Consider the following 71,793-nt stretch of genomic DNA (forward strand, 5'->3'; position numbering starts at 1 on the left):
CACAAATGTTAGGGAACGAGCTGAAGTTATGGGTTATTTTACAAACCTTCTTTTGTTAAGTACAGCTGATCTTTGAAGTTTATATTGGATCTGGTCAATTGGCTTAACTTGCCATTTGGAGAAAATTTTCCATTGACTGTGAGCTTTTCAAGAGCAGGGACCATGTGTGGTGAACATTAGTTTGATAATATTTAAAAATATTAATTAGAGTGCTTCTCTTTTGCACATTTTTGGTACATAACCTTCCTCCTATTTAGTCAGAGTAGGATTAGGATTATTAATTTAGGAATGCAAAGAGAAAGATTTTCATTTTTAGCTTGCAAAATAGGCTGTTAAAGCCCATTACAATGACACTGGGAGAAAGGAATCAATTCTAGAAGCTCGAGGTTCTGGAATAAACAATGGATAGGAAAGGGAATCAGCGAAGAACCAGTTTTCCTACCCGGACTTGATAGAACACGCTGTGAGATCGTAGGAAGACCTTTGGAACTTAGATCTGAGTGGAGGCCCAAAGAAGGGGGAAGGGGGACATTCCAGGCAAGTTTGCACGGGACCCAGAGCAAAGACTCCAGGACCGTCTATGGTTTGCAAACCACATGGCGGTATCTGCTCCTAGCATGGCGTTGACACCAGAGCGGTGGCCGCTGAGTGGGCCGTTCGGGAAGGTGGGCCGAAGGGTACCTTCCCGGGTGCATCACCTGATGTGCTGTGTGGGGGCGGGGCTGAGACCTTTTAGACCCCACAGAGGTGCCACAGAAGTGCTGGAAGTGGGGCGATGGCGCCAAATTACTCGGGTCAGGTTCATCGGGAACTGAATAAATTCAATAAGCAACTGAGGGCCCCTTGAAAATGTGTACATCACTGTGAGTGATGGTGTGGGACGAAGGTCAAACAGCGGGTGGCCCATCGTGGTGGAAGCCCACGATGGAGACTTTACTCCATTTAGCCCCCCGCTGTGTGGTCCACAGCCCTCCCCAGATCACAGATCCCTCAGAGGACAAGGCAGGGAAGGGCCCGGGAGGAGCCTGAATCAGGAATCACCAGACTTATCTGGAATTACCAGGATTATTATTATTTTTCTGTTGCCACAAGGAAGTGGGTCAAGAGTCAGGGGTAGAGAAATAGAGTAGCAAATTTGCACCTCTGAATCAGAGTCCCCGAAATGTATGTGTGATAACCCCAGCCCTTCGTACTAAGCCTGGAGCAATGTCATTGTTCAGAAAACCTTTGTTGACTGAGGGAAGGAAGGAATGCAAGTGGAGTTCTTGCAATCCATCGATCTACCAATCCATCGTCAGAGAGCATGTTTGGGAGCCAGGCTGCCAGCCCTCTGGCCTGAGGGGCCTGCCTGTCCTCCTTGGCCGGACTCACAGGCTCCTCCCTGGGAAGGTTTACGTAAAATGAGGACGTGGTTCAGCCAGCGACTCACAACCTGCTTGTTCACCGTGAGAACCAAAGGGTGTGCTTTCAAGTGGGATTGATAGTGGTGCTCCTCAGCCAACTAGGAATTTATTTTGTTTATGTGAAATTCCTCTTCATATACAGAAAAGGAACATGGTACTAAGGGCCAGAAAGAAAAGTGGAAGATAATTCACACTTATTACTTCCTTGGTGCTTGAAGCACCAACGTTTCAAGACTGATTTTTAAGTTAGTGTTATCATTACCCTCCCTTCAGAATGGTTAAGCGGTAGCTTCGTCAGGACGCTTGGCGCTCAGGGAAACTTCCGGTGTGGTTGAATGAATGAATGAATGAATGAATGAATGAAAACGGAGTTACGTGCTCGAGGCTACACAGGTGGCGAGTGGTGAAGCCTGGGAGCGGCTCGGAACCCGTTTATTTCTCTGTGCTGACATGCCTTCCGGGGCTGTGATTTGTTAAAACTTTCTTTCTCTATAGTCTCAGATCACTTGGTCATCATCGACTCTCTAAAATACTTGGCTATATGCATCACTCCTCAAAGCAGGAGGAAAAGGGGGATGGATGAAGCCTCGGGGAGACTTAAAGGTGGACAAGCTGGAAGTGGAGGGGCCACACCGTCTTCTCAGGAAGAAAGTGGCCACTGTATCTGTTAAGGACGAGCCCTGGGGACTGGGCTGCGGTGGGGACATCCTAGGGCTTAGAATGGAGAAGGTTTATTTGGATGGGGTTCTATGGGAAATGTTGAAAAATATTCAAGGTGATTGAAAGGTTTGCTGAGCACCAGAGGGGATTCCCTAAATGAGCTGTGAGGAGGAGAGGTCAGCTCACAAGTTCCTGAGCGTCCAGTTGCTACTCCCAAGTTGCAGATGAGAAGAGTGAGACTTTCCTAAAGATCTGTGGGTAGTAAGTGGCCTTTTAGATCTCTGTCAACTCCTGTAGTTATTCAGACATTTTTATGCCGTTGGTTCTCAATGTTTTGTTCTCGTTGGAGTATCTGATAGAGGGCTCACTTCCTGAGAGCAGGGAATAGGTTGCTTCATCTTTGTGTTTCCCAAAGTCCTGAGCACATCCATGCAGCCCCAAGTAGGCTCTCAAAGGATTGGGATCAGAGCCTGAGGCTGAGCTCCGGGAGACATCAACATATAAAAGCAGGGGTTGAGTCCATCGGTAAAGTCATCCTGAGGGGCAGCCCTGGAGGGAGAAGGACAGAGGGGCAGGTAAGAGGTTCACTCATGGGCATTTCCTCCATGGTGAGGCCTCAGACATCCATATTGCTCCTGGCTCAACAGGAATCTCCTTCTGACCCTGAACTGGTGTGTGGGAGGGGAGCCTCCTCTTCTACGTCTCCCCACGTGCACCTCCACGGTCAAGGATTGCTTTACTGAGCTTCCTGCAGTCATTCTTTATGATTCAACACCCTGCTCCAGCCTAGTATACCAGTTACTGGAAATAGTAACTCATAATAGCTTAGGGATGTGGTGGAGGGGGAAGCTGGGGTCTTCCCAATCCCAGGGAACCTCCAGAGCGTGCCATTGGGTATGGATATGAGGGGGTACCTGTGTGTGGTGCATATGTGTGGCTTCCTGAGAGTGTGTGCACGCCCAGGCAAGTGTGTGTATGAATGTATATGCATGTGAATGAGGGCACATGTGGGCCCAAGCCCTGTTCAGCAGATTTACTGTCCTAAAAATCTATATGCTAGTTCAGAAAAAGGTAGGATTTTCTAGACTTTTCAGTTATAAAATTACCTGAGTCCAAACATTGATTTAGATCTCCTAAAGACAGACATGCTCAGAGGACTGGACATTTCATATGCTAGAAAATATTATTGAGGAGTCTTTTAACAAACCTCATGAGCCTGGTCAGTGTGGCTCAGTAGTTGAGTGTCAACCCATGCACCAAGAGGTTGCTGGTTCGAGTCCTGGTCGGGGCACATGCCCAGGTTGTGGGCCAGATCCCCAGTTGGGGGCATGCAGGAGGCGGCCAATCAATGTTCTCTCTCATCGATGTTTCTATCTTTCTCTCCTTCTCCCTTCCTCTCTCTCTAAAATCAATAAAGAAAAAATTAAAAAAAAAAATCTCATGAGATCTTCAGGAGTTAAATAAAATAGTGCCTATGTATATCAATATTAAATATTTGTTGTATTAGTTGAGATTAGGATTGGTTGCATTAAAACACTCCTAGACACACAGAGACAGACAAAAAAACTGTTCATTTTTCTCTCAGGTAAAAGAGGTGCAGCCATTGACAGTGTCCAGCATTGATGTAATAGCTCCGTGAAGTGGTGAGGGTCCCAGATTTCCTTTAGCTCACACTCTGCCATCCCTAGTGTGTGCCTCTTGATCTCATGGCCCAAAATGGCTGCTAGAGCTCCAGCCATCTCATCCACATTCTAGGCAGGAGTTGGAGGAAGGTAGGAAAAAGGGAATATCTCCCCTTTAAAAAGAAACTGAGAACACTTGTGTGTTCTTACGTGCGACTCTAACAGTTGGTACGGTTACAGTAGTTACAAGAGAGTCTGGGAAATACAATGTGTTTAGTTGGCCCTGTGAACACTGGAGTTCTGCTCCTAAGATAGAAGGGAAGAATGGAAGTCGAGTGACAAGTGGCAGTACCTGTCACAGCGCTCTTATCTCTGAGCTCCATTGCCTTGCTGAGTTATCTTCCCTCCTTGCCTGGCAGATAAGGCAGGTGGTGTCATATCACTGAACTGCGACCCTGTTCAGGGAGAAGCCCCGTGATCAGTCTTTCCGATCCTGTTTCTTCAGCTCTCTTCTGTAGCTTGGTATCCAGCCTATTATTAAGTTCCAGATCCCTATTTTACAGTGAGAAAACAGCCAAAGGAAGACGGAGTGACTTACAATGGCACTTCGATTATGAATGACATTACTTGTGATACTAAGAAAGAGAGAAATCATGTTTCCATGTGCCTCTCCCCTTTGGCAAGGAGAATGTGCAGTTAGTCAGCCTGAGGTAGGTCTCTTCAACGGAGTGAAGAAGCCTCTGCTTCATTCCTCCCCAGGTTCTAGCAATGCCCCCCTTCACCCCCCCCAGTGAGACCAACATCCTACGGTGGCGAAGTCCGCTTCTGCGTTTCTCTTTGTTGGCATGAACTTCTGCTGGACCAGGTGTGATGCTCGGTGCTGTACGTACAGCGTTCACTTTGATTTTACAACTCTGAGATAGGTGTTGTTCTGCTCACCTCCTCTTCACCCCTCTGGTGGAGGAGGGACTCCCGCCCTAAGTATGAGATGGCTGGACACACGGCGTTTGGCACTGGCCAGGTGGGACAGACAGCAGCTTATTGGTCGCATGCACTCACAACCCTGGGGAGGAGCACACCACATGTGGGCGGCAGGCTTTGTAGTGGCATGAAGATGAGGTGACTGTTGGATCCCATGTAATTATGTGACTGTCTTGTTTGAACAGTTCTGGCAGGGGGGTGAAACCCATTAGGTGGGGACAAGATGGGGTGCAGCTGGTCCAGCTGATAGACAAACTAGCCAGGTAGGGAGACTTTCTTACTCTCTTACTGGGGGGGGGGGGGCGCATATCTGGCCAGAGCAGGGGGACTCCTGGCTAAGCCTCTGGGGAGCTGTGAGGTTCAAAGATGTCAAGACAGCACATGGAATCTCATAATGATTGGGGGATACAATCCCGTATCATTACCCCATTTTACATGCAGGGGGCTCAGACAGAGGGTGGGATGGGGGGATGCGATGTGACATAGCTAGCTGGATGCTGAGTTGAACAAAAGGCTTTTTCTTTCCTCTCCATTGCTGTTTCACATCATTATCTTATCTGAACCCCACTCCAACCCTGTCATGGAGCAGCTTGCCAGTGAGGAGACCGAGGAGCAGAGAGAGTGAAGTGGTTCAAGTCACACAGCCAGAGAGAGAGGGACAGAGCTAAGCTAAGATTCAGGGTGTTGTGTCCCGGGCTGTTGACCCCGGGCTCAGCTGCCTGCCGTGTTGGCCCTGCTATCAGGACAGTGGTCACAGCCTGCTGGCTCCCGCGCTGCAGGATGAGTTAGACATGACCTTGGTGATACAGATGGGGACATCAGCAGCGTCTCTGTAGCTCTGAGAATTCCTTCAAGACAAGAGACTGGATTGAACTCTTCAGGTAAGTCTGTTTGTTTTGTTACTGTTGCTCTGTGGACACTCAGGTTAAGCAGTGCACATCCAGGGATGATAGTCACAATATTTAACAGCTGCTGGGAAGACCGTCAGTTCTAGCTGGGGCAAGGGTTAATCCTTCAGTGTCTGGGTGGTGGAAAGTCCTGAGGGGAGGGGCGGGTCCTGGGAAGGGGCTGTGGTAACAGGAAAGACACTCAGGGAGCTTAGGGGGCAAGGCCATTTCCTAACAAGAATAGAAATATTTCAGTATTTCTCTGTGAGCCTCATCCTACGACCAGCAATCCTACTGCTGAGTGTATATATATATATATATATATATATATATATATATGCCCCTTCAACTCTTCCCCAGGCCATAAGGTGATGTGTGTGAGGATATCCATCCCAGAGTTGTTTGTGGTAGTGAGGAATTTGGGGCATTCCGGGCCCCCATCCTTGGGGAGTGGATGATGTAGATGATAATAGAGAGGAACGGACCAGATGAGCACAGAGCATCAGGGGCGGAGCTAGAAACAGCACCAGTGTGGAGGGAGACACAGAAGATTGAGATAAATGACAGGTGACCATTTGAATTATAAATGCATACATTAAAAACAACGGCACACGCAGAACAAGGACACATAGAAACGGAGGCTGTCAATAAGCATATTGGAATGGCTGCCGACGGAGGGCGAGATGACAATGCAAGTGTGAAATGGGGACTCGGAGCACAAATACCCAATGACAACAGGGGGAGGCCGTGTGTGCCAACGAGGATCCTTTGCCATAGCGAAGAGTGTAATTTAGCCTCTGCAGCCAAGGAACGAAAGGAAACAGGCAAGAAAGGTGAGCTGTTGGGCAGGTAATTGCATGCATTGGAAGAGGAAGCGGGGTGCACTCGGGAGTGACCTGCCAGGTTCTGCCAGCGGGGAGCCGGGCACTCCTCACCCGCCTCCTCCAGAAATCTCGTCTGGCTCCTGCTCACCATATCTTGCTATGGTAGAATGTTCTCCTTGTTATTAGTAAGAAGTTGTGATTTTTTTTCCCCCAAAATAAATGTTAATAGAAAATTTCTCCCGCCCCAGAGACTGACCGGGCCACGTCTACCCGTTGGAAATAACTCGGTCACGCTCTCCTCCAGCAGCCTGGGGAGTTGGACATGTAGCCTCTCTCCTGGATAGCAATGTACCCAGTGGGATGGCCACGTGTCCTGGTTTTCTCTCCACTAAGGAGGTCCGTGGGATTTCAGTTCTGAACCCGAGACAATGCCAGGAAACCCAGGAAGACGGGTTACCCTATGCATATTGCGGAGGAGGAAGAAGAAAAAAGATCGTGGGATTGTGCCTGGTGGTCTCTGCCATGGGGATCCCCTTGATTCTTCTGGATGGAAATTCTTCTGGGCCTCGAGTTGTGTCATACAAATGAAGGGTTATTCAAACAGATACAGAACTCCCATAGAAGAAGCACCCTGAGGCTGGCACATCTGGTCTTCGGTGCCTCTGAGTTGGCTTTTCTGCACCCTCCCTGCAGCCTGAAGCCTTAGTTATCCATCTACCGCCCACCTGTCCACCCATCCGTCCATCCACCTTTTATTATTAAGTCAGCCGTTGAGTATCTATCATGGGCCAGTCCCTGAGTACTGAGATGACTAACACCACGTAGTGCCTGCCCTCCAGGAGCTCACAGTTTAATGCAAAAGACTCAATCCAAGCAGGCGACAGGAGTACAGGAGCGTAACTGTAACTGGGGGTTTGTACCAAGTACAAAGGGAGCTGAGGGGGCACAGAGAGGAGACACATAACCCAGGAGCGGAGGGGGGCTTTCTAGAGGACAGTGGCTGTCAGTGGAATAGTGTTCCGAGGCAAAGGGAGCTTGTTGAGCAAAGAAGGGCTGGGTGGTTGGCAAGGGTACTGCAGGAAGAGGGAGCATCACTGTGAATGCTGGTACCCGTGAGAAGCCTGGGTGGGGGTTGGGGAACTGCATATGTTTCATGTCCTCAGATTGGCTGCTGGCTAAAGAGCAGTGAATAAGAGGCACCAGCTGAGCACATGCTAATCCTTATTACTAATACCCCTCCTCTCCACTTTCCTCCCAGGGGTGAGAGCATCTTCATTTTCACGTTGGGCTATGCCCATTTAAAAAGCAGATTCATACTTTCTTTATCTCCGGGGTGACACCCAGATGTTATCTGTCCTTTGGATTGCAGTGCAAATGAAAGGTTTGGATGGGGATAGGGAAGGAAGTTCAAGGACATGTGAGTCAAGTGGGTAAGAGAGGGAGGAAGACCTGAAATGTGGGCACATGTCCAGAGCAGGAAGAATGTGAAGACTTGGGGACAGAATGCATGCATTCCGCACCTGCTTGGGGTGTCTCCACTGACTTGGGGGTCCTCTTGCAATCATGGAGGGATGAGTACCACGTCAGATAATGATTAGCGCCTTCTAGGTTCATGCATGGCTAGTCTACTGCATCCCTTTGGGCTGGTTAACGAAGAGGGGAGGGAGGTCACAGCATGTGGTGTAAAGACATCTGGATGGGGTAGGAGGTGGGCATGTGGGAGGAATGAGGCAGACAGATCAGAACATGCCCTGTGGTGATGAAGACTGAGGTCAGATGAAAAGATTCTAGACACAGGGGGTGAGCTCATGGTGTTGTGTGTGTGTAGGAATGCACTTACCACTTTGCCTGCATCAAACCTGGTAAACCTTCAGAGGTGAGCTTTTGGGGAACAGACATGCTTTTCATGGTCCATACACTGTTTTCCTGTTTTTGTTTCACATGATCACCCTGTGAGAGAGGAACTTTTTTTTCATCCTCACCCAAGGACACTTTTTTGCATTCATCTTCAGATAGAGGGAGAGAGGGAGGAAGAGAGAGAGAGAAACATTGATGTGAGAGAGACACATCGAGTGGTTGCCGCCCACTCGACCCCAACCGGGGCCGGGGACAAACTGCAACTGAGGTATGTGCCCTCAGCAGGAACTGAATCTGGGTCTCTCTGGACCGCGGGCCGACACGCTAACCACTGAGTCACACAGGCCAGGGCAAGAGAGGGGAACTTTTCTTACAGATGAAGAAACCAGGATGGAGAGGCTAAGTGACTTTCACAGGGTTCCCCACAGGGTCCAGCGGAATGAGAATCCCAGTCTGACTCTCAAATCTGTGCCCCTTCTACACGTGCACCCCCATATGCCCACAGTGGAGACCTGTCTTTTCTGTGCCCAGATTTCACAGATGCCAAGAGCGGGCCCTCTGTGACCCCCACTGTGGGTGCCTTCCTTCCAGTTCCCACACGCCACCCAGATCCCAGGCGCAGGGACGCCGTCTGCTCTGCACTGCAGTCGCCATATTTCATTCCCGAGTAAACAATGCTGGACTTCTGGATAACCTTAGCAATTATAAATGATTAAATAGCTGACTTCTGGGAGAGACCGGAGAGCATTGTTCTCAGGTGCTGATAAAACGTAAACATATTTTTAGAATAACCTTATGATAAAGATGATGAATTGGGTATGAAAATTGCCTTCTTCAGCCACGGGCAAACAGCAGTGTAGACAGGTGTTTTGGATCCTCTTCCAGTAGAGAGGGGGCCAGCTTGGGGGAGCCGCAGAACCATGGGAGTAGGGACAGAGGGCCCCCAGACACCTGTTCCACAGCCACCTGGATGCCCACCTTGCTTCCCTGAGGCAAATGAGAGTGTTGGAATCTGAGGGACCAGGCCTGGTGAATCCCTTCTCCTTGCCCACTCCTGTTTGCTACTCTGCCCTCTCCTTTGGCCAAACCTCCCTGGAAGGAGCAGGTTCTACCTCCTTTTAGAAACCTACCAGATACTGTAAATATCGACCTCTTTTCTCTGACCCCCGCTGTGGCTTTCGGATAAAAAAACAACAAGAAATCCCAGACCCCCACTGGGTACTTCCATGAGGTCAGAGAACATGACTTTCACCTTTCCCATACTTCCTTTCGCCCCACCCCTTCCCGTGCGCCTGCACCTGGGCCTGGATCTTAACTAAGCTGGTCTTGCTCGGTGCTTGCCTGAGGCTAGTGGTCAGCCGGTGTGTGTGTGGGGGGCGGGGGGGCAGCTGGCTGCTTTCCTGATGTGGGGCGGGAACCCGGGAACACTGGGCGCCTACAGCTTGGAGCAGCTGGCTCTGAGGAATTATTGCAAGTCTGCACAATTTGAAAATCTGCAGTTTGGCAGTTTGGGGGAGGGAGGGGGAGCGCGGGGGTGGGTCCCCAGCGTCCCATTCTCCTCCTCGGGCGGTTCACCGAGCTTTCTGGCTCACTGCAGAGGGGCCGGCCGTGCCTTCTGGACCACACGCCGCCCTGCGCGCTCTGGGGTCTGTTCCTCAGCCTCGGTCTCGGGCACCTCTCGCCCTCTTCCATTAGGACGGGGACGCAACTCGGTCCCCTTCCCCTGGGTGCGTATGTCCACCACCGCTTCTGACTTGGTAAGTGGGGACCAGAGCGTGGAAAGCAATGTCGTCTGCTCCGTGCGCGAACCTTCAGGCAGCGGGTTGGTGGTAAACAGGGGCTGTTTCCTACTTCGCACTTTGTTCTGAAACAAGTTGGGGCCTCGAGACTTCTGAAGAAAATCCTGACAAATGTGCAGTGTCGCTTGGGCCATGACTTTGGAGAGGCGGTTGCCAGAGCCTGCGGCGAGGAGGAGGCGGTCTGTGTCTCGCGGGGTCCGGGGGCTCCCACCACGGAGGCCGCGCAGGTGGGAGGTGCGGGGCGCGCTCCTGCTCCCCCCCGGACGGGGCGCGTAGCCCCAGGGGTGACTGTGCATTTGGGTCTGGGCGGGGACGCGCCCCGCAGGGCCTCCTCTCTGTGTGTCCGGCCATCAGTCTGCCTGTGGGGCTGCCAGACCCCGCAGCCAGCTGACGCCCAGGGGTGAGCGCTGCGCCCTCCACCAGGGGACCCCGGCTGCCGGCCACAGCTAGGTGGTGGGCGGAGCCGAGACCCACGGGGTGGTGGCCAAGCTGCCCGCCCCGCCCCGCCCCGCCCGCGGCGCCGGGAGCCGCGCTCGAGAGGGGCGGGAAGGACAGACGGACAGTGGCGGGCCACCGGCTCTCCCGGCTGCTGCAGCGGCGGCGGGCTGCGCGGCGAGGCCTGATCCCTGCGGCGCGGGCGGGCGGCATTGCAGAGGCGCTGGACTCCTGGAGGTACCTACTTCTGCCCCAGCCTCCCGTGCGCTCCGGAGACTTGTCTCTGCCACCCTGCAACTTTCCCCACCTTTGCTGCCCGAGCACCCTCAAGCCCCCGTGGCCCAGGTCACAGGTGGGGAACCCCGGAGGTGTGCGTCCTCAGGGGACTTTCCATCCTGCTGGGCGCTCCCCTCCCCTGGTCCCCAGAGCCCGCTGTCCTGGAGCCCTAAGGATCCGCCTGTTGCTCGGGCAGCGGAGACGGTGCCCCAGTCCCTCCAAAGCCGCAGGGAGGGTGTCTGGGATCACCTCTCGGGGGTGCGGTGGGGTGGCGGGGGCGGAGGATGGACTGGAAGCGGGAGAATAGATGAGTTGGGGAAAGGTGGCACTTGGTGGAGGGGCATCTCTGGGGCGTTTCTTCGCTCCGAGAAGCCTCTCCTCTTCCTGGGGAGGAGGGGCTTTCCTGGTGAACGAAAGCGCTTCCCAGGCTGCCCGCTCCGCCTTTCCCTGCCATCCCTTCCCTCCTCTGCCCTGCAGCAGTGCCGGCGCCTCGCGACAATTGCAGGGGAAAGGGCACCCTTGTGTTGGTGCAGCGCTGTGCCCGGGGGCTGCCAGGGCGCTCTGGGTGGAAGCGGCTTGGGGCTCGCAGGCCCCGTGGAGAGTCGCCCACAGACTTTGTGTTTGGATGAGCGGTGGTGATGGGAGTGGGTGCTCCAGGTCGGAGACTCCCTCTTCCCGCCCGCGCCACCCTGGGTGGCTGCCGGACCTCTTGGGGTGAACGGGTTGAGAGTGAGCCAGGCGTTCCAGCAGGCGCCTCGCAGAGCTGGGCCGGCTATTTCGCATTGCAGGGTTCCTTCCCTGTACCCCCCCCTCCCTTCTGGTCTCTTTTGGGAAAGGAACACCTTTCGCGCCCTTGGTTTCTCCCCAACCTGGGCTGGGGAGACTGGGCATTCTAACTCCAGCACTCCATGGCGTTGGGGGAAGACCTCAAAGAACTACCTCCAACCACCAGGATGACTGGGGTGGGGTGAGTTTGGGGGGCTGGTTTGATGCTAAGAAGGGAATGCAGGGGGTGGAGAGTAGGGGTGGAGAGCTGGGGAGGTGTCCCTTGCCCTCGCAGAGAGACTTGAGGTTCCCTAACTCTTGGTGTTTGCATTTCATCCCACCTTCTGAAGAGTGCGAGGGATGAGCAAAACCAGAGCAGAAACCTTCCCAGTTCCCTTAATATATTTGCTTAAATGGTTTGCATAACCATTTGCTTAGAGCTGTATAAATTACCCCTGGTTGCCCACCTTTTTATACTACTTGCAAACACCTGCCCAGGTAAACAGGCGGCAAGCATTTTCCTAAGCACCTGCCCTCTTGCTAAAGGCAGATGCCCTAGTGCCTCTCCTGCCCATTTATTTCAGGTTGAAAAGGTGACGCTGATTCCGTGGTTGAACCTGGAGTATGGTGTAGCTCTCATTCTTAGCGGGGTTGTAAACTCCTGGACATCGATTCTTTCAGTGTGCCTTTGCCAGCAGCTCCCCTGGGCCCAGCTCTGGGCTCCGCTCTGGTGATACACTGTTGTAAGATGAGGTTTCTGTTCCCAGTCCAGTCCAGTTGTTTTTAAAGTTTCACCAGACTCCTTCCTCCTCTTGTTCTAACATTAAATTTATCTCTTCAGAACTAAGAATTATCACTATTGGGGTAGCGGGGAGAAAATAATACCAAAGTGCCTAAGAACTCTAAATCCAAGCCATGCCGTGAATATTCAAAGGAGATTTGTAGGATCTGTTTTAATACAGTCTTATGTCTGAGCCATGATGATCTGGAAAATCAGCCTGATTCTCACTCACGAGTGCAGCAAAGCCAAACTTCTGCAGGTCAAGTGTATGAGAGCGAATGGGAGGTTGGAAGCAATCCCTGTTCTGTTCAGAAATATTAAAATATTAAAAAGCCAATGCTCTGAAGTTGGGTTTGCCAGCAAAGTGCTGGCTAAGTGTTTTTCTTCTTCTTCACATTATTGTTGTTGTTATTATTACTATTAAGAAGGAAGGGGAGAGTGGGGGGCGAGTGAGGACTCCAGACACCCCTGTCCCCTGTGAAGTTCGCTCGTCACCATCACCCTTACAGACTCTGCCTCCCTCCGTTCTGGCAGAGATCCCGCTGGGCACTAGAGCTGCCATTGGGGTTGGAATTGTGTCAGCTCAGAGAGTAGGCACCACAGGATTCCCCTCTTCCTTTTGTCCAGTGGGTAACATTTATTGACTACCTACTATATGGCAGCTGCTCTGCTCAGCACTTTTCCAGGCATTATCTCATTTACTCCTCAGAACAACCCCATGAGGATGTGAGGCTGTCATTCTTTTTTTTCTTTTCTTTTTTTCGTTAATCCTCACCTGAGGATATTTTCCCATTGAGTTTTAGGTAGAGTAGGAGGGAGAGGGGGAAAGAGAGAGAAATATCGATATGAAAGAGACATATTGATTGGTTGCCTCCTGCAAAACCCTGATCAAAGCTGGGGGTCGAACCTGCAACCCTTTGGGCCTCTGGCCGAGGGTCTAAGGACTGAGCCAAACCAGCCAGGATGAGGCCTTCTTTTTTTTTTATCCTCACCTGAGGACATTTTTCCATTTTTTGTTCAGGTAGAGTGGGGGGGGGGGGAGAGGAACAGAGAGAGAGAGAGAGAGATACATCGATGATGTGAAAGGGACACATCGAGTGGCTGCCACCTGCACAGCCGACCAGGGCCGAGGACAAACTGCAACCAACGTACGTGCCCTTAGCGGGAACCGAACCCGGGTCTCTCAGGATCGCAGGCCGATGCTCTAACCGCTGAGCCAAACCGGCCAGGGCGAGGCCTTCATTCTTTATTGCGATGTTTCTGTGGGAACCAGCAGTAGATGGCGCCCCTCGAGGTGCATTCTGAGCCAGATGGGGGACCAACAGGACAGCGGTCTCACTAACAGGTGAGGCCAACCTTCTAAATGGAAAGTGAGTGTGTTTATTGCCCCTGCTTATCAGGTGTCAGGAAGTTGGAGCCTCTGGAGTGGCCCTGGTGTGAAATCTCCTATGGAGATGTGGGAGAGAACAGACGGAGACTGAAGACCTGGGTTCTAGCCTTGATTGCAACCTCTTTATGGCTTCTTGACATAAATTACTTTGCTTTTTTGAGCCTCAGTCTGTTTAGCCACAAGAATCTAGATGTGTAATATTTCTTTTTGAGATATTTTTCTTTATTGATTTTTAGAGAGAGAGGAAGGGAGACAGAAAGAGGGATAGAAACATCCATGAACGAGAACATCAGTCAGCCACCTCCTACATACCCCCCACTGGAGATCAGGCCCACAACCTGGGCAAGTGCCCTGACCAGGAATTGAACCTGCAACCTCTTGGTGCTTGGGTCGACGCTCAACCACTGAGCCAAACCGGCTGGGCTAGATGTGTCTAACATTTCTTGTTGCCCTGTTCTAGGCACTATACTAAAAGCTTTCTGTGTATTAACTCATTTCATCCTGATGGCAACCTTAGGAAGTGGGCTCTATTCTGGAATGGGCTTGTGCAAAGTCACACAACCAGGACGATGTGAGGCCAGGATTCTAACCCCTGGCCATCTGGCTGCAGAGCCACTGGGAGATTCTGCGTTCCTTGTTTATCCCTGCAGCCCCAACACTGTGCCCTGTGCTTAGTAGGCTTCAGACTGCGTTGTTGAATGGTGACAGGTAGAGGTGGCTTATGGTTACCCACTGAATTTTTGGCCTTTGAATGTGCAATAAAATATAGATGCTGATTTAGAAGAATTTTCATCCTTTATCCTTTATCTAGATCACATTTAGCAACTTTTCAACACACCCACTCCTATCCCTTATAAAAGGAGACTCTTCTTCTGAAGCTATACTTACTAGACCAGGTTGTAGTATTTTTCTTTGTGTGCAAAAGGTCTCACTCTCTTTGGATTCCTGCAGAACCTTGCACCATGGTTTGCTTGTGGTAGATACTCTATAAAATTGTGTTTATTTTATTTATCTCTGTATCTATTTATTTTTGTTAATCTTCACCCAAGGATATTTTTTCCACTGGTGTCTAGAGGGAGGAGAAGAGAGAGAAAGAGAGAGAGAGATAGACAGACAGAGAGAGACAGACACATCGATTGGTTGCCTTCCACATGTGCTCCAACTAGGATAGGGATTAAACCTGCAACCCAGGTACCTGCCCTTGACCAGGAATTGAACCCATGGCCCTTTAGTACGCGGGCCTTCGCTCTAACCACTGAGCAAACCAGGGCTTACATTGTCTTCAATTGCACAAGTGTTGAATGATAAAGGCTCAAGATCTGCTTTTAGCCAATAGTGTTACAGAGAAACATTTTATGTTGACAGCAGTGGCTTTAGTAGCTCATCCTCAACTGAGCATGGAGCAGATGCTTACCAATGTTGACTTTATGACTGACTTGTGTGGTCGTATCTGTATCTCTATATATACACACAGCATCCATTCAACAAGTATTTGATTACTTACCCAGTGCTGTGTACTATGCTGGGTATGCAGTGCGAAAGGAAACAGATGTGGAGGATGGGTGGGAGACAGGTGAGGGGTGAGCCAGTAAACAAATCAATGGAAACATACGAGTAGTGGCAAGCACTCTAAAGAACGTCGTGGGGGAGAATACAGGGGTGGGGTGTGGGCACTAGTTTAGATGGGAAGCTGGGAAAACCTTTCTGAGGAAGAGAATTCCAGGCTGAGGCAAGAGCTTGAGGATTCTAAGTCAGGGATGAGCGCTGAGCTTTGTTGAAGGAACTCCAGGAGGACCAGGTGGCGGGGTGGCCGGGAGGAGGTCAGAGAAGAGGACAGGGGTCGGATCATGATGGGCTCTTTAGGCAAAGTTCAGGATCTTAAGAGTTTATTCTGAGGGCTGTGAGAGGGAATTAGTGCTATTTCAGGAGCCAGTTTGTATTTCTAGAAGATCGTCAGTGAAGGCTGTGAGGAGTAGATTAAAGAGATTCAAGAAGGGCAATTGGGACCCTTGTTAAGAGGTACGCTGGAGAGGTGGGACCTAAAGCTAGTACTGAGTGAAACATGGACAGGAGGTGAGGAATTGGACATCATACATGTATAGGTTGGTTATGAAAAGGAACAGAGACACAGTGCGTGTGAGGGAGAGTTTGTATATATGCCCATGTCTGTGTGGAAGGTGACCTTGGGAGAGGTTAGGGAGTTAAGTCCAGCTCCTCAATAAATCAACACATACACTTCTCTGTGTGCGAGTTAAATGGTACGAGCACTTCTAGAAGATTATAAATTTGAATCCTACCTCTGGCTTTTTCTCCAATTGTTGGGTAAATTTGAGCTTATTGTTTGTCCTTTCCTGTTTTGCTTTTTCACCTTCCATAACCTGGTGATTTCCTGGAGATTTTATGATAAAAAAAAAAAGTAGATATCTTTCTATGAAAATTCTTCTTCAATAGTGTCATGTATTTGTGTTAATTTGGATCCTTTTCATAAATTGAATTAGGAGAACTTTGAATGGATGTGTGGGAACATTTGTGGTGAGATTCTAAGCATTTGCTCTTTGATCACCACTAAGCTGCTTTCAAACTGACTTAATGGAGAGACCCCAGTGAAAGGCGTGGTGGTGAGGAGATGCTAAGCCACTCCAAGATGTGGGGTGAGGCCAGGGGGAGAGCCTTGGGAATGGCTAGAAGCCAATTTTCATGTCTTAGTGAAAAACGTCCTTACCTGGTCTTCCTCACACATGAGATGCTTCCTCTGTACACATGAGTCTCTTGTAAAAAGATGCAAGAGAGGTACATTTGTTCTTTCTTCTGGGAACTCATGTTTATCAGAATTTGCTGGCCTAAAGATCAATAATGAACTTCACAGATGCCTGATGGGACTTTGAAGAAGTGTAGAGTACCCAATGATCAATTTATGGTTGTGGGGAATGATAGTTTAAGCAGGACCATAGATTTGAAAGTTACTCTAAAGATCAGTTAAGACATTGGCTCCCTCTTGAAGACTTCTTCCAGGAATGCTGACTTGCATTCTGGCAAATCATTAGTGTGTTGAGATCAAGGAATGCCAGAAGACTGAACTTTTGGACTTGAACATGCTAACATTTTTTACTTTCATTCTTCCATGGACTGGTTTGGCTTTCTAAAGCCCTGATCGACATGCCCAGGTGAACCTGAAAGCATTTCCTATGATTTACTTAAGGAAAAGAATTTAATTGATTAAAGAGACTTCAACCAGCCTTCGTGGTTGAAGGCTGTGGTTTGTACATGTGGACTGAGAAGAGACGCTTGGGTTCTGGCAGGGCTATTTCAGCATTTTTGTCTTTGAGGTCAATAAACCATATCTTCTGGGTAGTGTTTTTCTTGTGGGTTTTTTTAAGATCCCAGTTTTCTAAGTGTGGTGCCCTCATGAGGTCACTGTCCTAAAACTGCCACCTGCCTTCCTCCCCTCGGTGATAAGACACTGCCTGGCCAAGATTTAGCCCCAAGGTATTTCAAGGTTGAGAGTTCTTGGGGACACTTGCCTCCTCTGGGCTATAGGTATAAACTAAAAGTTGTTATGTGGCAGTGTCCTGTCTGTATCTATTATCTATTATCTGTCTATCTATCTATCTATCTATCTATCTATCTATCTATCTATCTTTGCCAAAATGTAAAAATATATCACTATTTCCATACCTTCTCATCATCTCCTTAAATCACAAACCCTACAGAGTAGGCTCCCTGAATATGAAAAAAAGGGACCTCGTGAACATTCCTATGATGCCTTGAAAACTACCTTTTAAGCAGTTTTCCCAGACTTCGTGATCTAATTAGAAATCGATGTCAGCGTGGCGCACCCTCTGGTGATGAGCGTGGGGCCTTCCTCTCTGGCTGCTCCAGACTTAACATGTGGAAGCTGGATATCTAGTCTCTTTCTATGGGGCTTTGAGGTCCGCAGGACGGGGGCCACAGTCACGCAATGTGGCCCTGAACTCTGATGGGTTTGCTCTTAGTTTCTTTTTACCAGTCACTTCCGTCACCCCCATGAGCAGTGAAGAGCACACTAGCAAGCCCTGTTTACAGCCCTTCATTTGTAAGTTAGTGTCAGCAGCTTGGAAATAATGCCATCTACGCATGAATAGACATGGGGGTTCGGTAGCAGACTGCCCCCCTAAGGCAGTTAGGTCAGAAGGAGTGGGCGGTTAGATAGTTGGGGTTCGTGGGACTGCAGGATTGTGGAGGAGAGGGCGTTCACTCTCCCAGGACCAGGGCCCGCTGTGCGTGGCCGTCCGCACAGATACACGGGCAGATGGCGTGCTCACTGGTGTGGGCCGCTTAGCCCATTGGACAGACGTACACCAGCCACACACAAGTTCCAGTTTGGGTATCGAGTTTCTGTTTCACCAATGAACAGAGTTCTGGAGACGGATGGCGGTGCCGGTTGTATAGCATCATACGTGTATTAATACCACTGAACTGTACACCTGAAAATGATCAAGACGGTCAATTTTATGTCATGTGTATTTCTCCACAATAAAAAAATTGAAAACAAATTTGAGATTTCAATGAAATAGCATTCTCAAATGTTTTGGTCTCAGAATCTTTATATGCTTAAAAATTGTTGCCCTGGCAGGTTTGACTCAGCAGTTAGAGCGTTTGCCTGAGGACTAACGAGACCTGCGTTCGATTCTGGAGAAGGGCACATATCTCGGTTGAGGTTCATCCCCCGCCTTGGTTGGGGTCACGCGGGAGGCAACTAGTTGATGTGTCTCTCTCACATCGAGGTTTCTCTCTCTCTATTTCTCCCTCTCTCCTAATCTGTCTAAAGATAAATGGAAAAATATCCTCGGTTGAGGATAAAAAAAAAAAATTGTTGCGCATGCCCCAATAGCTTTTGTTAATGTGGATTATATCTGTCAATATTTATATTAGAAATGAAAGTAGATACATTTTAAAGTATTTAATTATTCATTAATTTAAAATAACAGTCTCATTACATGTTAACATAAATAGCACATTTTTATGAAAATACTTATCTTTTTCATAGCAAAAATATTGTAACAGTAGCATTGTTTTAGATTTTTATAAATTTATTTATTGTCTGGTTTAATGGAGGACAGTGAGATTCTAAAATTTGCTGCTCCATTTAGTCTGTGTTCTCACACATTATATACCCTCTGGAAAACTCCACTGGACACTTGTGAGAAAATGAGAATGAAACAAGAAAATAATATCTCAGTTTATTATAAAAATAGTTTTGATCTCATGGACCATTTAAAGGGTCTTAGGAACCCCAGAACTCGTTCCCTGACTACATTCTGAAAATTACTGGTCTAGAATAAATCCACAGCCAAGTTAATTTTTTATTTTTTATCCTCACCTGAGGACATTTTTGCATTTATCTTCAGATAGAGCGGGAGGGAGGGAGGGAGGAAGAGAGAGAGAGAAACATCAGTGTGAGAGAGACACACTGACTGGTTGCCACCCACACAACCCCAACTGGGGCCGGGGATAAACTGCAACTGAGATACGTGTCCTTGGCAGGAACTGAACCCAGGACTCTCTGGTCCGTGGGCCGCTGCTCTAACTGCTGAGCCAAACTGGCCAGGGCTCATTTTTTGTTATGTTGTATGTTTTAATTTCTTTTTGTCTAATATCAGCTGAGTTTGAACATTAGCAATTCAATGTATTTCTTCTATGATTTCAAATACAAGAACTCGACCCCTTCTAAAAAAAAGGTACGGTATTTTTTTTCTGAGTTTATATAACAGAAAAACAGGAGCAATTTTCCCCAAACTCTCTACTATTCTGTCCTGAGCATTCAGAAGCTACCAAGTTGGTCGGATGTGGAACTATTTTGAATTTCCTGTGCTCAGCTCACTTGAGTGGGACCCCCACAGACATGGAAGCTTTGACTGTGACAATCAGGTAAAGAAAGCCATGTTTCAGCCCTGGCCGATTTGGCTCAGCAGTTAGAGCATCGGCCTGCGATCTGGAGAGACCCGGGTTCGGTTCCCGCTAAGGGCATGTACCTCTGTTGCAGTTTGTCCCCGGCCCTGGGTGGGTCATGTGGGTGGCAGCCACTCGATGTGTCCCTTTCATGTCGATGTTTCTCTCTCTCCCTCCCTCCCATTCTACCTGAACAAAAAAATGGAAAAATGTCCTCCGGTGAGGATAAAAAAAAAAAAAAGCCATATTTCCCTCCAGGGTATGCAAAGCTTGATTTTTCCCAGCCTGCATTCCTATTTCCTGTGGAGTGAGGACTTTTAGTGTCTAGGGAGGAAGGCCTGTCCAGAGACGGTACCTAAGATGTCTGTCTCCGGGGTTCAGTCCTGAGCTGTCACTGCTGGGGGACACGAGTGCTCTTCCGAAGGTGTCCTTGCTTCCTTCTGGCTCCGTCCCGCCCCTTCTGCCTTGCATGGAGAGCTTGGAAAGTCAGGGAAAGGCGAGCGCACTGAGAAAATGCACTGGAACCCTGGCCAGTTTGGCTCAGCGGTTAAAGCATCGGCCTGCGGACCGGATGGTCCCGGGTTCGGTTCCTGCTAAGGGCATGTACCTTGGTTGCGGTTTGTCCTCGGCCCTGGTTGGGGTCGTGTGGGTGGCAACCACTTGATGTGTCTCTCTTACATCCATGTTTTTCTCTCTCTCTTCCTCCCTCTCTCTCTCCCGTTCTGTCTGAGGATAAATGCAAAAATGTCCTCGGGTAAGGATAAAAAAAAAAGAAAATGCACTGGAGAAAGGAGAGGTGTAAGAATTCATTTTAATAAGTCAAATTGAAATCTTTTTCATTTGCATTGCCTGGGGAATCTCATTACTTTATAACTGTTTTTATGTTGATGAAGTATGGACTTAGTCATAGTAGGTAGTTCTGGGCAGAGCATTAAAAAAAAAAAAAATTCCTTCCAGTATGGCTTTCCTGAGCAGGATGGCATGTTTGTAAAGCAGAAAGGCGTTATTTTCTACTTTCCAAATAATGGATTAGATGCTATATAAACCATCATATTTATTTTATTATAGCTCTTAAAAGTTTAGTAAAACTGTTTTTGCACCCCACGAAATAAATAGTCACCGTGGCAACTTACTATAGCAAAAGGCACTTGGCTCTCTGAGGCTTTTGTTGAAAATATGCTGAGGATTTATGATTTGGCAACATCACTCTGTCTTCTAGCCCAGCGAATGCTTTTCTCCAGTCCTTTGGAAATGTCAGACACAGCATGCCAGGTGCTCAGACTGGGTACAGAGAAACAATAGCTTGGTCAGGCAACTTCATCCCAGCGTCCCTGAGCCCCTGGGAAAGGCTGGATGATGAGAAGAACACCCCAAGCACCCTTTACCCCTCTATGTTGAGCAGGAAAATACTAGTGTTTTACCCTTAAGCCGAACGTTCAATTAGTTACATGTCCACCAGACATCGTCCTCCTGTCTGCTGTCCTGGACACCGGCATGCATCACTCTGAGGCAGTGATATGGTCAAGAATCAGGGTTCTGCAAGCACAAAGAGGAGGTGCCTGTAGGCATTAGATGTGTGTGCATGAGCGTGTGTGTGCGGTGCATTTTGGGAAAGTGTCCTGGAGAAGGTGACATTGGAGCTGATTTCTTCAGGACAAAACTGGAATTAACGGGAAAAGAAGGGGACAGAGGAACAGCTTGGACGAGGTTTGGAGATGAGAGCGCACGGTGAGGTCGGGGATGGCAAACAGTTTGACGGGACCGAGGCAGAGGTGTCCGAAGTGGGCTGGTGGACACCGAGGCCAGAGAGACAGGCAGGGATGGTCTTGCTTGAAATCCGAGGAGTCTGGACTCTCTCCTGAAGACACCAGGGAGCCACTGAAAGTTTTTGCCGGGTGTTGATACATTCTGACTTGGGGTTTAGAAAAGTCTCTCTGGCCGCCCGTGGAGAGGGAAGGGTATTCGTGGGAAGTGGAGCTGGATGACATCACTGGCTTGTCTGCAGTGTGATTTGGAGGTACTGGAGAGGGGCTCCGTCACCCAGGTCGTTAATTCGCCCTGTTCCTTGATTCCTGAAGTGCTTTCATCTTCTGCGTTCTCTCTCTCTTGTATTTTAAGGTCAACAGTGGAGAGCTCTCTGGGAAAACTGAATGCAACTTTTGGCCACTTGTCTGTTTCCTCTTCCTGCAGCCCCTTAATTTCCTTTGGGTAATTATCCCTCCCTGTTGGAATGCTGTCTCCGTGGAACAGTGAATGCTAAGGATGGCCCTGGAGGTTTGCGCTGCCAGCTTCTTCTGGTCCAGCCCCAGGACAGCCACTGGGTGTCAGGTGGCACAGGCTCAGCCTGTCAGACGCCCTGTCAGTTGAGTGACTCCAAGATGGACGAGGCCACTGAATGTGTTCCTCCCGTTAGCGGCTCCCTGGCCAGACCTCTCCTTCGATGAGCGTTTTTTCTGCTCCCAGTCCTTCCGAAGTGCCCGCCTCCTCCCTGACTCCAGGCATGGGTCCTCAGACTTCCCTCGGACCCTGAGAGCTTCCGATCGGCTTCTGACAAAAAGTGGGTTTGTTTCAGCCACACAGTAGCTCTCGCTTGTATCCAAGGAGCCCTAGGAGACACGGGGGTGGGGGGTGGGGGGGGATGTCTGAAGGCCTTCCTTTGCACTGTTAGTTAAAACTAATCTCGTAGCTTTTTAAGTTGGTTTGAAAGGGGAACAGGGAGCAAACACAAGGATGAACCTAAAGGGGCACAGGAGACCAAGGCCTGTGGATGAGCTCTGGTGGCTTGCTCTAGGTGGTCTGCCACAGGTGTGTCTACCTGGGGGGGAAGCGTCAAATAGGTGAGGCCGATTCTGTGAACTTAGAATTCAGGTTCTTACTCAAATTACACTCAGGGCACTGGCAATACTTAATGATAAAAATAAAAATATTTTTATTAAAATTTTTTTTTCTTTATTGATTTTAGAGAAAGAAGAAGGGAGAGGGAGAGAGATAGAAACATCGATGAGAGAGAACATCAGTTGGCTGTTTCCTGCATGCCTCCCACTGGGGATTTGGCCCACAACCTGGGCATGTGCCCTGACCAGGAATCAAACTGGCGACCTCTTGGTGCATGGGTTGATGCTCAACCACTGAGCCACACTGGCCGGGCAAGAATAATAATCAATATTTATATAGCACTTATAGTAAGTGCTGACTGTTCTAAACACGATATGCATACTAACATTTGATTTTTATACTGACACTTTGATGTAGGTATTAGTATGTTATTATGTTAATTTATCATATTATATCTATCTATCTATACAGATGCGGCAGCATCAGGGAGAGGTTTTAATAATTTACTCAAGTCAGACAACTAGAAAGCAGCAGGGAAAAAAAAAAACCTATGCATCTCAGAGGGTATTGTTAGCTGGCATGAAAAATGAATTGGAAGGTAAGGAGTGGGGAGGACCATTGTAGAAAACCATGGAAAATTACTAAGTGTATGAACTAAAGCGGAGGCTGGCGGGATAGGGAAGGGAAGGGATTGAGGGAACTTCGGGAATAGAGGGTGAAGGGAACGCGCAGAACTGTTTATTTTAAGGCCGGGTAGTTTGCATGCCACGCTCAGTAGGCAGTTCTGTGAGTCTGGGCTGTCGGAGGGGGATCTGCGGGGAAGATACACGCCCCTGGGCTCCGCAGCAGGTAGAAGAAATTCCCAGGGAGAAGAACAGAGTCAAAGAGGAGCCCATGGGGATGGGGAGAGATGCAGATTTGAGGCCTGCAGATTGTGTCCAGGCTGCAGACTGGTTTGATTCAGCTCACCTGTGTGAAATGAGGCTTTGCTATTTTAATATGTAGGCAGAAGTGCCTTAGAGTGATGACTGTCCGTTTCTTACAGAAGCAGGGTAAGTCGCGTAGTGCCCGCGTGCTGGTTTATCCTCTGCCTTTCCTCATGCGGGTGTGCTGTCCATTGCTTTCATCACTGGCCAGGTGGGGTCTGTGGGCGATTTCATCAACCAGCATCACTTCTGTTGCGCTCTGGGTTAGTGCTTTTATTTTATGCCACAGGCCAACTTTTCCATTGAGTGTTTTGTGTTTGTTTTATGATATAGCTTGATCCAATAGCTTATTGTGTGTGTGTTAAACATATCTGTCTTATCCCTGATGAAAACTGTTTTTATTAAGAAAAATCTGTGTTTCCCTTCTGCAGTAGTTGATAAATAAGCTACTATTCTTCTGCGGTGACCACAATTTCAAAAGCACATTTGCTATGATTTTGTTTTTCTCCCAGTAATGCAGTGGGCAGAGTGATATTAAAATTTGACATGGGTCCTGGCCAGTTTGGTTCAGTGGTTAGAGCGTTGGCTCGTGGACCAGAGTCCCTGGTTCAGTTCTCGCTAAGGGCACGTACCTCAGATGCAGTTTGTTCCTGGCCCCGGTTGGGGTTGTGTGGGTGGCAGCCAGTCTTCATCTATCTCTCGTCAATGTTTCTCTCTCTCTATCTCTCTATTTGAAGATAAATGCAAAAGTGTCCTCGAGTGAGGATAAAAAAAAAAAATTGACATAGAAGGGAAGTGGCCAGTAGCTATCCCTAACCCTAATCCTAACAGTTGTCAACCAACTCATTCATTCATTAATAATTTACCACATAATTAAAACAAATTTTATTTGTTAATCCTCCCCTGAGGATATTTTTCCATTGATTTTTTTAGGTAGAGTGGAAGGGAGAGAGGGAAAGAAAGAGAGAGGGAGAGCAAGAGAGAGAGAGAGAGAAACATCAATGTGAGAGGAACACATCAATTGGTTGCCTTCACAAGACCCCGACAGGGGACAGGGATCAAACCTGCAACCCAGGGATATGTCCTTGACCAGGAATCAAACCCTCAGCCCTTTGGTCCAAGGGCTGATGCTCTAACTGCTGAGCCAAACTGGCCTGGGCCTGCCTGTATTTTTATTTTTATTTTTTTATCCTCACCCGAGGATATTTTTCCTTTTTTTTTTTTTTTTTTTTTTCGTACAGATAGAGTGGGAGGGAGAGAGAGGAAGGGAGAGAGAGAGAGAGAAACATCGATGTGAAGGGACACATCAAGTGGCTGCCACCCACACGACCAACCAGGGCTGGGGACAAACTGCAACCGAAGTACGTGCCCTTAGCGGGAACCGAACCCGGGTCTCTCCGGACTGCAGGTCGACGCTCTAACCGCTGAGCCAAACTGGCCAGGGCTATTTTTATTTTTTTAGATTTATTTATTTTTATTCTCACCCGAGGACATTTTTTGCATTTATCTTTAGATAGAGCGGGAGGGAGAGAGGGAGGAAGAGAGAGAGACATTGACACGAGAGAGACACATTGACTGGTTGTCACCCACATAACTCCAACCAGGGCCGGGGACAAACTGCAACCGAGGTATGTGCCCTTAGCAGGAACTGAACCCCGGCCTCTCTGGTCCGTGGGTTGATGCTCTAACTGCTGAGCCAAATCAGCCAGGGCCTGCCTGCATTTTTAATGAGAAGAATTGCTAAATCTCAGTTAGAAGTTAGTGAAAAATCAGGATTATTTTCCCCAGTGAAGGTCAAGGACCTCCTGAATTCTCTTTCCATCACCACATTCTCTGGTGGATTGCTGTACCCAGTGGAAGTCTCGAATTGTTTAGATTTCTACCAACAACGATAACTCCAAGAGGCTTCTACATCTTTCCGGTTCCTTGTGGCTAACTATCCGGGAGCCTGGGGTCTGGTACCCTTTGTTTCACAGATTTGCGTGCAATGGTTCTCCTTTCCTAGGGACCTCTGTCACCTAGGTTATTCCTGGCTCACAAAGGTGTGGATGGTACAGGCAGGGTCCTTGATATCCTAAGAAATGGTCTGTGTAAGTACCCAGGTCCCAGGGCTCCATCCTGGCCGCCCCACCGCTATCTATGCCAACCTCCCTGCACATGCTCCGTGCACTCCCCGGAGAAGGGCCTGTGGCTCCAACCTGTCTCCTTTACTTGTTCATATCTGACCAGGCCCACAGGGCTCAGCTCGGTGCCACCTGTTCACGGTGGTTGTCCCTACTTCCCTATCCTGGAGGGACCCTTTCCCTCCTCTGAACTTCAGAAGCACCTTCTGGGTACCTCTCCTCACGGTACCCCACGTATTCAGCCTGTCGTGATTGTGATCATTTATTTACCTATTTACCCTCCTGCGAGCTCTTCTGGGTTTCCACAGACTCAGGGCAAGAGCCGGCTGTCTCTTGTCCTCCGTAGTTCTCGGACAGTGTCTGCCACAAAGCAGATGCCAACGAACAGCAAAGCCCGTGATTCCTACAAACGACACAGGACCACCTCTGCAGTCCATCTCAGCCACATCTGTAAGTTCACTTAACGTCTAGACCTCCCCCTCCCCAAATCCTAAAGGCTGCTCAGCACCGTTTCTTTCCCCAAGCAGAAACAACTATTCTCTTTAGTGTTTCGTAAAACAGTATTTGCAACGATTTTCACATCATGTTGAGAGGTACAGAGAAAGCAAAAACCACCCCACATTCCATCACCCAGGCAGAATGTGTTTACCATTTTGCTGTATATTCTTACAGGTTTTTTTTTTCCCTATATAATCAGACATATTTTATAAGAATCAGATTACGCCATATATTGTATAAATTCCTCTCCTTGTTTACTTAGCATGTTGAGCACATAGTGGTTAAGAGACCGGCTTTAGAGCATTAATCTTTGAATTCAAACCGTGAAGCTGTCACTTGGTTATAGCTGTTGACCCTGGAGAGATAGTTAACATCTCTATTTACCAGTCTCTCCATCTGTACAGGAATGCAATAAAATTACTTCTTGTACGAGGGTTGTGAGGAGTAAGTAGACTCGGACATGCAGACACTTGGACAGGGCCTGACTTCGTATACAGGGGCGTTTACAATGGTTATTTCAGCGTTTGCAATGGCCACAGTCTCTGGTGCGTGGCCACCTCCCAATTCATGTAATCATTCCTGCACTGATGGACACTTAGGTTGCCTTTGGCCTTTTGCTCTTATGAATAATTAATGATGCAGGAAACATCCTTGTCACGCATTCTTGCACACGTCTGATTTATTTCTCAGGATGCATTCCAGATGTATAACTGTGGAACTTTGTGATACGCATTGCTACAGTGTTCTCCAGGTCTTCTTGAACCAAATTACACCCCTATTATCATTGCATATTTGTGTGTACCTCTAAACCCTCCCAAACTGTTTGCTCTCAGTTCTCTTCATCACTGTTGGTGCAGACATTTGATGCGTAGACATTGAAAACCTGGGAACAGGTGAGACTGAGCACAGGGTTTAAGCCCTCAGGTGGGCTGATTTGCTGACAGTTTCCTGGCGGAGGCCAGAGCCCCTGCTTCTGGCCAGCCTGGCTTGTGGGTGATCCCTGCAAAGTGGAGGAGCCAGGGCAGAGTAGTCCTTCCTGGGGCCAGTGGAATGGTGATGGTCACACGGGCCACTAAGAGTGCCGTCGGCTCATGAAGGTGACCTTGCTGGGGTCAGTGGCTATGTGGTTTTGCTTCCTCTTGCGAGGCGCACACCCTTCGACAGGACTGTCTGTAGGTTGTCTCTGGACCTGACTGGCTGCCTCTCTGCCCCCCGGGGAGGTTGTCCAGGACCAGAGGGGAGCAGAGTGGTGTTTAGAGCCCCCTGCTGCCAGCCTGAGGGGTGTCTGGTAGTCGCTCATCTGCGGGGCAAGGGGAATATAATGTATATTAACCTTTGACACATAATTTAGAGGCTTTACTTTGGAAAGCGCTCTCTGGGTTTTCTTTCTAAGATTAGAACTTTCGGAAATTTATTTTTAATCCCTGAATATATTAGACCTGAGAAGTTTTTATTTTCTTCTCATGACAGATCAGACAATTTTTTTTAATTATTGTATATTCAAGGGTTTCTCATATTTTAATGTATTTCTTAAATTTTGATAATTTGGAAACAGTGACTAGTGCAGGGATATTCTTAGTAATCCGTTTGAGTCACCTGGGAGGTGTGCTGTTATTCTGACTGCTTTGGATTATAGGATTTAAATATGAGTACAATTTTCCTAGCATACTAAATCCAAGTATGGTGGTCCGAACGTGATATTTTAATTTTATTTAAGCAAAACCCTGGACCACAATTCCCATAATTCTCATTAGTGAAAAGCAGGACACGGGTAAGGTTGAATTTCACCTTTTATTATGACTACTACTTCAATTCAGATTTTATTGGCAACTGGTCTGTGATGGAGGGCTAGTGGCAAGACAACAACACCGATGTGCATTTGCATGTTTCCTGGGACCCCGGTGACTCTCCACAAGCCTGGCGCTTTGGTGGGGAGCAGGAGTGGTCAGCCAGGGCACCACCGTCTGCAGAAGCTGGAGCCGGCCAGGGCTTTGAAGCTGTACCAGTGCATGTGTGTCATCCTGGCACACAGAGCGGGCACACATAAAAGACAGACTCTCAGAGAAAGTCACTGACCTTTACTCTAGACTCAGACTGCATGGAGCATGCTTGGAGTTTCAACAAAAGGTTACCCTTGCTTTTATCTTTCCTCATTTGCCAACTTTTGCTTGTCCGACACCAGAGAGGCCACGACTGAATCCTGGAAGAACAAGCGTGTGGGGGAATATCCCCAGCCCCTGTCGGCGGATGACGTGTTAGGACACTCTGTCGTTCTGAGCTTTCTGAACGTACAGCTTCCCAATACGTGTCTGCGGTCCTTTTACTCTACTTTCCAACAGTGGTTCGCGACTGGGGATGATTTTGCTCTCCAGGGGAACTTGGACAATGTCTGGAGACATTTTAGTTGTCACAACTCTTGGGGACAGGGAGGAGACATGCTACCAGCATCGAGTGGGTAGAGGCCAGGGATGCCGTTATCCTTCTCTTTTAAAAAATTGTTTTTTTCCTTTATTGATTTTAGAGAGAGAGGAAGGGAGAGGGAGGGAGAGAAAGAAACATCGATGAGAGAGAACATCAATTGGTTGCCTCCGGCATGCCCCCCACTGGGGATCGGGCCCACACCCTGGGCATGTGCCCTGACCGGGAATCGAACTGGTGACCTCTTAGTGCATGGGTCGACGCTCAACCACTGAGCCGCACTGGCTGGACCCACTAACCATCTTAGAAGGCAAAGGACAGCCCCTCCAAGAAAGAGTCACCTCACTTCCAAACATCCTAGCTGAGGCGGAGACATGTACGGCCGCAGTTCGCAAGGTCAGGATGTCTCCAGGCAAGCTGGGTGGTGCCGGCAGGGTGCCCAAAGGTGCCATTTGCTTGGAAACCTAGCACAGGCCGGGTCAGGCTCTCCCTCGGCCTTGCAGCTTTGGAAACTCACTTTCCAGCCTCCCAGAGCTGATCAGACTCTAGGAGCTCGGCTTGCGTAGAAACCCACGGGAACTGAGTAGTAAACCCTTCCCTGCCTTAGGAGGTTCCACTGATTAATAGAACTAATGGACAGAGTGAACGCTTGTGTTGGCTGCTGGCGAGGTGCCAGGGAACTGAAATGGGCAGGAGGTGCCTCCAGGAGCCTGGAATCAGAACGAGGGGGCTTTGGGGGTACCTAATGATACCTGGGACTCTGAGGTCTGGGCATTTAACACCCCCGTCACGATGAACCCATCGGGGTTGGAGAGGCTGCCTCTCCAGGATAACACTCTTTTAGAAAGTGTTGGGATGGGTCTTGGCAATCAACTTTGACCTTTGCACTTTCCTCCTTTGCTTCCATTGCTGACCCGCTGCCTTTCACGACGCACGTTTGAATGAGTTTACTCCCGCCCGGCCAGCTCCCGGGGGAGGGCTTGGCTGGATAGCATTGTGTCGAGCACCATGTGCAAGCGGGAGAATTGAGGTGAAGATTGGCATTAGGACACGGTTCCTAACTGGAGGCTTTCTCAGGCTCGTGGGTGGCACTGAGGTGCCAATATTTTAGAATGTGAGCAGGTCCACTGAGGATTCTGTGCGAGGACAGAGGACACAGACCTGCGCTGTAGCGTTAATCACGGTGTCTGCTTTGATCTCTCAGGCACTGAGATCAGCTGATGTTTTCACGGGTGTCCTTCTGCTGACATTCTGAGTCCTGGGAGGAGGGCGTGGGGGTCATGACCCTCCTGTGTTCCGTCTGCTTGTCCGTTTGCTATTCCTCGTTCTGCTTCGGGGTTGGAGTCGGGTCTCTGGACGATGAAAGAGTCCAACATGCCGCCTTCTGTTCACCTTTTCCCTCGGGAGGCGGTCATTCTGTCCAGTTTGAATGCTGTGGTCAACTCACTAGGCAATGCAGCCATGCTGGGGGCAATGCAGGAAGGGAAGGAGAGAGGGATTCTGCGGAGATGTTCTGCCAGCATCCTGATGAATCACTCAGCAAAGTGTGCTCAGTCACCAGCCACACTCTTCCTTTGATCAGTTGCACACTGAGAGGCATGCACACAGAGAAATAGAAACACTTGCAGATTGTTAAGGAGGAAGAGAAGGTATTGGATATGTACATCTTTCTTCCCCAAAGCCTGCTGTTTGGGGGCATGTTCTGCCCACTTCTCTTAATCCTTCTTTAACCTTCCCCAACAGCTAACTGTGGCTCTTGATTTTTACACTCATTGAAATCGGGCAGACCTGCCTGCAAGGGGATCCTGGCCCTGGTACTCACTAGGTGTGAGACTTTGGGCAAATAGCTTCTCTGAGGCTTCATGTCCCTCCTGTGAAATTGGGAACATCAGCATTTACCACCTACCACGGCTGAAGACAGCAGGGGCGTGCGTGAAACCCCTGGGAAGGTTCCTGGCCTGTTGTGGGGACTCAGGAAATGCTAGTTGTCGTTTTCTGTAGAGAGGTCACACTTAGAATGTGACTGTTCTAAGAAGGATGTGAATGGATGTAAATTCACACCTAGAGGTATTGACTAGAAATGCATTTCCATGTGCTCACCGAGGACATTTTTCCATTTTTTGTTCAGATAGAGCAAGAGGGAGAGAGAGGAAGAGAGAGAGAGAGACAAACATTGACGTGAAAGGGACACATCGAGCGGCCACCACTCGCACGACCAACCAGGGCCGGGGACAAACTGCAACCGAGGTACATGCCCTTAGCAGGAACCGAACCTGGGTCTCTCTGGACCACAGGCCGATGCTCTAACCACTGAGAAAAACTGGCCAGGGCCCAAATCCAGTTTTTTTTGGACAGGAATCATAGTGGTGGAAAATGAGGCAAGGCATCAGAACTCTGAATTTTGAGGGGAGAGAGAGAGAGAGAAAGGGACAGCTGGGATGTTATCCATTCATCAGACATTGATGGAGGTTCCCACTAGGTACCTGTTTCCGTAAAAATGATCAACGTGGCTAAGCTCACAATCTGCCTGTCCTTGGGCCAGCCCTGTTCTTCTGTGATGGGCTGTGCCCAGCAGTGCTTGGGGCTTCTTATAAGTACTCAACAGCCTAAGTACTTAGTTAACTTTACCTTCCCTTAAACTGCGCTACATTTGGAAAGAAGTCTGATAGGGAAAGGAAGACTATCTGTCAAAAGGCACAGAAGAACCTCTTTGTTTCATCTGGATGCAAATATCCGAGGCTGACCCAACGACAGGCAGCTGGGAGGCCCCAGAAGAGGAAGGGGAGGGTGAGGGAGAGGAGGAGGATTATTTTCGCTCCTGAATCGATTTTATTGATCCCTGTTGAGATTTCTCTAACTCTTCTGCCAAGAATCCTATCTCAGAAGATCAGTTTGGGTAGACCTGCAGTTTCCCCTGAATCTTTCTCCTTTAGCATCTCTATTAGAGGTGGAAACTCACTGAAGAATTGCCCTGGTTCGCTGGGACCAGCTCGGCAGCTGGTCTGCTTTGTTTCCTCTCCACTGCCTCCTTGATGTTGTCAGGACACCTTTACTTGTTGAGTATTCGGCCTTGGACCTGTGGGTTCCTGGGGGAGAGAGGGGCAGGCTTTGCTTCTTGTGTGTAGTCCCAGTGCCTGGCACAATGTCCTGCAGGTCTTCAACAATAACCAATGTTTGCTAGTGACTGACATAGCCAGAGGCCCTGTTCCACTCGTTCTCTGAAGCTCGGAATCAAGCTCTTCCTTTTCCTCCCCAAACCCACACCTTTGGACCCGGCATTGACTGGAAAGCATGGAAATCAATGGTGGATGCTCAGAGGCTAATATAAAGCCATGGGCGTGTGTCCACAGGAGGCGAGGCTTACCCTGTTGGGAATCGAAAAGGTTTGGCTTGCTTTATTTTTTTCGGAGAGAGAATTTAAATTTGTCCTTTTATTTGTTTTGGTACAAACTTAATTCTCCCTCCAAATACACCCCCTCCATGCACAGACATGCACACACACACATGCAGACATGCACGCACACACCATGCGTTAACTAGAGGGCTCGGATCCAGCATGTGTAGTCATTTCTAATCTGTGAAACAGAACAGGGAACAAATAAAGCAAAATCGAATTTGGCCAGCCTTTGAAACCTATTGATTTTAAATTAGAGCAGCAGTGTTAATTCTATTAGGCCAGTCACACTCAGAACTTGGTCTTGGAAAGGGATTAAAATGTATTCACTGGAGATGTATGAGTATATCCTTGATGAATTAGCTGGGAAAACAATACTCCTAGAGACCGTGTGGGTGATGAGTGACTGTAGTCCTCATTCTAGTGCTTTGTTTTATATTTGGATGTTTCATTGGCCTTGGGGTCCATGGAGATGCCCCAAGTGTCCACTGTGGTCAAGATCTGAGAGTCCTTGGGCCCGAGAGTGGTTGCAGATCCTTGTGATGTCTCTCGATCCATGTGTCCAGTGGGAGTGATAGTTGCAGGGGGGAAGCTGCCCTTCCCTGAGAGCCAATGGGGCCTGAGACATGGGCTAAGAAGTCAAGTGCCCTTGTGCTGAGTGTGAGACAGAAGGTCTTGTCTTGGGTGTGTTTCCTCCTTGGAGTTACAACTTGATTGATGGTTTCTCCTGCAGGTGAGAGTCATTTCCCAGCGGCTGCCATATACAACCAGAGAGCAGGAATTTTCTCCTCATTTTGGCCACTAAATGCCTCTGTGCACCACACGTCCCAGTGGGGGAAGAAGGGCGGAGCTTCCTGGATGACCATGGACATTCCACTGGCCAGGATGAGGGCAGAGTGTGTGACATCAACACCACAAGGGTAAGAGTTCCTCTCTGATATTTTCTCTGGCACCCTCATTTGTCAAAGGAAGGGGAGAACGGACTTGACAGTGTCGTGACAGAAACGAAGGTCACACGCCAGGCAGATTACTTTGATTGTGAAATCACTGGGCAGATGACTGACGATGAAGGAGAGCATTAGCCTGGAAGGATTAGGTTGAGGGTGTATTGGGGGATGAGCCAGGCCAACCTGGGAAATTTCTGTGTCCACACTGCTCAGCCCTCTACTCCTTGACATTTGTAGTTCAGACTTAAAGGAGTAACACTACTGTTTTCATGATAAGATTCTGTTCATGTCCATTTGAGTCGGTCTAGCTTAAAATGGGTGCTGTGGAGCTGGGGGAGGGGTAAGAGTCCGGCTCAGGTCACAGGTTGGGGGCTTCTTGGAAGGACCTGGCCCAGAGACACATTTTCATTTGAGCCAGATGATGTTGAAAGCACGGTGGGTCACTTCTAATTAAAGTTGAGACATCCCAGATAGAAGACAGGATTTCCAGGTTCTCCTGGAACCGAAGATACATCTGCACGGGCCTCTGTTCCCACGGAGAACCTGGCTCTGCCTCTTCCGGAAGCATGGACAGTTCACCACCGCCCCCAACCAACCCACCCCTTTCATCTGTTCCACTGACTTGTTTGGCCACCAGAGGCCATTCATTTTGCCATGCCTGGTTTGATAGTTCTGGTAACTCTTTAACAGAAGCATGATAGCCTTTGTTAGTTACTCCACGTAAGAGGGACGCTCTTTTACTAGCTGTGGGCAGTAGTTAGCACCGGGGGCTGGGGCTGTGGCGATGACAATACACAGTCCCTTCCATGGAAGAGCTTAGTCTAGGGAGAGCAATGATCGGACTTGCGGGGTGAGGAGAACTGTGAAACACATCACGGTGTCTCGTGTTGGGCACTACAATAGAAGTGCTCCTGAAGGACGGTGGGAGACGGTGAGTAAGGCTGGGACGCTGGGGTGGGGAGAACTATTACTTTGGCTGAAGTGTATTCAGAGTCTCGAAAGCTCCTGCCCCTGGCCCCAGAGTGTCACCACCAAGCCATCTGTATGTGGGCTCCTCTGTGTGATGTGACGCAGTCGGAGACTTGATGGGGTACCTGCTGCAGAGTTAAGGCTCCCCTCTTGTGGCATAGTCCACATCTTTCCAGTTTCTGGTTGAAAATCTCTTGAGTGTAATTCTTTGCTTTTTACAAATAGGACTGATTTCTGGCTACTTGGCTTGGGAAATTGTTCAGCCGTCTGAGTGGTCCTCTGCTTGGAGATGAACTGTGTGCGTTATAGGGGTCCTTGGTGTTTCCAGAGGGGAGCAGCCTCACCACATAGAGGTCTAAAGGGAACGATGCAACTCCTTCATTCCCTCTGTACCCGGCGGAGGGAGCCAGAGACGGGAGGGGTAGGGCCAGGCAGGGGAATGTAGGGGTACTCTTATTTCCATCTCTTATTTTTGGAATAAGGTTTTATTTGTATCTTATGTTTTGTTTTCAAAAGACTTTTGCATTTGTCATTTTACCATCAAAGTGTGTCTGTCATCTTTCATAGATCAAAATCTACCTTCCCAGGTCACGTAGCTGGAAAAGAGCAACTCAAAAACAAGTTTCCAAAGTCCTAGCCGTTTACTCTTTTCTTCTGTTCAACATGGATACGGGGACCCAGTGCATTCATTTCATTCAATTCAACATAAAAAGTTGGGTTTAGGTTATGAATGTTCTGAAATAGGGCTACCTGGGGCCCGTGTGACTACTCAGGCCTGTGCCCATGGTGTCAGAACATGTCAGAGGTGGAACAGACCTAGGAGGACCCTTTCCTGGCTGTCTACTTGGCCCGTGGGACCCACGTTATATCCAGGCGTCCTCTGTGGGCAGGGCTGAGCTATTTGGAAGGTTACTGGAGGAATGGCTCCGTGTCAGAGCCTCAGGGTGTCCCAGGAACGCTGGTCCCTGGAAACAAAGACGAATCCAGAAGGCTCTGGCTCCAGGCCTATGTTTCTAGATGTCTCATAAACAGCCACTTCTTTCTCAGGATTGCACTCTGTTAGCTGTGTAAAAACACTCAGATTCACGAAGGCCTGAACCAAGGATCACTAGCGCCTCCATTTCCCAGCTCTCAGTCGTAGTGGACTATGTAATCCCGTTGACATTTCATCTGCTCTTCTCTGGCCCCATCGCTGACTTCCGATGTTCTCTTCCTCTTACACGGGACCTGAGCTGGGGAAGGCAGGGGGAGCTCAATCCAAGGGTGTGGACTGAGTTTAGATTTTCAATTCTTTTTACATTTGCTTGATTTTATTTGGCATATTCTCACATGGCATGGACAGAAATAGAATTGAGTATGACCTACCCTTTTAAATATCTAATAGAATGAGGTGTATGTTCCCAAAAGATGGCAGTATCAATGCAGAAAAATGCCCCCTGTTTTTTTTTTTTTCAGGAAAGGACTCATGTAGATTTTGGATGAGGGAGAAGGAACAAGGAATCTAGGTTTTCGCTTCCTTTTATGAAATTGACTTAAAAAAATGGTTCTACCCAATTAAAAAGTGGCTTGTATTTGTTGTGTTGCTTTTCTGAGCAAAGCAAGTGCGTGTCGAAGCCACTGATGCACACACGTGCATACGTATGTGTCAGGCTTGAATAGACACAGTTTTGAGAGTATTTTTCAAGTGAGTTTGAGAGCAAAAAGCAGAGAGAGAGAGAGAGGTCAGAAGCTAATGGCTTTGAAAAGGCTTTACAGGTGTCACTTGGAGAGGATTGGGCCAATGCAGTTTTTTTTTTTTTAAGCTCCCAGTGAATATCTTGGACCTTTGACATCTTTGTCTTTGCCATCTTACAAACACCCAGAGGTGCAAAGTGGTCAAATACAGTATGTAGCATTCTCAGCACAAGTGATTTGGGTTGATAGTAGCAGGGGGATTGATGCAGCGAGTCTAACCTCTTCTTGAGGAAGATAATTTTTCTACCTTGTGTCCAAATACCTTCTGCAGGGATGTGCCTGATTTGAGACCCTGTGTTGTCTTGGCATGCAGTAACAAAAATCCCTTACCAGAGACCATGGCATTCTTTACTAAGGATGACCTATAAAACCTGTAAATTCAAAGATCAGCTAGTCCCTCCTTCCTCCCTCATTATGAAAAAACATTAACTATATTTGAGGCATAGTGGAAAGAGTCCGCCCCATAAAAGCTGGCTAGTGTTGCCACATGGGAGTATAAGATCTTATACTGCTGCAGAAGGGTAGCAAAGGATCCCTTTATTGTGGTACCTTCTAGTGGCCAGTACTGCATGAGTCACATGAATAGCAGTGCACATGAAAACACTTGCCATTGGGCATGGTGCCAAAGGTGCTTAGTGTATTTCTGTGAAAACATTTTTGGTGAAGAATTTTAACATGTATGAAAATACAAAGATTATACATTAAGCTTCTCTGTACCCATCACTCAAGTGGCAAAAGTGACTAATTCATGGTTGTCTTATATGATCAGTGACCACCATTCCCTGTTGCTCGCCATAGATTATCTTGACATACATTTCAAACATGGCATAATTTTATCCACAATATTTTAGTATATATTTCTAAAAGATAAGGGTTTTTTTTAATAATAATTTATCTTTTTTGATTTTAGAGATAGAGGAAGGGAGAGGGAAAGAGAGAGAGAAACATCGATGAGAGAACATCGATTGGTTGCCTCCAGCATGCCCCCCACTGGGGATCAGTCCCACAACCTGGACATGTACCCAGACCAGGAATTGAACCAGCGACCTCTTGGTGCATGGGCCAACACTCAACCACTGAGCCGCACTGGCTAGGCTACAATTGATTTTGTATTCTGCAGCATTGCTGAACTTATTAGTTCTAATAACTTTGATGTGTAGATTCTATAGGATTTTCTATACTCATGATCATATCATCTACAAAGAGAAACAGTATTTTGGGGTTCTATTACTAGGTACATATATCTTTACTATAATGATTTGCCTTTTTGATGGATTGACTCTTCTATTATTATAAAATTCTCTTTGTCTCTAGTAACAATTTTTTTGTCTACATTTTATTTTGTGTGATACCAGTATAGTCACTCCTGTTCTTTTTTGGCAACTTATTTCATCCTTTACTTTCAACTCGTGTGTGTTTTCAAGCTAATAAACATTTTGTTTATTTTGTACCATTTTGTTTCTGTTACTATTGTTGTTGAATTATTGGCATATTTTTATAAAGAAAAATTTCTTCATTAAGTACTACAAGATTCTAAGGTATAATTCATGCAGGGTGAAGGTTTTATTTTTTTTGCTGTATTTCTCACATTCCAGAATAATGAATTGGTATGCAAGTACCTTCCAAAGGTAACCAATGTATTGGTCTTTTCTCTTTAAAAAATACTATTATGAACTTAGGGGTTTTAACATACTGGACATGTTTCAGTGCATTAAAGATATTTTTCTTTTTGTTGTACAAATTTTCCATCTTTGACCATTTGGAGTCTCCTTAAGTTGGCCCTGATTTATTTTAATTCTTCCTCTGTCCTGGTTGTTAGTGTCCTTGCTTTCTGATAGAACCAGACATTACAGGCTTGTCCTGTAAATTTCTTGCCCCAGACTTGGGATTGGCTATTTCTCCAAGGAGCCCTTGTTCTTATAGTAAGAAATTGTGTTTTGATGCCTCAGTCTGCACAAACTCACGATGTTCGCTGCTCCTGGGTTGCAGTGTTCGGTTGGGTTCCCTGGGGAGTAGGCTGAGACAGAGACGTAGGTGTAGGAGGTTTGCGGGGAGCTGCCCTTGGGATCAGCACCCGTGGGAAGGGACAGAAGTGGGCTGGGCAGAGAGAAGAGCTGGGCTGTGGTGAGGTGGCGGTGGAGACTCAGCTGATCCCGTGGGGCGCTCTGCAGCGGGGTTGCCTGCCTTGACAAAAGGGTGCCGGTCTTTATAATCCCCGCTTAAGTGCGTCATTGGATGTGAGCGGACCTGGGGAGGGAGTAAACCTTGGGTGAGGCAGCTCCTTGGCTGAGGGTGATTTCCGCAGAGGGACTTAGCGGAGAACAGGTGTGAGCAGCAGTGTTTTAGTTCTAAGTGAGACTTGTGATGTTCCACAGCATGTACTATGATTGGTCATTTTGTTCTAGGCCTTTTCAATAGAAACAAGATTTTCTTTTAGTAAAAAATCGTGAGTTGATACTGATATTCCCAATTTATATTTAGGACCATCAGGTTTTTACTTAATTTCTTTGATTTTTTTATTTTGTACCCTGAATCTTGGAAGTTCTTAACAACATTACCATGATCACTTACTTTGTGTTACCTTATGTGTGTGTATAAAAGTTTCAGAATAATTCTAGCAATATAAATAATAAGAGTGTTTTAAGATTTCTGCAGTTTATTTGTCTAGGGTGTGTGTATACCACTAAGGATGTACAGTCAAATTATTATGTTTCAAACCACACACCTTGAAGTGATTCATCTTCCTGAGGTATGACCAACTTCATACGCAGTAAGTTAAAATTTTTAGGAATTGTCTTTTTTATTTTTATTGAATTTTATTTCATAATTATGTAAAACATCAACATGGTTCCCAAGCCCAGCTTCTAACACTGTCTTCAGTATCCTGCTCCCTCTCTCCCCATGAAGGAAAACATTTTATTCATATTTTCCTTATCTTTCCACCATTTCTTTTTCTTTCCATGAGCATATGTGTGTGTATGTCTGTGTGTATATGTATAAGCATGTGTATGTGTATCTTCCCCCCCACTTAACTAATATAGCCAGGTATCATTCCATTGCAAATACACAGAGAGAGAGGCCATAGTTTATTCAGCCAGTACTCGACTGAGGGACGGTTAGGTTGCTAATTATGAAAGTATTTGCAACTTCTGCCCGTCTCTCTTTGCGAGAGACTTCTAGAAGACAGGCTGCTGGGTCAAAGGGAAAATGCCTATGCCAGATCTTGCCCAGTTCCCTCCATACGAGTCCCGGTTCATCCTCGCTCCCACCTGCAGCCTGGGGGTGTGGCTGCCTCCCCACAGGCTCCTTACTAGGCTCTGTGGTCCCAGTTTGGCATTTTTCTCAATTGATTAAATATGATACTTTAGCATAGTTTTAACATGCATTTATCTTATTATGTGCAGGATAGAGTATTTCCCCCCCCGTTTTAAGGCCTATTTGCATTTTATTTGATGAACTTCCTGTTCATATCTCTTGTCCAGTTTTCTTTAGTGTGTTGCTCTTTTATTCCCTATCTAATGTCTTTATATGTTATATAAAGTTATACTGACCTCTTGTCTCTGATGTAAGTGGCAAATATTTTTCTCATATTCTTTAAAAAAATTTTTTTTTCTTTTATTGATTTGAGAGAGAGAGGAAGGGAGAGGGAGAGAGAGATAAAAACATTGATGAGAGAGAATATCAATTGGCCGCCTCCTGCATGCCCCCTACTGGGAATTGGTCCCAGAACCTGGGCATGTGTCCTGACTGGGAATCGAACCGGCGACCTCCTGGTGCATGGGTTGACACTCAACTGCTGAGCCACACTGGCCAGACCATATTCTTTTTAAAATGTTGCTTTTGGCAACATTTGTATGATTTCCCATACATTACTTTACTAATATGTAATATATTTGTTTATAGTTTTTTTTCTATATTTTGAGTCATAATTAGGACAGTTTTACTCACAGAGAAATTGACTCATTTTTATTTAGTTATGTGTAGAGTTCACTTTATTCATATACACACATATATATCTCTTTATGTATATACCTTCATATAAGATCTGTACTTACTATTTATAAATCTATAAATGATATACAAATAATATGTATATAAATATATAAAACGCATAAATAATACATAAATAGCTATAGATTATCTTTGAGCTAGAAAACGTTTTCTGAATAAAGTAAATGAATAGCTGTTGAGTAATTGCTGGTCCGAATATAGGAATCTTGGAAGTAATGATGCTCAGTAGCCGGTTCTTTATGACACTTGGAGCGTGTGAGCCGGTATGCTGCAGAGGGCACAGGGTCGGAGGGTGGCGTAGGCACCTCTGGCTTGGGCCTCCTCTCTAACCCTCAGTAGCTGTGTGATACCTGCTCATCTCTTCTGATCCTGCTTCCTCCTCTGCAAAACTCATGGGCAGCAGTAAGGAGCAAGTGATAACAAGAATGCTTGCATTCAAGGACTGTGGGCATGTAGGAGAACCTCACTGCGGAGTTAAAGACGGGAGCTCCTTCTTCCCCGCTCCGTCACTGCGGGACAGACACTGCCAAGGACGCCAACACTGCACTCTGGCTGCTGTGACCTGGAGAAGCCCAGCTGGCCCTCTGAGCTGAAGCATTTGATGTGATCCAGAGATGTGTTCCTCTCTCTTTGCAAAGCCCACAAAAAGAAACCTTTGATTTTAGGATGTGTGTTGCTTTTATGATTAGAGTTTGTGGAATAAAGGGACCTTATAATGGGCTTTTTCACTGACATGCAGTGAATAAAAAGGAAGGAGGATGGTCAGGAAGACTGATATTAAGGCTGATAACTGTTCTTTAGAGAGTGAATGCAGGATGATTGGGAAATGGATTATATGCCCCAGGATTATGAGACTGACTTATGCAGATAGCATCACGAAGGCAGACACTGGCCTTCTATCACTGTGGCTTTGCAGGAGAGCCAAGGAGATGAAAAGTAATCCCCCAGAAGATAACATCCATTAAAGTCTTAATGCCAGCTTAGCTAAAACCAGCTCCTTGGAACATTTCACTCCCATACTTGCCATGAACATAAGCCTGCTTTCAGAGAGCTGAAGTTCCATAAATATTTGGACCAACCCATGAGCTCTGATTTAGGTTCTTCAAAGAAGATATCTAGCTAAAAATAGAAAGCAGAGGTTGGGGGAAGGGAATCATGTCTTTTGAAGAGGCCAGCAAATCTATGAAATGGTGTGTCAGGCCATGTGATGGTCTCTGGTTTCATGGGGGCACATTCATGTTTGTGAACTGGGAGAAAATGCCTGTGTCTTCTTTAGGACCCTAGGCGTCCTGCGGGGGTGGGTGGCAGAACACTGCGTCCTCTGGTGTGTCCTTTTCAGAGAGGGACTCACTTGTCTCCCCGATAGTCCTGGCTTTCTGTAAACATAGGGGCAAGAAACTCCTTTCTGAGATCTTTCCTTCTCTGACGGTGTCACCATCGCTCACTTGTGCAGCAGAGAAAACACACCCTCCTTCAGCCTTTCAGCTTCCTTGTCCCTCCTTTCCAGTCAATCACCAAGGACTGTCAGTTCTATAAACTTTGTAACCTTCCCTTTGGTTTGTCACTCCCTCTCTATACATGCCATTGCTGTCTGTGTTCATGTCTTCTCACCCCTCTTTCCTGTTCTACTGCAGCCCTGTCTCCTTGGCCCCAGCCTGTCCCCCTCCCCGTCTTCCTCCTGCTGACCATGGGGTCTCTCTAAGTCACAGTCACAAATATAACCATGTCCACTCACCCATGAAGATTGTTTAGTGGTCTTGCCCCAGACCCTTTGGATGGTTGTACAACATCATTTCGCTCAATGTCATTTTGTTACTACTTTGATCAGATGCCTAGGAGCATAGCTGTTGTTTATATCAATTTAGTTTATGGTAAATTGGTTTGTTACATTGTTTCACTTAATGGTACAAAACTTATGGACCACGGTACATGAGGACTTATCTATTCACAGTGTGGCTTTTGTACACACTTGGTGCCTGCCATTGGGAATTCCCTTTTCTGTGGCTGGTCGGCTCATATGACAATCCCCTGCCTTTTTTTATCTGCATCATCTGTTTGGAGGAAGCATGGTTGTATTGAATGATGCTCAAAATCTATTATTTTCTCTCTGAGAAATGGGTCTGGTGCATCCTGGTCAGTGTCAGGACTAAAAAGCAGCTCTGTGTGCTGGCCCGGTGTAGACTTGGGTGTCAGAGATGGGAGTGTGTGTGAGACCGTCTGCGAGGGGACGGAGGAGGGGGGGTGTTTGTGTCAGGAAACTGAGAGTGCAATCACCTTAAAAAGGTTTCTTCCCCTGTGGGCACACCTGAAATACCATCCCATGGAGGGTAACACTATCTTTAAGATATAGGCTACTTAAGGACGGGGAGATAATTATATCCTCTTGATTGTCCACATCCAAACACAGGGAGCAGGGCTTTTTCTTAAAGGAGTGGAGCATACGGGGGAACCTACCTCTTTTGTGAGAGCTGAGCCGAGCCCCCAGTGATGTGTGGCTTGGGGGTGAGGTGCAGGGCAGAGGAGGTGGCTGTTTCTGGGGGGTACGACAGAGCCCCGGGTGCCAGGAGAGATGAGCTACGAGCCGGCAGCCCTAGCCTGTCACAGCGGCCCTGGGCAGCCCCAAAGGGGGGCGCCTCCTGGTGAGACTGGAGAAGCTTGCATCGTGTGAGTAATCAAACTGCTGCTATTGCTTTTCCGGGGCGGGGGGACCCTTTCGATGCTTAATAGAGAAAAAAGAATGGGTGTTTATAAAAATCACATGGCCATCTTTTCTTTTCCCTAAACCATGGATTTAGGAACCCCAGCCTTAAAAAAAAAAAAGTCTGCTTTGTGTGGATTTTTCTTTCAGAATGAGTAAATGCGGTGCCCCTTGGCATCGGTTCCCTGGGTGGGCTTGAGACTAGCCCTCCCGCGAAGGGCGCGTGACGCGAGGGGCCGGGCGGTGGGCAGTGCTGATCGCCTGTGCTCCTTGCAGGTGCGGCGTGAACCGCGTGTCCCTGCCCAGCCGGCCCGCTGCCTCCTGTTCCCACCATGGTGTTTGGTGAGTTCTTCCATCGCCCTGGACAAGACGCGGAGCTGGTCAACTTGAACGTGGGGGGCTTTAAGCAGTCGGTTGACCAAAGCACCCTCCTGCGCTTCCCGCACACCCGGCTGGGCCGGCTGCTGGCCTGCCGCTCGGAGGAGGCCATCCTGGAGCTGTGTGACGACTACAGCGTGGCCGACAGGGAGTACTACTTCGACCGGAACCCCTGCTTGTTCAGGTACGTGCTCAACTTCTACTACACGGGGAAGCTGCACGTCATGGAGGAGCTGTGCGTGTTCTCCTTCTGCCAGGAGATCGAGTACTGGGGCATCAACGAGCTGTTCCTGGACTCCTGCTGCAGCAGCCGCTACCAGGAACGCAAGGAGGACAGCCACGACAAGGACTGGGACCAGAGGAGCAACGACCTCAGCTCCGACTCCTCCTCGCGGGAGTCGTCCCTGTCCGAGAAGGAGCTGGAGAAGTTTGACAGGCTGCGCTTTGGGCAGCTGCGGAAGAAGATCTGGGTCCGAATGGAGAACCCCGCCTCCTGCCTGTCTGCCAAGCTCATCGCCATCTCCTCCTTGAGCGTGGTGCTGGCCTCCATCGTGGCCATGTGTGTCCACAGCATGTCGGAGTTCCAGAACAAGGACGGAAAGGTGGACGACCCTGTCCTCGAGGGGGTGGAGGTCGTGTGCATCGCTTGGTTCACCAGCGAGCTGGCCATCCGGCTGGTGGCTGCTCCCTGTCAGAAGAAATTCTGGAAAAACCCTCTGAACATAATCGACTTTGTCTCCATTCTGCCCTTCTACGCCACGCTGGCTATAGACACCAAGCAGGACGAGAGCGAGGGCATCGAGAACATGGGCAAGGTGGTCCAGATTCTCAGGCTTATGAGGATTTTCCGGATCCTCAAGCTTGCCCGGCACTCAGTCGGGCTTCGGTCTCTGGGTGCCACGCTGAGGCACAGCTACCATGAAGTGGGACTGCTGCTTCTCTTCCTGTCTGTGGGCATTTCCATCTTTTCTGTGCTCATCTACTCTGTGGAGAAAGATGACGACACGTCCAGTCTCACCAGCATCCCCATCTGCTGGTGGTGGGCCACCATCAGCATGACAACTGTGGGCTATGGAGACACCCACCCCGTCACCTTGGCTGGGAAGCTCATCGCCAGCACATGCATCATCTGTGGCATCTTGGTGGTGGCCCTTCCCATCACCATCATCTTCAACAAGTTTTCCAAGTGCTACCAGAAGCAAAAGGACGTTGACGTGGACCAGTGCAGTGAGGACCCACCAGAGAAGAGTCATGAACTCCCTTACTTTAACATTAGGGATATTTATGCACAGCGGATGCACGCCTTCCTGACCAGTCTACCTGCGGTGGGGATTGTGGTGGGTGATCCTGATTCCACAGACGCCTCAAGCATCGAAGACAATGAGGACATTTATAACACACCATCCTTGGAGAATTGCACAGCTAAATGAGCAGGGACATGTGTGCCTGTATCTTGTGTCCCTTCCCAATGATAGGTTAACAGCTTTATAAACCTCAATGGGTTCATTAAAATCATTTAATTCTCAGGGTGTACCTTTCAGCCATAGTTGGACATTCATTAATCTGAAATGATAGAATTGTCTTTATTTTTCTCAGTGAAGTGAATTAAATGCTTTGTCTGAAATTTATTTTTACAAGAGGGAGTTGTGATATGATTTTGGAAATAAAAAAAAGATAAATGGTATCGGGTGGGATTTGTTGCTACGGCTTATGTATCATTCTGTATTTGTCATTTACTCACATTGAGCTAACTGTCAATTACTGACAAGTAGAATCAAAGGCCCAGCTGATCGAAGGCTACATGCATGTAAGATCCACAACATGAGACAATGCATGTAAATCCATGTTCACATTCTAGACATGGAAATTAGGAGCCTAATAAACTGCCTAATTCAGTATGGTGAATGTCTTGGTTGTATGTTTTTATGTTGGGTGAGTACAGTTCAGTATGTTCAAAACTGGCGTGGAAGCAAAATGCTGTTTTGGACCCTCCAGAGTCCTTTCTGGATGTTTCTGAGTTTTTGGGTATACAACAATGGGCTAGTTCTTTGGTTCAGGATGCTCAGTGGTGGTTGGTAGGTAAAAGACAGTGTCCGTGATAAAACACATGGTCCAGTATGAACTGATTAAACATGACCATGTTTAGGACATAGTCAAACTGGCTTATATGAATGAAACATGGGCCCCTACTGATATGTTTTCAGTATATATTTTGCACTTTATAATTTCTTACTGCTAAGATAAAATGTTGTCACCTGAAGATAATGCAGAGCAGAGTAAACCTACACACTCACAGGCAGAAAGGCATTCGGTTAATGGAAGAAGAGAAATGTCCGAACACACAAATGTGATTCACTGTGGCCAGAGGAATGAGACTTAAATCTCTGAGAAAAGCTATGCCAGCACCTACAAAATGAGCCAACATTTAAAAATAGCCCCAGAGACAGTAATGTCTGCATCTTATATAGAAAGCCCTGATAACGGAAGAAGACATACATGCTCATTTCCAGAGCAGTGAGGGAGCAATTCTATCCCATGCGGAGAGACTCTGGCTAAAGCCTCAATTTCAGAGATGTAGGGTGACTCTAACTCACGCTGTCAGGCTGCAGTCTTTCCCTGAGATCCTTGGAATGGAAGAGCCACGTGGACTTTTTATCCACCTCTTTATGTTTACAGATGCATTTCATTGAAAGGATGTTGTAAGTTATCTGATGAAGGTAACTCTGACTCCTCACTCCTCAGTGTATCCGCAACTTCTGAGATGGATATAACTAAACCGGGTTTATTGTCATTTTTAAATCTGGAGGCTTATTACATGCACGGGTGTCATCCTTTTGCCCATTTAAAAAATCTTTCTTTTCCCCCAAATGCCTTTGATGTTGGCAGAAATACAGTTTTGAAGATTTCCCAGTTAGTAGTAAAGTAACTGAAGATTGCTTATATAGTAATAGTAATAATAATAGTAATAGTAAAATAAATGGTAACAGTGATGGTCATAATAAAGCAATAGTAAAGTAGTAATCACAGCAATAATAATAAGCTATTATGTAAGTGCTTTACCTATATAATCTCTTTTATGCCTTACAATATTCCTAATATCAAGGGTTTATTACTGTCTCCATTAAAATTTTTTTTCTTTATTGATTTGAGAGAGAGAGGAAGGGGAAGGAGAGAGAGAAACCTCGATAAGAGATAACATCCATTGGCCGCCTCCTGCATGCCCCCTGCTGGGGATCGGGCCCACAACCTGGGCATGTGCCCCGACCGGGAATCAAACTGGCAACCTATCAGTGCATGGGTCGACGCTCAACCACTGAGCCACGCCTGGCTGGGGTATTGTCCCCATTTTAAGATGGGGAAATGGAGGTTCATGGGAAAAGAGGCTTGCTTATGTTCGCCCGGTGAGTGATGGAGGTGAGCTGAGAACCCGGAGCCAGAGTCCAGAGCTGCAGCTTTGACCGCAGCGTGCACTGCCTTCTGCTCTGCTGGGATCGGCGCGGACTTCAGGGTACATCAGGTCAGAGGTCATCTGAAGAGACAAAGAGCAGTGAATCCTGTCAGACTTGGTTTTTTCCAGCATGTGAGTCAAGGAGAAAATGCTGTTTATCTACCTTTCCTCTCCTGATCCACCAAGCAGACTCGTGTGTTTATAGAGTGGCCTTTTCTAGAGTGCCCTGAAGCTGGAGCAGGGTCTGAGGTCCTTCCTCGAGCTGGAGTGGCAGGCGCAGGGAAGAGCTGTGGTTCTACGAGAATCCAGGAGCCTCTCAGCTGGTGGGCTCTGAAGGCGAGTTTCCAAACCTAGCCCCTTCTCCTGCGAGCCACTGTGGTCGGAGCTGTGTAGGACTTGTGTTTCTGTCCGTGTCGCATGTTAATCCCTGGAGGTGGCTTGCCAGAGCGCTCGGCAGTGTGTGGAGCTTCCTTCTGAGCTTGACCAACTGGAAACATCTCCCCAGAAACGTCTCACCCCAGTCCCTGCCGTGGGCTCCTGCCAGAACCTCTGCCATGTCATTAGGCCTGTGCGACAGAAAGCTGTAGTGTCTCCTGGTGTCATGCCTCCCTCAGCTTCCCCACAGTCCAGGCAGCTCCCCTATTTTTATCCCCGCTTGATGAGACGATGGGTTCCTTCCTACAAGTATTAATTTCCTAGGGCTGCTGTGATAAGTCATCACAAACTTGGTGGCTTAAAACAACAGAAATGTATCCTCTCACTGTTCTGGGGGACGGAAGTTTGAACTGAGTCTCAGGGGCTAAAAGTAAGAATGCAGCAGGGCTAGTTCCTTTGGTGGGCTGGGGGAGGGGAGGTTCATTGGGTGCCTCTTCCAGCTTCCGATGGCTGCCTGCATTGCTTTGCTCCTGGACGCAGCATTTCAATGTGCCTCGTCTTCTGTGTCCCACTTCTCGCTGCCTCACTCTCGGAAGGACACTTGTGATTACATTTAGGAGCCACTTGGATAACACAGGGTGATCTCCCCATATCAAGATCCCCAGTTTAATTACATCTGCAAAGTTTCTTGTGTCGTATAAGGTAACAACCACAGGTTCCAGGGATTAGGAACTGGATATTTTCAGGGGCTCCTGTTCAGCTGACTGCACCAAATTTATACAGCTACCGAGAAACCTCTGTTTTAATGGTATGCTAATATAAATGCATCTTATTGGGTGGGAAGAAGGAACAGTGGATAAGAACATGGGTTTTGGTGTCAGATAAACTTGAGTTCTAATCCTATATAACCTCATTTTGGCTGTTATCATAGACAACATCTTCAACCTCTCTAAGCCTCAGTCTTCTTACCTGAATATGGGTTCCTACCAACCTTCATAAAGGATTACTTGGCTAATCTATATCACGTATCTGGTGCAGTGCCTGGCATATAGTATGCACTCCATAGATGGTCTGCCATCTATTTTGTAATGCAAGACTCCTTTGGCTTATCTCAGGTGGTCACCATGCAGGACCAGGTATTTTTCTGTCTGAATGTATTACATTCATAAAGTCAAACACAATTTGACTGTCAAGATATTTCCAGGTCAGCAGAAAAGTAGTGCATTGATGAAATATCACTGTGTGAAAAGACACTAATGTTAATTTAAAATTAAGACGTACAACTCTAGAATAGAAGCATCACATTTAATGTTGGTACCACTTTTAAGTGTCTTATAAATGTTTTGGGAAAACAGAAAGTGCCCCTGAGATGCGGTAGATTTGAAGATGGGACAAAGCAGTGGACCTGGGGTCAGAACACCCTGCTTTTGCATTCCAGATCTGTTGTTTCTCTCCGAATGCAGCTGGGGAAGCCACTTCGCCTCTCTCAGCCTCAGTGTCGTGATGTTTGAAAAGGAGGAAACAAGATCATGATCATGAGGATGTAAAGATGCCCTGAGTATATTCTATAACACTTCATAGAGAGAAGCTGTCATGAGGCCCTCCTTTCTTGATAAGGAAGACAAAGAGAAGAAGTAACTGCATGTGTGTGTACGATGGACTTTATTATATTACTTAAAAAAAAAATCAATGAGCAGAACATTTGGTTCCTGCAGCATTGTGTAGCTTTATCTGAGCTCAGCTTTTTATCCAAGTGAATCCAGCCAGCATCCACTGTGAGTGTATACATTTTCTGGAAAAGTTCCGCGGTGCCGAAGGCCAGATGTGTGAGCACACACAGAACTCTTCCCGCAGTAGCAATCATCTGATGACACTCGCCGCGTCTGCAGCAGGCACGCCGCGTTTATTCCCGTTGGCGAGGCCGCACGTGCTGGGTATTTATAAACTGGAAAGGATGTGTCAGCATGCACAGCACACGCATTCACCCCCGCACGCCGGCGAGAATAGCCTCATTGTCTCTGCAGAGCTAATGATGGATCCGCAAATTCTGTCAGCAAATCTGTGTCTGCAAGGGATTCTCTCCCTGGATGATGGTGAGCCCAGCCCGAGCAGTTCTAATCGCTGACTGAATGGGGGAGTGTGAGGCGCGTGGTCAGACACTGGGCCCTTCCCTGGGCCAACTCCAAGAGATCCCAGAAGCAAGGGGGGAGTCCTGGTGTGCAGTCCATGGTGTCACAGAGAAGACGACTCATGGAAGGTCATAGTCTCCCAGTTCTCATCTGCATCTCTCCCACTGCCCACAAGAGCAAACCTTCAGAACTATCTGAGACATGTCTCCCCCCTCCTGCTGGGGGCGGTGGTGGGCTTAGGGTGGGTTTGCAGAGGTCTTTCCAGGCTCTCAAGGGGGTTGATTGGCTTTGTTGGGGCGGGAGTGGGTCGTGTTTGCTATGCCCTCTGCCTCGGGCCAGCCCGACTGCCCAGCCAGCCCAGGGAAGTGAGCGTGAAGCCTGCAGCAACAGACCCTCCTCTCTGGTCCCTTCCAGCGTCCGATGGATCGGGTGTCATCTGGCTCCTGACTCTCAGCTTTGACTTTCATTCATCATCTGCCCTTGGGTCTTGGCAGACGATTTATCTATTCTTCACTCCAGTTTGCCCTCATACCTTCAGTGTGTGTTTCCTCGTTTCAGACCATTTGCGACGTGAGCCTACCCCAGCCAGCCTCTCAGAAAACCCCAACCAGCTGGGGTTCACACCCACCTGCGGACAGCCCTGCAGGGGAGAGCTGGGCATGTCAGGCTGTCCACGGCCTCAGCTGGCGGATGCAGGCCTGCTCAGACGTCACTCCAGGTTTCACAGAAAAGTTGGCAGTGACACTGGGAGCCTGGGGTCAAACCTAAGACACTGCATGATCCATCGTAAGACTCCAGATGGCCCACCTTCCCTTACCTGCTTCTGACACCTCCAACGTCATCGCCCCCGTTCTAACCAGCCAGCCCGAGTGGCATTTGGTAGTTGTCCACAAGGGGCTTTGTAGAGTTGTGTGGTCATTTGTGGCTGCTTCTCAAGTCATAGAAAAGGACCCTAGACCTTTATTCTGGTGGATGGTCCTCACGGACTCAGCTTATTTATTATGATTTCGCTGATGTCCAATTTTATTTGTTCAATGAAAATTTATTAAAGGCTCCACTGTAATAAATATTTGCAATGTACGTAGATCCGTATTCTGACTTACTGGCGGGGAGGACACAGCAGCCCGTGGGGGAGGGGCCCCTGCGGCTGTGGTTCCTGAGCAGAGCAGGGGAAGGGCTCAGGCCGGAGAGCAGAGCTGGGTTCAGGTCTGGCTCCACCGCTCACTTCGCTGTGATCGTGCTCAGCTTACTTAACCTCTCGGAAGCCCCTGCTTTTCCAACTGTTAAAAAGGGGCTTACCCGCCCTGGCTGGTTTGGCTCAGCGGTTAGAGCGTCGGCCTGTGGTCCAGAGAGACCTGGGATTGGTTCCCGCTAAGGGCACGTACCTCAGTTGCAGATTGTCCTCGGCCCTAGTTGGGTCGTGCAGGTGGCAGCCACTCGATGTGTCCCTTTCACATCGATGTTCCTCTCTCTCTCCCTCTCACTCTATCTGAACAAAAAATGGAAAAAAATGTCCTCGGGTGAGGATTAAAAAAAGGGGACTTATATGACCCATTTCACAAGGTTGTGATAATGCACATTATGGATACATAGTAGGTGCTCAATAAACATTACTTTCCTCCTGTTTTTGTTGAGCAATATTGCACTCTCGGCTAAACTTTCAGTGTGTAAGAGGAACTGAAGCCGTGACACCTGTTTAGGGACGCGGCACAGTGTGAACAGCAAACCAGGGGATTCAGATCTATCATCTCCTTGCTCTCCACCTCATCCTTCGCCCGATAAACTCACATCGGTTCATCCGCCTGGTATGAGCAGCCTCCTCTACCCCTGACTGATTGTGGGCACAGACCTTTCCTTCTTCCCCTGATGATCAGATGCATCGAAGGCAGGAAACCCCTGTCTGCACCTCGGGAGCTTCCTCGAGCAGCCACAGACTTGCTGACGTTTATGAATCCAACATTGCCTCCTCGAACAATGAGGCATCTAAAAACAACGTGAGCCCAAAATAACTGCCTCATGAACATGGCATGTGAACACTGACAATCATCACCACGATCCATACAAGTTTTGGCCAGGGTTTCTACCCCTCCGTGAGCACCAGACTTCTAGTGGGACTACGCGGGTTGGCCTGGGACGAGAATCCTTCCTTCCCGATGGTTAACTCTTTCAGTCCATCTCAGGAAATCGTCTGCAATGAGCAGATCTAATAAACCTGTATTTTAAGAAATAGTCTGATGCCACTGAAATGTGCTGCTGTATTTGGAGTGGCAGCTGTACAATAGTAATAATATTATACGTGTGCTTGGCATTGGTTTCAGTGCTTTGTATAAATTCACTCACTCGGTCCTTCGAACAACCCCATGAAGTGAGGTTGCTATTATTCTCATTTTACCACAGACAAAACCAAAGTACAGGGGGGTTGTCAAACATTCTCGAAGTCACGCAGCAGTAATTAGGGAGCTAGGATTTGAACCCAGGCGCTAGGTTTGACCTCAGAATTCATGCTCTTGACTACTATAAATATACTGGTTTAATACTCATTTAAATCACATGACTGATGGTTATTTAGAAATGTAATTGAAAAAAACTTTGACTACATAAGAAGCTGAGTTTCAGGACTTACTAACAGCATGATTTCCACATTTGAACACTGAGAATTGGTTACTCTGTATTTCTTGACCCTGCTGTTATTACTGAATTCCTGCCATGTGACAGAGTTCCTTGGGTATTGAGGAGAAGACTGGAGGATGGATAGACACGATCCTGTTGAGAGCTGTGAGGGGTCTGAAATTTTACTCTATTTGTGTGGTAACAGGTTAGTTTGCCATAGATTTATGGATGCTGGCAGAGGAGACATGATTCCTGGGTCAGAGGCAAAGGAAAATTCATTAGTCATAGCAATGGCATTACCTGGAGTATCAGCATTTACACTTGTTTCCTGAGCTCTTTTCCAGAAGGTAATGCAAAGTGCACTTGAAGAGGGTATCTGAGCTCTGAGGAAACCTGTCTTTCCTAATGGGAGGTAAGTCTGTCTGTCCTTTGCTCTAGAGGGGGATGTTGCCTTTACTATACTGGACTGTAAAAAAAAAACAAAACCCTATCCTTTGTTCTGGGGGATACTATCTGGAGATACTCTCTGTATGTTCTGAAGCTTTTGCTCTGTAAACATCCTTGAAAAAGTAGATCAGAAGTGAGGAAGTTCATGGATCTCTTAGGTTCCTTCTCATTCTGTGAGCATGAATGATCTCTCACGAGGTCCCTGTGCTCCCAAGAATCTAGTTCAGTGGGTGGGTAGGAATAACAGACATGAGACCATATCATCCTAATATATGGGGACTGCATAGTTTGGACTATAAGTATGAGGGGCCTCTTGGGGGAAGTCATTGTGAGCTAGGGTGGACGCAGACGCTTTCTTGGATGAGGGGGATTTTACTAAGTCCGAAGAAATTGAAGAGTGAATAAAAAGAGAACCTGTTATTGTGTCACAGCTGAGGCCAGGTGCTCAATCACACAGAACGTTGGACTTGGGGTCGGACCTAGGTTTCAATCATGGCTCAGTTGTTTATTACGTATGTGCCCTCGGCAACCTCTTTGAACCTTATGGTTGTTGTTTATTGACTTTTTTTACTTCCTCCTTCTACAGGGTATGAATACTTAATAGCTGCAGATTGAGAGATCAGCATTTTGGTCAATGTCATCGTGAAGAATGGCAAGACCTCTGCTTGTCTACATCATTGACGGAGAGAGTTGAGAAAATGAGTCGGATGTTCTTTGTATCGAGGAGAACTGGTGATGCGGCCACAACTTACCCAGATTCTTTGAATAAGTTGATTTCTTCTCTCTTTACCATCAAGACACAGGCACATGATATCCCTTCTCCAGGAAGTTTTCTTCGACTACCCTAACCCGCGCTGACTTTTCTCTCCCAGATCATATCACTATTGCTCTCAAGCCATCAATCGTACGCATTGTCCACGGGTGAAGTTCTGACTCTGCAACACTGCTCACATGGCCTCTCTGACCTGGCCGACATCTGCCACTTCTACTTCCTCGCCCCTCCCCACCCCTTACACCCCACTAACCAGGCGCACACACACGTCTACTTTTTCAAGCCTTTGCTTAGACTGTTCTCTCTCTAGAAAACTCTTACTTACCTCTCATTAGCTCATTCCTATTCAATATTTATGAATCAGCTCAAGAATTACCTCCTCCTCCCTTAAAAATAAAACAACTAAACTTAATTATCCTCAATTAATTTCTTTCTCCTTCCCTCCCTCCCTCTCACCCATCCATCTATCCATGTATCATCCATTATTGATCTATAGTTTGCTGTATTCACTCCCACTGTAGCAGTAAGTATACCTGTCTCTTTCTCCATTAGACTGTGGGATTTTGAAGAGTGACTAATGGGTCCTCAGTGGATATTTTCCCAGTGAGTAAATGAAAACAATTGAGTGATTTTTGTGAACTGACGCATGAATGCGTTGGGACCAACAGCCCTACCTCTAAGTCCACACCTGTATGGCCAGTGCTTGAAACCATGACCTTGTACCTTTATAGCAAGTGGGCTTGAATAGGAAGGTGACGGGCAAGGCTGGCTCCTGGCACAGCCGACCTTCTCCAGCTCTCTCCTACCTTCTGATTCCTTACTCTTCCCAGCCTGATCACTTACCTCTTTCTCACAGGGGCGTAGTCAAAGCGGAAAACCAAGATTGGAAACTGGTCCTCATGGAATCTAACCTTCCCTTTATCCAAGGGTGTTTCCCCCCAGAGTGGCCTCATAAAGAACCAAGAGCCTTTAGACCCCCCTGAAAGAACCCTAAAGGCTGAATTCCAGGCCGCCAGAGAAGAACAGAGCGTCTTCACATTGTCGCTCCGTCGCCTTCTGGTCTGGTCACAGCAGTGCAAGTGCATTCTGTTTTCTGCTATTGCCATCCAGCTTTTTAGGGCCCCCGTGAAGGAAAATAATTTGTACGTGTAAGCCTAGAGCAAATTTTGAGAAAACAAGTCTTATCAGAGAAGTCTATCAACAAGTTCATTTTCCCATGGCTACTCTGTGGCACCCTGGGGCCCAGCTTCCATAAATCTGAAGGCAGGGAGGACGTGAGGTGTGAACACCACCCCTTTCTGAGGCATGCAGTGGGCATGGAGGCCCTGTGGGCATTCATCATTTGTGTGTGTGAATTCTCAGGAGACACGCAATTCAGTGATTGGAGGGTCTGAGCCGGGAATGACCTTGAGGTGACCACAGAGCAGCAGAAAGCCATGTCTGCCATGCCGAGTTCCAGGAGAGACTCGAACCCAGGGAACTTCCCTGGAGAAGTCAGGGTAACTTGCTGCATATCCAGCCCTTTCAACTATTTGTGTCCTGGGATGGGGGTATCTGTCTGTGCCCATGTGTACGTGTGTGTGAGTATGTTACAGGAAAGAACCAGAATGGGGGCGGGGTTGGGCATCTTGGATTCGGATCTTGTACTAACTGAGTGACCAGTACAACTGCCTCTATCTTTAGTTTCCTCATCAGTAAAATGAGGATGCTGAAAGTTACCCAATTTAGTTACCATGAGGGTTACGTGAAACAAATATGAAGGGTACTTGACGCAGCACTTAGCAAATAGCAGGTGCTCATTAAATGGTAGCTGTTGTTACTATAGAAACAGGCTGCATTGAATTGTTTGTTTACTTACTAACATTCTCCCTCATTCAAAATTGGGGTAGTTTAAAGGGAGTTCAAAGGGATTATTTCGCCAAACACATTCCAAGCCCAGCTAACAACTTTGATCAGGACTCTGCGAGAGAAAGATAAGAGAAACAGGAAGATGAGAATGATTAGACGAGAAAAAGGTGGCAAATGTAAAATAAACTGGAAAATGTACGCATTGATACATTTAAAAAATCTATTTTTGCACTATAGCTTGGAACAGCATTATAAAGTAGTTTACAAAGATGGTCTATCCAACACGACAGAATTAAAATAATGGCAATATATGCATTCATGTTCTAACTGCTTCCCCAATGGACTTTCACTTATTTAAAACAAACAAATGCCAGAAAATGAATAATAATGAAAGAGAACAAAAATGAGTTAGCAGAAGAGAAAATGAATAGAGCCCAGATGCTGAGTGTTGCAGCGAGTAGCCCCTGGAATTCGTCCCAGCTCTATCTCACAGGCACGACACTGGCAAGGCAAACTGGAGACCCTGGGCATGGCTTTTGGCAATCCTCTGTCTCCCCTGCTTTGCTTCTGATCGGCTCTCCTGCCTCTGCCCTGACTGCACTGTGATTCGTCTGTGCCGCTCTGCGCTTGCCCGCCCCAGGCTCATGCACCAAACCCTGTCCTCCCAGCTAGACCTTAGCAAAGCATCTCTCAGGACTTTGGCTCAGGACTCCTCTAGTACTTCATTCCTGGTTGCCCTTCTTGGGTTTGTGGAATCCAAATCTCCATATGAACAGGTGCTGTCTGGGAGAAACGGACATACTACACCGTCGGCCCCACATCCACACTGATTGACTACTTACCGGGTTGTTTCATTTGCTTATGTGCCTGCTTCACCCACTTGGCTGCCTTCAGCATGGAGCCGACTGTGGGGTCTTTCACTTCTTCTGACCGTGTCTCAGGCCTTGGGTTTCTTTGCGCACCGCTGGTGGCGTCCGTGAGTCACGGGCTAGCTTGTCAATTTGCTGATGAGATGCTGTGCAAACATACCCAGGGAACTCATGCTCAGATTTCTGCTAAATAAAATATTTAGACACAAGAGGCCTTGCTTCTTGGCTGCAAAACAACAGTGACATCAATAACACTAGCAACAGTAACAATAGTATCATCTTCAATTTTTAAACACTTCTGTGCCAGGCATTGTGCTAGACGTGTTATATTAAATCCTGCAAACTCCCAGGAGTACTGGGTAATTTTGTCACCATTCGACAGAGAACAAACTCAGGTACAAGGAGATTAGAGGAATTTCCCCCGAATTGAAGAAATATTCAGTTTTAAACAGTATTCAAATCTGTCTTCCTGAGTCCGCAGGCCCGTTTTCCCCACATCTCTGTCTCTTCCGGTTCACTCAGCAGCTTCTGCGCAGCTGAGGGGCAGCTGCTTGGAAAAATTGGGGGTTCTCACTTTGCGGGGGGCTCTCTATGAAAATGCTTTAATGTCTCGACACTCTCCACCTCTAGATAGCTCATTCAGAATGAAAGCCTCTTGCTGTAATATGAGTCCTAATTTATAGCAATTTATTTATTTATTATTATTTTTATCCTCACCCGAGGATATTTTTCCATTTATCACCAGATTGAGTGGAAGGAAGGAAGAGAGAGGGAGGGAGGGAAGGAGAAAGAGAGAGAGAGAAACATCGATGTGAGAGAGACACATAGACTGGTTGCTTCCCGCAAAACGAGACCAGGGCTGGAGATGAACCGCAACGGAGGTACGTGCCCTTGACTGGAATCAAACCCGCGACTCACTGGTCTGCGGGCCAACGCTCTACTGCTGAGCCAAACTGGCCAGGGCCATAGCAATTTATTTATGTCTGCCCCCGTTGACCTTCTTCCAGTCTAGGAAAGTCAGTCTTTCTCAAAGCCAGCCTCTCCACCTCTGTCTGTCCATATGTTTATTTGTTTGTTCGATATTGTTTGCTCATCCACTGGGTGCCAGACACTGTGCCAGGCATTGGGGAATAGCAGTTCCTCTTTCCTTTGTTGCCAATCATTCCTCCTTCCTTGGGGACTTCCATCCACTTGTCACCTCCCTTCCTGTCACTGATCCTTCTCTCTCTTGCTGGTTTGTTCCAAGTCAGCCTATAAAAATGCCCAGATCTTCCCCATCTTTCACCTCATTTCTCGTATGAGCCAAGCTTGTAAACAATTGCCTATGATTCCAGAAGCATCCCTTCCTTTCTGTACACTTACTTCCCATCCCTGCCCTTCCCAAAGTCATTCCACTGGACACTTTTGAGTTCGTACCACATGAGAGCCCTTGGCCACACTGGGCAGCCTTCTTCCCTCCTGCTTTCTGGAAACTGTCCTCGTTGTATTTGGCCCAGCTCCCTGGATCTATGTAAAGGTCTGAGCATCCCCACTGTCTCCTTCCATGATTCACTCTCTGCCTAGAAGCTCAAGGGGGGTTCTGTCCAAGCTTCCCTTCGGCCCATTGCTCGTCTTCCTTCAGCTCCTTCCTGTGTGCACCATCCGCTGAGAGGTAAGACAGGTGCTTATACTTCTCTGCTTCCTCATTCCTGAGCTTCGGATAGACACAGAGATCTGCTGGGGACACCACCCCTGGGATCTGCCATGGCACGTCCCAAAGTGAACTCATTGTCCTCCCAGGGAGATGATCCATCTGTCCCGTCTGCTCCAGGGAATGGCAGCAGCGTCCAACGAGTCACCCCAGCTGGAGGCCTGGAAATCACCTCCCAAAGCTGCCAAGTCAGGTTCTCCACCTTCCGCCCTACCCTCCATCTCTCCCTCCCTACCCCCTCCTCCCTCCTCTCCCTCCCACCTCCCCTTCCCTCCCACCTCTATTCCTATTCCCCCACCCTCCCTCCTCCCCCCCTCCCCTCCCTCCCCCCCTCCCTCCCCCATCCCTCTATTCCTTCTCCCCGGCCCCCCGCCCTCCCCATCCTCCCTCCTCTCGTCCTCCTCCCTCCCCTCACTCCCGCATCCCTCTATTCCTCCCATCCTCCTCCCTCCCTCTCCCTCACCTCCCGCCCCCATCCCTCTTCCTCCCTCACCTCCATCCCTTCCCACCCACCGCCCGTCCCGCCCTCCCCCATCCTCCCCCCCTCTCTTCCTTCCTCCCCTCCCTGCCTCCCTCCCTAGCCTTCCCTTCCTTCTTTCCTTTCTTATGTCCATGTTTCCCATGTCTTATGCATGTTAGTGGAAAAGCAAAAATAAGCAAAAAATAGTCCCAGCTTCTTCTTTCGTGAATTTACACTCTAGAGCAGTGGTTCTCAACCTCCCTAAGGCCGCGACCCTTTAGTACAGCTCCTCATGTTGTGGTGACCCCCAACCATAACATTATTTTCATTGCTACTTCATAACTGTAATTTTGCTACTGGTTGTCTTAGGCGACCCCTGTGAAAGGGTCGTTCGATCATTTAAACATTTCCTCTTAAAGTGTAGAGGATGAAGAGAGGAGGAAGTGTGGATGAGGAAGTTAGGAGGCGCAAGGGGACAGCGGCTTGTCAGTAGGACTGCGGGGACCAGAGAGCTGCAGGCCACTTGACAAAAAGTCTGTCAACGTGGCCTAAAACGACTCCGTTCACCTTCTGACTGTTCAGTCATACGAGCCCCATTTCTTTCTCGGATCAAGACTTTGTGAAAAGATTTAACTTGAATCCTCCCGAGGAAGCTCCTTGCTGCCATGTGTGGTCAGTTCCCAAACATTCCTCCGCCAGTGCTGAAGCCCATCGTCAGACTCATGAGCCGGAGGCGACATCACGGTCAGCAGCGCCCTCGGAGCCCCGTCCCAGGGACCAGCAGTGCGGGAAGCCCCCAGACAGCGCCAGCGTGGGGGTGGTGGCCCGCTCCGTGGCCTTGGCGACCCTCTGCTGTGGCAGCTGTCCCATCAGCACTGCGGACGTGATGCCAGCAGCCCAGCTGAGGGGCAGGAGGCCCGCTTTTAACTGTCAACTGCACAAGGGTTTCAAAATTAATTCGTTGTTTATATCATTAAACGCTGGAACTGAAATGGGCAGCAGAGCGGAATCTGAGGGTGAAATGCATCGCGCACTTTCCCCGTGGCCCCTCCTTTCCGGGGGTGTGGCTGTAGAAGAATCCAGGTAAACGTTCGGTGAGTGAAGCTGCCATCTCTTTGCCAAGATTCCAGGGAGCCTCATCTCGCAAGAACATCAGAGCGGCAAGCAGATGGCAGAAGGACATGCGATTCCCCGGGCACATGCCTCCTGCCCCCGTCCCCCATGTTTTCCTTTCTGCAGTCCCTCATCTGAACGAGCCACAGGACATTTGCTTTCCTGCTCTTTTTATTTATTTTTTTATTTTCACCCGAGGACATTTTGCATTTAAAGCAGGAGGAAGAAAGGGAGGAAGAGAGAGAAACATAGATATGAGAGAGACACATCGACTGGCTGCCACCCACACGACCCAACCAGGGCCGGGGACAAACTGCAACCAAGGTATATACCCTTAGTGGGAACTGAACCCGGGTCTCTCTGGACCGTGGACTGACGCTCTAACCACTGAGCAAGACTGGCCAGGGCACTTTCCTGCTCTTTTGAAAGAGGTGTCTGGGGATCAAACCCTTGCATCCACTTATCTGAGTTCTACCATGAATTCCAATGAATACTTCCTTCCAGATATGAGACATTGCCGTCACCAGCTTCCTGGCCCCCATTTCCAGTCATCTTGTAAGCTCTTTTTGTTTAATTTCAGGGCTGACTGGTCACTGGAAATGTTATTCCCCCTAAAACAAGTAATTTCAAACTTGTGACAATGAATAATTATCGAAGTCTTCCTTCCATTCAGAAACCCCCGTAGGAAACACCTCTTGGATTAGGAGGCAGCTTCAGGAAGCTGGAGAGAAGCCGGGCTCTGTGGGACCAGGCTGGCTCATGGGGGAGTTGCACAGGGATGCGAGAGCTTCCTGACCTCAGCCCCCTTCTCCTGCATGACAGCGGTACATTTTCCGTTCCGCGTGTTGTCCTGGGTGGAGCCCTGAGCTCACTTTTCTATTAGTGACTGGTAATTATGGGGATTTTTCCCATGTGGATTTCATCCTTATATCAGGTAGACTGATAAAGGTGGTAAACTTGACTTTCATTATTCTCCCAGGCCTCATACTAGTGCTAAGTGCTTTATTCAGACAATTGGAGACCACTTGTCAGTCACCCATGATGTTGCTGCTTCGATTCCTTCTTCCGGCTATTCCTGCAACAATGAGAACCTCTCCCAGTGTTGGATGTTTGACTGATGAATATAACACACTTTCATTGAATGCTGTTGTCACTGCAGTTTTTGTTTCTCTATTTATATTTTCTTTCCCCAATTCCCTCGGGGGCAAAGAGGCGCTCTCTTCTGGGAAACCCATTCACGTGTTCTCTAATGAGGGGACTGCTTCCACCTGAGGGTCACAGCGTGGGCAGCGCCCCGGCCCTCAAAAGTCCTCCCGGAGCCTTTACCGAAACCACAGGGAGGGAGACAGAGCTCCTGCCCTTCGCAGGGTCCTTGGCTGTAAGGACCACGGGAACGGAAACTGCTGGTTACTGTCGTTGCCACCACACGGGGACAGCTTGTCTGAGAATGAAGTCCAAACACAGAGATGCAGAGCTGAGAGATGGAGGAAAAGAGGTTTCTTAACAGCATCACCAGAGCCCTTCCTCGTGACACACCCAAGTCAGCTGTGTCCTTTACACTTCCAGTCACATGGGAAGGTACAGTCTGTTTTCCGTGCATGCTGGAGTGGGGTTTCTGTCATTTGCCAATGAAAGTACCCGAAGTGATACAACTGCCAGGCATTTCATCCAGAGAAGTTGCTCTCTGTTTGGTTCCACCATCTGCTTCATTTCTTTGGTGGGTGGACCACAGAGGGGTACCCCTCTTTTTTTTTTTTTTTTTTTTATCCTCACCCGAGCACATTTTTCCATTTTTTGTTCAGGTAGAGCAGGAGGGAGAGAGAGAGAGAGAAACATCAATGTGAGGGAACACATCGAGTGGCTGCCACCCGCAAGACCAACCAGGGCCGGGGACAAACTGTAACTGAGGTACGTGCCCTTAGCGGGAACCGAACCCGGGTCTCTCTGTACCACAGGCTGACACTCCAACCGCTGAGCCAAACCAGCCAGGGCGGTACCCTTCTTTAAGTAGGGCAGCAGGCAGGTGCTTTTCAGAGAGATGAGCAGATCTCCTGCTACAGTTGCCAGATAAAATCCAGAAGATCCAGTTGTATTAAAATTTCAGATAACTAATCATTTTTAAAGTATAAGTATGCCCCAGGTAATATTTGAATTTCAGACCAACATCAAATGATTTTTAGTATAAGTAGGTTCCATGCAATATGTGGATCATGATATTCAAAACACCTTTTTGTTGTCTATCTGAAATTCAAATGTGAGTGTCTTGTATTTTACCTGGCAACTCTAGTCTCACCAAATAACCACATTTTAAGAATGTGTTTAAAATAATATTATGAGGTTCCTAAATTTAAGGGTGCGTCATCTTTCATGAATATGTTTCACACCTAGGATGTGAATTTTATTATTTTATTAAAAATTTTTTTCTTTATTGATTTTAGAGGGAGAGGAAGGGAGGGAGAGAGGGCGGGAGGGAGGGAGAGAGAGGGGGGGGAGAGAGAGAGACATCAATGAGAGAGAACATTGATTGGCCACCTCCTGCATGCTCCTCACTGGGGATTTGGCCCACAACCTGGGCATGTGCCCTGACCAGGAATCAAACCAGTGACCTTGGTACATGGTTGATGCTCAACCACTGAGCCACACCAGCTGGGCAGGATGTGAATTTTAAATATAACTGGGCAGTTCTAGCTGGTGTGGCTCAGTGGTTGGAGCATCAGCCCTCGGACCAAAGGGTCGTGGGTTAGATTCCAGTCAAGGTCACGTTGGGTTGTAGGTTCAATTCCTGGTCCCTGTTGGGTTCGTGCAGGAGGCAACCAATCAATGTATCTCTCTCACATCAATGTTTCTCTCCTTTTCTCTCCCCCTCCCTTCCGCTCTCTCTAAAAAAAAAAAAAAAAAAAAAATCAATGAAAATATATCCTCAGGTGAGGATAAAAATTTTTTAAAAATAACTGGGCATCCTGTACTGTTATTTGTAGAATCTGGCAACCTTATTTCCTGCCCAAGTCAATCATCTTTCTGATCTAATGACATAATGCCTGAATTGTAGTATCCAGGAGCCAGCTTGTTTTCCTTCTCCATGGCCAAGAAGCTATGTCTGTGTTCCAACCTCCTCAAAGGACACCATCTCTCTCAGATGGTGGGAGGCAGGGGACATGGCCATTCATGAAAGGCTATTCCGTGGCCTGTGTGGGATGGAAAGGGAACTCAGGACAACTAACATTTGCCAAGGGTCTCTCACTTGTTGGCCACCGGGGACAAGCTTTGTATTCATTGACTCATTTAATATTTATGACATCTGTGTGAAATAGATAGATTTCATCTATTCTCATATTAAAAATAAGAAAATGAAGACTCAGACAGATGAAATAATTTGCCCCAAACACATAGCTTGGAAGTAGTACTTGGTTCAGCTGACCCCAAGCCCAGGCTCTTCTCACAGGTGCAGTTTCCTGGAGAGGGGACAGATCCTGGCATCAATTAGCAGAGCAGGACATTCCCAGGGCGCTGTGACAGAGTCAGCAGGGGGACAATGACTGCCTATGCCCACAGCCGTTGGACCAGAGAATCTGAGACCTTTACTCTCTGCCCTCACCTGGCTGGGATGGGTGGATATTTTGACCATGCTTGTCTTCCATACCATTTAAAAAATTCATTTATTTTATTTTTGTGTTAATCCTCACCCAAGGGTATTTTTTTCATTGATTTTCAGAGAGCATGGAAAGGAGACAAGGAGTGAGGGAGAGAGAGAGAGAGAAACATCGATGTGAGAGAGACACATCGATTGGTTGCCTCCTGCATGGCCTCGAGCAGGGCTGGGGATCGAACCTGCAAACCAGGTATATGCCCTCGAGTGGAATCAAACCCACAACGCTTTAGTCTGTGGGCTGGCACTCTAACCACTGAGTCAAACCCTCCAGGGCCACGCCATTTTTTTTTTTTTTTTTTTTAAATATACAGTCGTCTCTTGCCACTTTGCGCTTAGACTTTCGCGACTTCACTCTATGGCGGATTTTTCAAATATATTCATTAAAAAGTTGATCGAGACAGTGAAGATGATACAGCACACACTTGGTTGTCTGAGTCAGTTATACACTCTTGTATTACAATTACAATTAAGTTACTGTACGAATGGACGTTAGGCCTAAGTGTTCGAGCACCCCAGGAAACCTTCAATGCCTGGTGCAACCGCTGACCACTCCTTGTGTGTGGGCAATACATTTTTCCCCAAAAAACTGGTGTGGTGAAACCAAGCTGATCAGAACGTGCTGTTCACTAATTGGCTATCCTATCCTCTTCCTATCCTGGCCACTGATTGGCTCAGCCTCATGCAAGTTTGTTTCTCTCATACACACTTCTACATTGCTAAGCATCTTTGCTCTTATAAGTGTTTGCGATTTCTGAGAACTTTTATCTAAGTCCCACAATGGCTCCTAAATGTGCTGCTTTTTCTAAGCCTTCTGATGATGAAACTAAGTGCAGGAGGGAGATGCTTACCATCCAGAAGAAGGTGACACTCTCGGATGTGATCAAAGATGGCAAGAAAATCGTGGAGGCTGCCTGACATTACAACTTGAATGAGACTACCATTCACTCCATCCGTAGAGATGAGAAGAACATTTGTGCAACGGCTACTGTCTCAACAAGGAGGCAAATAGCAGCGTGACAAGTCGTAATAAGTTCGTAGTGAAAACGGAGTCTGCCCTAGCTGTTTAGCTGCAAGAAAAACATTCCGTTGGATTCTCTGGTCATCCGGGAGAAGGCAAGGCAGCTGTATCAGTGCTTTACGGGGGACGAACCTCAACCAGAACCCTCATCTGCAATGTTCATGGATTTCACAGTGAGCAAGGGTTGGTTCGAGAAGTTCCAGAAGGGGTATCATCTGAAGAGTGTTGTCCACGGAGAAGCTGCCTCTGCTGACCAGCCTGCAGCAGAGGACTACGTGAACAACACGTTCCAGAAGACCCTCGAGGAGGACGAGTATCATCCAGAACAGGTGTTTAATATGGAAGAAACAGGACTGTTCTGGAAAAGAATGCCTTCCTGGACATTCAATTTCAAGGATGAGGCCAAGGTCTGTGGCTTCAAGGTCCATGCGTATAAGGATCGTGTGACTGTCGTATGTGTGGAAATGCTGAGGGACTTGTGCTCAAGCTGCCCTGGTCTACGAGGCCAAGAACCCGAGGGCCCTGAGGAATAGAAACAAGAACCTGCTGCCAGTGCACTGGATGCACAGCGACAAGGGCTGGGTCACGAAGCAGCTGTCATCGGACTGGGTCCACAAGGGCTTCAGCCCCCAAGTCAAGCTGTATCTCGTGGAGAAGGGACTCGAGTTTAACGTCCTCCTCACGGACAATGCTGGAGGTCATGCACGAGACCTATCCTACGACGGTGCGCGGATCGTGTTCCTTCCTCCCATCACCACTTCGCTGATCCAGCCCATGGATTAAGGCGTTATCCGTGCGTTCAAGGCCCTCTACACGCGAAACACCCTGCAGCACCTCGTCGAAGGCGTGGACCTTGAGGAGAACTTCTTGCTGAAGGGGTATTGGCGGCAGTATACCATCGTGACCTGTCTGAGAACATCCAGGCCGTGTTGAAGGACATAAAGACAGAGACCGTGAAGGCCAGCTAGAAGATGTTGTGGCCTGAAATTGTCCACGACTACAGAGGATATAAGCAACTCAGCAGTGGACAAGGCAGCTAGGGTAGCCCGGATGCTGGGAGGAGAAGGTTTTGTGGATATGACCCGTGATGACGAGGATGAGCTGCTGGAGACACATTCAGATCCCTTAACGGATGAGGATCTGGTGGAGATGACTAAGTCTGCGAGTGAGGAGGAGGAAGAGCAGCCAGAGGTTCCTGGGGGTCACGAGGAGGAGGGTGGCCTTACATTTGAGTGTCTCTCGCAAGTGGTGAGAACTATTAATGTAGTACAGGACACGATTGGCAAATGGGACCCACAAATGATGCGTGCATTGCGGTTCCGGAATGCACTTGATGGAGCGATAGAACCCTACAAAAACCTCTTCACACATATGAAAAGACAGCGCCAGCAACTGCCTATCACGATGTTCTTCAGCCACGCACCCCATCACGCGCTGCCCACTCCTAGTGCCCCTTCAGCGGAAGAAGATGACGATGCACCTGCTGAAGATGCCGCACCACCTGACTCCTACTGAGGTCGTGCCTTCAGAGGAGCAGTAACCTTGCTCTTTTTTGCTGTGCAGTACATCTCATCTTTGTTGATTCATCATCCAAAAAGTTGCACTATTTTCATAGGTTAGTGGTTGTGTGTAAGAACTGTGTGTGTGTGTGTAATTAAATGTACAATAATAATATATTTGTAACATCTAATATGTCTTATTTTCTCTTATTTTGTCTAATATATTGGGTAATATGAATGTAATGGTGACTAAAATGTGTTATTTCATGTCTAGAGGGCTCTAATAATGTTAAAAATGTATTTAGAAAGTCGTAAACAGGTTTTCTATGTTCTAACTGCAAAAATATTCCATTTATAATTAAAGAATCCTACTGCTTGGAAATTCATTTATTGTGGTAGAGTCTGGAACTGATTAACCGCGATAAACGAGGGCCACCTGTAGTAATGAAAGCCAAACAGATGGCCTTCAGACATGAGCTATGCTCAAACTTACTCATAATTAGAGAAATCCAAATTATAACATCACAGATACCGTGTCTCACCGTCAGATTTGCAAAGATTAAAAACTTTAACATATCATATTGACAAATCTGTGAAGCAGGTATTACTATACATTGCTGGTGGGGCTGCAAATTAGTACAACTCACCTGGAGATGAATCTGGTAATACTTGATGGGACTGTGCATGACTGTACCTTTTGATCCAGCAAATACAAGTACATACGCACCATTCTATGCACTGCAGTATTGTTTGCAATAGCAAAGTATCCATCTGTAGTTTAGTTCATCGTATTGCACCAATGTGAGTTACCTGGGTTGATCATTTTATAATTTTACTCTGGTTATGTAACATTAGGGCAAGCTGGGTGAAGGGTACTATTCTATAATTTCTATAAATGTTTTCTAAGTCTAAACTTACGCCACAATAAAAAGTTAAAACAACACCAGAGAAGCAGATATCCTTATGTGAGGCATGAGGTCAGGGCTGGACCAGCAGTGAAGGGCCGGAGCTGCCCGAGCGCCCCCTGTGCCGGTCCAGTGCCTTCTGCAGGGGGCGCTGGAGATGACCTTGCAGGTAGAGGGTCGGGGTTTGCATGCATGAGAAACAAGAGTGGAGGCGTGCAGACTGCCCTCAGCCGCACCCTCGCTGAGACCCGAAGAGAGCTGCTCTCCCGAAGAAGGGAAACTGAGGATGCCATAGCTGTCAGACCGTGGCTGTGTACTGTTCAAAGTAAGTCAGTGAAGGCTGTCCTTGGAAACAGTTCCATTATTTATTATTATTACTTTAATCCTCACTCAAGGATATTTTTCCATTGATTTTCTTAGAGTGGAAGGGAGGGAGGAAGGGAGAGAAACAGCGATGTGAGAGAGACACATTGATCGGCTGCCTTCCTCGAGACCCCCTCCAGGGCCCTGGATCGAACCTGCAAACCAGGTACATGTCCTTGGCCTGGAATCAAACCTGCAACTGTTTGGTCCTTGGGCTGATGCTCTAACTGCTGAGCCAAACTGGCCAGGGCAACATTTAAAAAAATTTTTTAAGTCTCCTCTCATATGTGTGAGAGTTACTGTCCTTTTCCAGTCACTGGTTATGTGTATTGTATATTCAAATACCTTGAACTGTTAAGACCAGGTGCAACCCTCTCTCTGTGTGGCATTTTCAGTCTTACAAATTAAAAAAGCCATGAAGTGCTCAAGATGGGCATTCAGTTTCCTCTCCCGAATGACCTGCTCAGAAAAGCAGTGCTTTTACTTTCAAAAGAGTAAAAGAGTGTAAAGTTGGCAAATGAATCAGTGTCCCTGAGATGACTTGGGTGTCTCCTAACATTTTTGATCATTTCTGATTTATGCTTTATAGTGAAATAGAGATTCACTGCTTTTTATTTGCTGTTCTGAATTATTTTGCCAGTGCTTGGCTTTGGGCTTCAGTGATACCTCACCAAAATATTAAGCCCTTGCTCCTGCGGAGATGGGGTGGATTCAGGGCGTCTGGGGGATGTTGCCACCATGCAGTCTGCCTAACCTGTGTTCACAATGCTGCCAGAGGAAGGGAGGCCCAGCTGGTCAGGGCTCCCTCCTGTCTGTGTGGGGGTGCATCTGCACAGGGCATCCTACGTCGAGCACCTGCTTGCATTAGGTACCATGTTGAAGCTAAAATGTCATTGCATCACCCCAGTAACCCTGTTAAGGCCCAGAGAACTTAAGTTCTTTCCTGGTCACAATGCTAATCAATAATGGAGCTGAGGTTTCAATCCGTCTGATCCCAAGTCTAGAGTTTTTTTTTTTCTTTCTTCACTAAACACACTATCCAGCAGAGGGGACAACTTGGCCAGCTCTGCCACCTAGCTGAGGCCTGGCTGTGCCCATGCTTATGGGTAAAAATAATGGGTGCCTTTGTGTCAGTGTGGGCCCCTCATCTCTGTTCTAAAATTCAGTGTCTTTCTGCTGTTACCACTCAAGCTCCGTAATGTTTTCCTGTGCATGGAAGCCCGCTAGAAAGAAACCTCATTTGCCAGCGAGATTAGTCTGGGCAGGCGGTCTCAGGACAAACCTGGCCTCAACCCCTTCTGACACTGGAGGACGTGTGACCCTGGCACACCTGGGGAGACATGCCCAGGATTCCTTGCTTTTTTCTGAGGGGAAGTCCCATTTGTGTTTGGAAAAGCACACAGGTTTGGAGTCACACAGCATGTCAATTCTGTCTCAGCACTGTGTTTCCCTGGATAAATGAACTCACCTCTCAGTCTTCTTTTCTGTGGAGTGGGGATGCCATTGTTTTCTACGGGATTATTGTCCGAAGTTAATGACATAACAGATAAAGCACCCAGTACGTAGTAGGCATTGAATAAATGTTATTATTTTGACAAACGCACCTCATTCTCATTAATTCCTTCCACAGTGCTTGGTCTGTTATCTGCAGAGAAGAATAAAGTTGCAAAGCATGCTGCCTCTCAGAATTACTTTTATTTCTAGAGGACAGAAACAGGGCCAAGGAGGAAATGGAAGTGATCCCAGGCTTTTGTGCGGGTTTTATTTGTATGCAAAAGCAAGCAAGTCTTCTTTGTTCTGAAGATGAATTCCATTCTAATGGTGCCAATGAATCTTTTAAAATTTCATAATTGCCATTCCTAGCATGCTTCAAATGGAAAGATAACAAGAATGAGGGCCAGCGCAGATTGGGTCTGGAAATGGATGTGCATTTGAAAATGCTTCAGCTGCTCCCTGAGTCATCCCAGTCCACGGAGACCTGCAGCTGAGCTAGAGCCTGGGGTCAGCAACACCAGCCTGGCCCTGCGCCAGTGGAGCTGGGGAGGGTGGGATGGAGCAAGTCAGGGCCAAGGGGGCCGAGCTGAGTGCCCCACTCGATCCCTAGCTTTGCCTTTTGTTATCTCTACATGCAAATGTGTGGAACTTTACAGCTTGCAAAGCATTTTTTTATATATATCATCTCCTGTAATTCTCTCAAAAATCCTTGAGAATAGATAAAGCCAAGATTATTATCCTATTTTATAGGTGAGGAAATTGAGGATCAGCGTGATTGTGGCTGGTAAATGACAGTCTGGACTGGAATTCACATCACCTTTCTCTAAAACTAGTGGGCTTCCCACTGTATTAGTCTATCTTTCATGGTAGTATATGCTTATCTAAGCTTGAATGAGTGATACACATATTTCAAAAGCCATCGTGTAATCCTATGTAAATCACCCAAACAGTAAGTTTTGTATTCTGGGGATTTGGCACATTGATGATGGCTGTCTTAGGTACCAGCCTCCTCCATCACAGACAATGTGAGGCCCCACCCCCTCCTCCTCCTTCTTCTCCTTCTGGGTGGAACTGCACAGGAAAACTTCATCCAAGTTCTAGTAGACAACAGCACACAGTGTCAGTTGGAACAAAAGAAGACAAGATGATCTGGAGGCCACAGTGGGATAAACTGAGTGGGCCGAGGGAGGCTTGTGTGTTCTGGGGAAGTCTTTAATTTTTTTTTTTTTATCCTCACCCGAGGACATTTTTGCATTTATCTTCAGATAGAGGGGGAGGGAGAGAGGGAGGAAGAGAGAGAGAAATATCGACGTGAGAAAGACAGATCGAATGGTTGCTACCCACATGATCCTAACCGGGGCCGGGGACAAACTGCAACCGAGGTACATGCCCTTAGCGGGAACTGCGCCCAGGACTCTCTGGTCCGTGGGCCGATGCTCTAACAGCTGAGCCAAACCAGCCAGGGCAAGTCTTTAATTCTTCAACAACCCAAAGATGACTTCCCAATACTCAAAGCAGCATGGTAGAGTGTTTCCCAAACTGAGTAGCCATATAGACCGCCTTAAAAGAAAAATCATTCTCAAGGAGGCGCAGTTAACTTAAATCGCTTTATTTTAAAGTTATTTGAATACATAAAAACATACAAATTGTTATAAATTCCTTGTGCTTATAGCTGTTATCCAACAATAAATGAGATTTAAAGTTTAATTTTAGTTTCTAAAAAATTAAAAACATTTAAATTACAGTTGATGTACAATATTATATTAGTTTCAGATGTACAACCATGTGATTAGCCATTTATATAACTTATCAAGGTGATTACCTTGATAAATCTAGTACCCAACTGATACCATATATAGTAATTACAATATTAATGACTCTATCCCCAACGTGTACTTTATATTCTCGTGACTGTTCTGTAACAACCAATTTGTACTTCTTAATCCCTTCACCTTTTTCACCTTCTCCCAAACTCCTCCCATTTGGCAACCATCAAAATGTTCTATGAGTATGATTCTGTTCTTTTTTTTTAAGATTCTACATATAAGTGAAATCATCTGGTATTTGTTTTTCTCTGACTTATTTTACTTAGCATAAAACCCTCTAGGTCCATCCATGTCATTGCAGATGACAAGATTTCATTCTTTTCCATGGCTGAATCATATTCCGTTATATATCTGCACTACTTCTTTGTACATTCATTGATGGACATTTAGGTTGCTTTTCTATCTTGGCTACTGTAAATAATGTTGCAATAAATATGTGCATGTATATGTCTCTTCAATTTAGTGCTTTGGTTTTTTTTTTTTTTTTTGGATAAACACCCAGAAGTGGAGTTGCTGAGTCCTTCTTTGTCTCTTGTTATAGCCTTTGTTTTAAAGTTTATTTTGTGGTATAAGTGTTGCTACCCCAGCCTTTTGTTTTGTTTTGTTTCGATTTTCATGAAATATCTTTTTCATCCTTTTACTTTCAGTCTGTGTGTGTCTTTTCATCTGAAGTGAGTCTTTTGTAGACAACCTATGTAAAGATCAGTCACCATATATCTTTTGATTGGAGCATTTAATCCATTTGCATTTAAAGTAATTATTGATAGATATGTATTTATTGACATTTTGTTTTTCATATTTTTATCTTTTTCTCTCCCTCTTTCATTCCATCCTCTCCCTCCTCCTCCTCCTTCTTCAAGATGACCCATTAACATTTCTTGTAATATTAGTTGAGTGGTGATGAACTCCTTTAGCTTTTTCTTGACTGGGAAGCTCTTTTTCTGTCACTTGATTCTAAATGATAGCTTTGCTGGGGTAGAATAATCTTGGTTGTTGGTCCTTACTTTTCACCACTTTGAATATTTTGTGCCAATCCCTTCTGGCCTGCAAAATTTCTGTTGAGAAATCAGGTAACAGGAGCTCCTTGTACTCTGGGGATTTTTCTGTGTTTCTCTTGCTGCTTCTAAGAGTTCTTGTCTTTAATCTTTGGCATTTAAATTATGATGTGTCTTAGTGTGGGTTCTTTTGGTTCATCTTACTTGGGACTTTCTGTGCTCCCTGGACTGTATGTCTATTTCCTTCAACAGGTTAGAGAAGTTTTCTGTCATTATTGTTTCAAATAGGTTTTCAATTTCTTGCTCTCTCTCATTTCCTTATGGCGCACACTTGATGAGAATGTTGGTTCACTTGAAGTTGTTCCAGAGGCTCCTTACACTATCCTCATTTTGAGGGATTTTTTTGTTTTTTGTTGTTCTGATGGAATTTCTGCTTCCTTATAATCAAATCACTGATCCTGTTCTCTGCTTGATCTACTCTACTGTAGATTCCCTGTAATTTATTCTTTATTTTAGTTAGTGTAACCTTAATTTCTGACTGGTTCTTTTTTTATGGTTTCCATGTTCTTTTTTATGCTGTTGAAGTTCCCACTAAGTTCTTTGAATATCCTTATAACTGTTGTTTTGAACTCTGTATCTGGTAGTTTGCTTGGTTCCACTTTATTGAGTTCTTTTTTTTTCTGGAGATGTCTCCCGTTCTTTCATTTGAGACTTGTTTCTTTCTCACCTCATTTTGGCTGCTTCTTTGGTTTGTTTCTATGTATTAGGTAGTGCTGCTATGTGTCCTGGACTTGGCAGAGTAGCCCTATGTCCTGTCTAGCACAGTCTCCCCATTAACCCAAGCTTGTCACCCCAGCTGCACCCACTGTGTGGTCTGTGTGCACTGTACTGTTGTAGTTAAGCCTAGATTGCTGTTGGCACATCACTGGGAGGGATTGTTTCCCAGGCTAATTGGCTTCAAGGACCAGTCTCAACTACAGTGGAGGAGCTGCTGTGCAGGGGCCAACCCCTGGAGCAGGACTCACTTCAATGAGGCTTTGGTGCCTGCCAAACTTGCCCCTTGAGTGTGTCACTTGTGGAGCTGGTGGGGTTGTAATTTGGTATGGTTTGAAGCTATCCACAGGTACACTGGCTCTGGGGCCTGATGGAAGGTGCAAGGTCAGCCATCACCTGTGCCCTGCCAGGGACCATCCGGCATGAGTTACAGAGTGATCTGCAGATGGTCGCTAATTGTGTTGGGCTTGGATGTGCTTGGGAGAGGCCAAGCTGGGAACTGGGGCTGGCTGCCTCTAAGGGCAGGCCTGGGTTACTTAGTAAGAGGGATGGGGGCTGCAGAGTCCAGATGCTGCTTGTTTGAGAGATTCTAGGAAAGTCCGAAGCATGAGCCAAGGGAGGCTGTTTGTATGGTAGAGCCACTGGAAAGGTTTCATTAGGATCACAAGTTGGGTGGGGTGGGGGGTCTCAGGGAATCACTAGGGCAGGTGGATAGTATTAGCCAGGTTGATGGTGACTCGGATATGGAGCCCACCTGCTGACTCTATAGCGGGGAGGGCTCAAAAAAGGAACAATGGCGTCTGCTAGCACTTCTGTCTGGGAGAAAACTGCCCCTCCAGCCCTTGTTCTGAAGCCAGACAATTCATTTCCTTCCCTATGTTCTTGGTGCCTTTTGAACTGCTGCCCCAGCGCTGGAGTTCAGGGTGAGTGAGTCCAAGCAAGCCCAAGCATGGGCCCTTTAAGAGGAATG

General features: G+C 47.4%; 1 protein-coding gene across 1 annotated transcript; it reads left to right on the forward strand.

The window, feature by feature from the left end:
- The first annotated feature begins 9,906 nt into the window (after nucleotides 1-9,906).
- Nucleotides 9,907-44,437, forward strand: KCNS3 (potassium voltage-gated channel modifier subfamily S member 3). Its single transcript, XM_036263215.1, has 3 exons — nucleotides 9,907-9,991; nucleotides 32,536-32,722; nucleotides 42,438-44,437. The coding sequence occupies exon 3, from the start codon at nucleotides 42,494-42,496 to the stop codon at nucleotides 43,967-43,969; it is 1,476 nt and encodes a 491-aa protein (XP_036119108.1). The 5' UTR covers nucleotides 9,907-9,991; nucleotides 32,536-32,722; nucleotides 42,438-42,493; the 3' UTR covers nucleotides 43,970-44,437.
- Nucleotides 44,438-71,793: the final 27,356 nt, after the last annotated feature.

Source organism: Molossus molossus, unplaced genomic scaffold, assembly GCF_014108415.1.
Source record: "Molossus molossus isolate mMolMol1 unplaced genomic scaffold, mMolMol1.p scaffold_m16_p_15, whole genome shotgun sequence".
NCBI classification, from domain to species: domain Eukaryota; kingdom Metazoa; phylum Chordata; class Mammalia; order Chiroptera; family Molossidae; genus Molossus; species Molossus molossus.

Excerpts from the sequence above, each read along its gene's own strand:
- KCNS3 (XM_036263215.1), top strand. The coding sequence starts at position 42,494 with ATGGTGTTTGGTGAGTTCTTCCATCGCCCTGGACAAGACGCGGAGCTG.